Genomic DNA, 58952 nt, shown 5'->3' on the forward strand with positions numbered 1-58952 from the left:
TTATCAATGCTTAGCTTGAGCTGCCATTTGCTGATTGCCACCACAAAAAAGATAAGGAAGACCCCATATACGCAGTTATCCTTATAATTTGTACAGCTAGGAGCACATTATTAGTACTATTTACAAAATATACATATATGTATGTATGTATAAGTACCTACCGAAATGGCTAATGTCGGAAGATTGCTCATTTTGAATACCAAGAAAACATTTCTTACGGTTGTTATGTTTATGCAATAGATTACATGACATGTGACGCATATAGTGGCTTCATATTCACAGAGATTTCGGACCTGTTAAAAAATAAATAATACAAAACATGAAAAAATTTTTTGAATTCCAAGTCCAGTTTAAACTTGACTGTTTTTACTGCCACTTCCTTTATTTGTGGCATTATTAATAACAAATCATCGTGTTCATACGTTCCCGAATACAGGGAATTTCGTATGTCATTTGTTAAAAATTAAAATACTTCAAAAAATTATATACATTTTAATTTTTGTAATAAAAGTACCGCCTCAACAACGATGCCAAGCACTAAGGGAAGAGACCAGCCAAAACGCCAGAGAAGCTCAATGTACGTGCTCCGAGTCCAGCCATATAAATTCCTTTCCCGCTTTGACTTTGGCTCAGATTTGGATTTCAATTTAATTGCATCGAGTGTTTTCAGCACTTGGGTGTGTGTCGGCGTGTGCCTGTAATCCTGTCGGAAAATAGGCTTAACCCTTAACCAACCCCTGCCACGACCCTCGTTAGCCATTTGGCGTTAGTCGTTGACTTTTTACTCCCTAAATGGGGGCACCTAATTGATGCAATGCATTTGAGCCGCTCCTGACATAACTTTGCTCTTAAGCCGTCCCTTACTCTAGTAGGGGCCGAGTGGGAGCCTGAAAAAGATAGCGAAAAACGAAGGAAACGAGTATGTGGAGCCAGCAGAGTCTGTTTGGACTGGGAACAAAAAACTGCAAACAAAAAACTGCCAACTGCTCGTGCCAAAATGGGCTTTTACATACATATGTACCATTGCAGTTTGCAATCTGAGGCAATCGTTTCTAGGGCAGCTGTATGACAGCGCCGTTTAATATTTTCACGTAACCACGTCTTATGTACATAAATATACACCGACCTGAGTTACCTATCGAAATCCAAATTAACGCAATAACATAACTCGAGTTATTGCGTTAGTTTTTGACAGCTTGTTTCAAGTTATTGGTAACAAAAAAAAAATACGAAATGAACGACGAAAGCCAGATAGTATTAGCAATGAAGCTTCATAAAGTGAACATGATAAAGTTCATGGATTTGGCTGCCTTCGAGGAGCTTCAGAAATTAGGGTTCGACTCTTGAAAGAAGAATTATCAGGCCTGCTCAGGTAATCGTAAAATTTTTTCGTTTTCGTTTTGGCCGAAATCGAACTGTTTTCGTTTTTAGCTGCTCCGGTTTTCGGCAAATTTCTGCTATCGGAATGTTTTCTTTTTCTCATCGTTTCTCACTGCTCATGTATTTTTGGTAAAGCCTAGTACTCTGACGACGAAAATCCGCCGTAACACGTGTTATAGCGGAATCGCTGTTTATTTGGCTCGGTAACCAGTGTGACCAAAAAAAATTAAGGAAAAGCCATGAAACGCCAAGAAAATGTACCTTTTTTGGCGTTTAAGGCTTATCTTTGGTCACACTGGACAGCTGTTTGTAAACAAATATTCAAAAAAATATTTAATATATTAATAAATATGACATTAAAATTTCCTTTGTGGGTTAAATTCCATATTATGGGCTTCGCCTTGACAGACCCTTTCAATGCCACTTTTTTCCTTCAACTTTCCCTCCATTAGGGGTGTAAGAACAAATCAAATGAATTATTGTTACACCCCGATATCAGCTGTTTACTCTCTTGATCTGGCAACGCCATTCAATTTTCGCAGGCTTCATTTTCGTCGTAATTGCACATTCACCGTCCGTTGAACAAACGGTCCATAAGGTTTTGCCGTTCCGAATTTTCCCAAATGGACCGCCGTTAGAACACATTAAAATCTAAACACGGTTTGTTTGGCGATAGTTAGGCGATAGTTTTTCGGTGCAACTCTGAAAATTTGACCATCACAACGAAAGTGTATACACACTTGGCGAGGAACAAATGAGATATGGAATTTAAAACGTGGCGCCAAAGCTACAAGCATGCCCAAAATAGTTGTTGGCGTTTTTTCTGTATATTCTTTCCCCAATATGTCCCCAATTATTACTATTTAATATAAACCGCCTGCCTCTACCTTATTTTAAAGATTTTGGATGCCTATACCACCTATAGACACTCTTCGGGGAATTTGCTCTTTGTTAGAGAAAAATCATTAGAAAAACTAAAATTCCTTGTCATTTAATTCATTTAAATTTATTGCGGATAAATTCTGACGCAATCTGTGCATTTTGCTGTTGTACAACAGCCAAAATAGTTGGTAAATGCTCCATTTCAAATTTGCAACTGCCAATTCGACAGCCTTTGTTTACGTTTTCATGAGCCACAGCTGATCGATCAGCTGTTCGGATGCTAAATGTGCTTTAATGTTGTGTGGGAACACGAGTTTCACATTTGTGAAAAATCCCAAACGTTCCTCACAAATGCGCTGTGTGGGAAGACAGTATTACTTGGTTGCTGTTATGTATCCTTGTTATGTTTGTTTCTAGTGTTAGTCCCTACGTTTTATAATCATTGATATGGTTGATTAACGTAATAAATAAATATGAACTTATATAAAAACCTTACTTGGACTATTTGGGTATTTCGGTCCCACCGATTTAAAAAGGTTAACAATAACAAAGGACGCCATTCGCAGCTTAGAACTATGCATTTTGCATTAAAATGGTATAATTATAACAAAATACATTAATTTTGCAACTCAAGAACCTCGCCACCAAAAACATATTATTTTCCATAATTTCCCAATATTTTGCAGACACCATCTCCCCACCGAAAATTTATTTTTCAATATTTTGTTTGTGTTTAAGAAACCAGAAAAAAAAAATGTCATTGCGAGACCAGTTTGAGTTTCGACATCTAATTAACTGGTTAATTGACTTTTCAATTACAATTTTTAGCTAGAAAAGAATAACAGATAGGGGACCCTTGAGGCCCTTAAGAGCTTGCACAAAACGGTAGCCGTTTTCATCTATAAAATTCTTTCGGAGAGAGAACAATCGAATAGTCTGAAAAGGGTCTCTCTCGCAGATATTCTCGCTTCTTTGCTTTGTTTACGATTCCGGTTACCTGTAACGGATGATCGCAAAGACAAAGCTTTCTGGAAGTGAAGCGGCATCGAAACTACTCGCTCGCTTCTAATCATAAAGAGAGCCTGAAAGAAATAGGGATGAAGCACTCGTTTGAGTTTATGCGTACGAAAATTGTGATGCGCATACGCGCACAAATATAGAAGAACTAGGATAAAGTATAGGAACAATTAGCAACATAGGAAAATGGATTAACGACATCATAAAAAAAAATTGAATTGAATGCGCGCGCGCCGCAGATCACTAGTGGAGGGTAATACTGGACCGAACGGAGGCTGGCCACACGCATGCGAACGGTCACACAAGACCACGCCTATATAAAGCCGGCCACAGCCCTGAGGAAATTACTCGGCAGCCGACTGCGATTGGTTACTAGAGCTGCAAAAACATCGATGGTGGCACCATCGATAGTTTCGATATTTGGCGTGATAAACATCGATACTACCGCGATAGTATCGCCCATATCTAAACATTCAAAATGAAATTTTGCTGGATTACTCATTTTTAGAAATCTTTCAGAAAATTATTTCTAAAAATATGGTAATCCTGCAATTTTTCATTTTAAATTACTTACAATTAAAAACATAATTAGTTTATTATGTTTAAACTTAAGAGATCTTTTTATTTAACATAATATTTTCATTATTCCTTTGTAGAGAACCATTTTTTGTTAATAAAAAACAGTTTGTTACCACTTTTTGGTTTTAACGATGCCCGTCGATCTGATATGGTAAGGCCCGCCTTGGAAAACATCCGTTCCGATTCAGTCGAAGTGGCCGGAATGCAGAGACCCTGTTTAGCGCTCAAAGCTAGTTGGGGCATCTCTTGTTCATGTTGCTGCAGTTAAAAAAAAAAATAAATAAATAATTCTTATAGCATTTATTTACTGACCTTCCAATATTCCAATGGGTCATGAGTTTCGTCTATGTTCATCTTTTCGAAGTATACTGCCTAAGCTGTATAATGGACTCAACTTTATTTGACCTTTTTTCAGCTCGAAATTAAGAAGCGAAGATTTTGGTTTTGGTGGTTCCGGAGTTATAGTAGGTTCCTTGTTGGCTTGAGGGAGAGACCATATCGTTTTTTCAAGAAGTGATACGACTTGCTCCACATTGAAATGGGACCAAAAACCCTCTTTTTTAAATCGAGGGTCCAAAATTGTAGCCAAACGTTTCGAGGACCGTTCTTCGAAAGGGAAGAGTCGTTTTTTATACTTCTCTATTAAAAGTTTGCAAAGTGTTTCTCCTTATGCTGTTCTTAACTGGTTGCATTTTTCATGTAGACTTTGGACAAGTCCATTTAAAAGGAATTATACAAGACACAGTCACTTTTGAGCTCGAAGACAATTGTTTGGTAACTTCATCAAACGGAGCGAGAACGTCTTGCAAATCCTCCAATATAGAATCATCGTCTGCAGCTAGCGGCTCCGGCGCCTTGGACCTGCTAAGCAGAACTGGAAACATGAACTCTTTGGTTAAGACTCTTAACTTAAGAGTATGCGCTCGACTATTTTGAACCCGCTATTCCAGCGTGTACATACCTCCTGAATTAGGCTGTATGGATTGCCGACATCTTGAGCTAGCTTAAACTTTTCATAAGCGATTGTGCTGCATTTGAAAAATGTCACAATGCGTTTGCAATTGGTCAAAACATGTTGGATTTCTTTTATTAAAAGGCAGTCTTGTATAACCAGGTTAAGGCAATTAGCATAGCACGGAAGATGTCTTTTTTCAAGCAGCCCACATGCCTTAATCATGCTACTTGCATTATCCGTAACTATGGCGCACGTTTTTAGCAACAGACTTCAGTTTATCAGCTCTGCGCGCAATGATGATGCGATATTATCAGCCGAATGGTTAGTTGCACATAGGAGTGTTGACAACACTGCCGATTTCAGCTTGAAGTTTCCGTCGATGAAGTGAACTGTTACAGTCAAATATCCTGTGTTGGCTTTGCTTAGTGATCGCACACTGATCGACTTTGTCAAGCATTACCTTCAGTTTTGAACTGAGCTCTAGGTAAATGTTTTTCATTTGTACATTCTGCAGAGTGGTGCGTGACGGCAAGGTGTAGCGCGGATCCCACAGCTTCACAAAGGCTTCAAGGCTGGCGCCGCCAGCATTGAGACGGCCTAGACATGCGCAATGACTCAAACTCCACACGGAGTGAGCCACCCGCTGCCGTGGCAGAGACGAAAGAAGATCCCTTCCATTGGGTAGAAATCGATGATGCAATCAATTCCGAAAGCATTTCAGTACGGACTATTTTGCCTTTGCAAAACACAGAGGCAGAGCCCGAGAGCGACCACGAGAGCTTTGACACCCAAGTGATGGCCACGTCTACCCAGGAATTAAGAAGAATTAACTGTGAAGTTACTGTATTAAGTTTTCCAATGTTTAAAATAATAACTTATTAATATTTGTACAATGCACATTGGGCCAGCGAGCCGATATTTCGACGACAATTAAAGTTTTAAAGCTAGACTCTTCAAATTTGGTAGTTATGATAGTGTAAATACACATAAAAATATATGTACACCGATCTGACCACGCCTTCCCTAGCCGCCCATATATGTTAGGTTTCCTCTTATTGATACTTGTACGATAATAAATAATGCTAGCACTCGTTATTTTTTTAACACTTAAGCTTAATATTAATAAGTAAAAAATAACAATGCATTCAACATTACTATAAATAAGTATTTTTCATTAAAAATGTTCTTAACTGTCTTCTTCTACATCAATTTCAATTGAAAACGGATTTTCAGAGTCAGAATCACTATTGCTAGCATCAAAATCGGGAACATTGTTCAGATTGTTCATGTTACAAGAATATAGCATGTTTGGTGATTCCAAAAGTTCGATTACGTCTGCTGGTTGGGGTAGTTTATTTTGCTGACCCAATCTTTTTGTTAGATAGATGCTCGACACAAGAGGATCTGAGGAATCCATTGCTCTGTGGAAAACGTCTGCCGTGTTGTTCTACCGTGTACTCTTTCAAGCATGTAACCTCCTGTCACTCTTATAGTATATGTTTCGAGCCTCTGAGGCGTTCTCGCCGAGAATACCTAATGGAAGGATTGATGCTTTTATTATTTGGTAGCCGTGCATTAACACTTTATGGACTGTTGCCGACATTGGAAACCATGGAAACAAGGACATATATAATGTTATGGTTTTCTGAGAATATTTTTAACATTTTTTGGATCGATTGGTAAATGGCAAGAAATAGCAATTAAAATATTGTTAAAATGTGCAATGAGAATTTCATCAAGACCTAAGATTTCAGCTAGTAGCTAAGGTTATGCAAACGCCCTCCTTGCTGTATTGCCGTCGTTGGTATTTCCATTGCCATTTTGCTAAGGCTTATCTACATGTAAAGCCATAGTACTCCACATCAGCTTCTGAATCGTCTTTTTTTGTTTCGCCATTTCTTTTTTCCATCTTCATCTCTCACTTGCCATTTTTTAAGTTTCAGTCTATGCAATTTTAAGAACGAATTCAAAAAATCGAATCCAACCATGTAAAGGACTTGTTTTTTTATGAGTCTATTTTAGCATTTTCCATGAAGATTTTTGGACTCGCTCCACATATCGGACACATCATATTTAACTAAAAGTTGAAATTCCATTTACAACGGAGCAGACATATGAAGACAAATCTTTTATTTGACTATCAAAATTATTTTTCTCTGCAAGAATATGGTCCTTTGTCTCTTTAACAAACTCAAGCTTGACTGGTCTACAAAATCTAATCGACTGAGGAGTACGATTCATCCAAAATACATTTCCAATATGGTCCATTAATTTTAGGTGGATTATTGTTGTCGCAAACAGCGAGTCGTCAGAAGCCAATGAATCACATCCAAAAAAATGTTGCTTATAGCTGCTTTGTCTGGTTGTACCGTCAAATCCATAGCTTGGAATGAGGGTCAGACTTAAAGTATTGCCAAGCTGCTTAAATATAACTTCTTGCATTTGAAATACGGCAACTAGTGTGGCCGAGAAGGCTTTGCAGGGGAACTTCAGCAACTGACTCGGTTACTTTAATATCAAAAGGTCTACATTTTGACTTAGCATCTCTGACTTTGTGGTAAGTAGGAGAAAGTTCACAAGATCGGGAAATGCTGAGCTCCCGAAAGTTGTTGTACTGACTTTTAGTCAATGAGTTTTCAAGCAGATATGCTAAAGCTTCATCCTCTGTTAGTCGAACCGAGTCATTTTTCTGAGTAAAAAAATTGTTTCTAGCCTTATTGGTCACTCGAAGTAAGAAATGTATTTTTTTACACAAGGGCTGCATGTTTCCTTTTCGTTTTTTCGACCGAAACTGCGGCGGCATGCACAAGAAGAGATGTGTTGTGACCTTGATTAACAGCCAAATCGGATGCCAATTTTCTCTTCTGACGGGGCCCGGCGTTAACATATTCAATGGGTGGGCGTCCAACTGGTCTTAATGTTGACGGCTTTGGATTTGAAGACAAGAATGAACTTACTGTTATAGCCATATTAGACAGAAGCCATTCGGTATGCTTTTTCTTAAATCTGGTCAAACTTCTTTTACATTTTGCCAAGTTCTTATGTATGTAAAGGTGAAAGGTGAACTAGTTTGCAGTGTCGTAAACTCTTTCACCTCGTCTGCTGTTCCAGATATGTTTAACAACAGTGCCATATGAAGGATATAAAGTATATGTTATGTTAAGTCCACCGCAAAGGTCATTTTGAAAAAACAAGATTCTGAGATAATCGCGTTTAAAGTTTCGAGTTTGTTCCGGCCGATGTGCAGGTAGTGCGCTATAAATAGCTACAACCTCGGTTGTAATGCTCCGATCGTTATGAATTTTTGTGAGAGTATTCTCAACAGTATAGACTTAAAGAATATGCAATAAAAAAATATCGATTTTTTCATCTATCACAACTGTATACACCTGGCCCTCGCTTAACACGGCCTCTTTTAGCACGACTCGGTCTTACACGGTTTCAAATTTGCTCCCAGACCTCCTTTAACACGCTAAAAACCTCGCTTAACACGAGGTTTTTTAGGAACGTAACCCCCGTGTTAAGCGAGGGCCAGGTGTATAACCCCTTAATTGAAGACCAAAAATGTCCAATGAAAACCAAAATATTCCTGCGCTACTTTTGTAACCGAATTGTCACGTTTTTATGACCTTGTTTTTGTTTATCAGTGTATATATATGTATTCTTGATCAGCATCAACAGCCTAGTCGAGCCCATTTCCGTCGCTCGTCTGTCCGTTTTTACGCAAATTAGGCCCTCAGTTTTGAAGCATTCTGAATGAAACTTTGCAGATAGTCGGCTGACTACTCTCACTGCTATAAAAGTCGGAACTTGCCAGATCGGATGAATATATCTTATAGCTGTCATAGAAATGATCGGAATAGATGTAGAAAACAAATTAAAACTTCTCTCTTTTTCAAAATATTTATTTATTTTTATTTATTTATTATTAAAGATAGAGAAGTTTACAAAACTAGACTAACTTAGTTGGTAAAGCGCTGGCAACAGGGCCTTCGGCTTTTAAGATTCATGATATTATATATATTGTTTTAATTACATATTTGACATTGTAGTTTGGCTACTTAGTTGGTAATTTTTATTTATATACATTTTGGGTATGTTTTTATATTTTGTGGTAAAGATTGGAAGATCTTAAGAAAATTAAGATTTTTTCTAGATTATCTGGGTTGAGTTCGCTGAGGAGATTTGTTGGGTCTGTGTTTTTGAAAATGGATAGTTTGGTGGGGAGGAGTGATGGGCAGGAGTTTAAAAGGTGGGATATGGTATTGTCGCCTTGGCAAAAAGGGCAGGGTGGAGGTTGGTTTTGGTTGAAGTAGTGCTCGTGTGTAAGTTTTGTGTGGCCTAGTCTAAGGCGTATTATTTTAGTTTGATCGAGTCTGCTTGATTTGGGATGGAAGGATCTGTAGTAGTTGTCGATGTTTGAATTGTTTTTGTTTATGGTTTTATACCATTGATTACAGTGCTCTAAGCTAAGTTTATTTCTTGTGAGAAATTCTAGTTTTAAGTGTCTGTTAATGTCTGTTAAGTTAATGTTTCCATCTTCTTTGAGATTTGGTTATTTTTTATTATTTCTGATTTTCGGTATTAATTTTATGAAAATCTTACTATATACATGGCTGACATAGGAACATAGGAAAAATGTAAAGCTGTGAATGTAAAACTGTAACTTTTAAACTGAAAGCATAATATGTAATGGTAAATGCAGGGATCGCAAGTAAAGTTGTGAGTAAAGTAGAAATTGACAAATTACTTTTATAATGAAATTTGAAAATAAAACTTGACGAATAACTTTTATATTAAAAATCGAAAACAAAAGTTGAATTGCAATAGTTTTTAAGCTGAGCGGCCTATTTTATATATAATCAACGTTTCCACCCTTCGTTCACTTACGGCTATGACTTATGACTTTGGAAATTGGATTTGCATAAATATGAAAAAAATTTCAAAATATGTAAAATAAGCATAATATGTATATTCAATATCTCAATCCCTTAAATAAATACAAATATGCAAATTCTAAGGAACACTACTGACATCAAATAAAAGGTATTGAAAATTAGATTAAATAAATATACCAATCTTTTTCAAAAGTTCAAAAGTTATTGCAGTTTAACTGTTGTTTTCCATTCTTGAAATAATAGTTATTTGTAAACTTTTATTTTATTTACTTTTATTTATTTATTGCAATTCATGTCTAAATGTAAATTAGTTGTTAATACTTATTTTTTGTTCAGCATATATATTTATATTTTATATTACATTAGTTCTTTCATTTATAGATAAGTTATTTTCATTATTTTAATACGCTTATAAAACGAAACGATACAAGTCGGACGACTATATTCGACATAAATTCGGCCCATTAACTGTGTGCTTTCGATTTTCTTTTGACTGACGTACACCAAAGATTTTTGCTGATGACTTTAGTCCGGTCCGAAAGGATCGAACAAAGGCAGAAATGGCCAAGAGCCAAAGCCTGTTGAAATGGTAACAGATATTTCGAGAGACAATTGGCAAGGGGGAAACCAAAACTGCTGTCAATCGGCTGGCAAAGTGTTGCAATTACAAGACAGAAATTGTCAATTGATTGCCACTTAACACGTGCGCTCACTTCAGTGCCGAATAGACAAAGGACGAGCCCGAAGAAGGCGGAGGTCGGTCCTTTCAGTCAACTGCCAATTTTCGAATTGTCAATGAGAATGAACCGCAAAAACCCTTTTTGCATCGTCTGAGATTCCAAAAAAAGCGGCTTATGAAATGAGAAAAATAAAAATGTACGCCAAAAGCAACAAGGGATAAAGTGGTGGAAGTTTATTTGTTGTAAACATTAAGACACAGGCTTTAATAAATATAAGCAAATACTACAAAGGAAAGTAAAAACCAAATTGGCTGCAAAGATGGCTTTCTTCACCATAATGAACTCAAGTCGAATGGGTCTCACATGACTCGGTTTTGTTCACTACAAAAAGAAAAAATCTAACTTATGCTAACTGAGCTGCGATAAACTCGGCTGAGCCGAAAGTTCCCCCGAATTATCCTATGCAAAAGTGATTCGGTTCCAATCAGTCGTGAAATTGTTTGGTGCATTAAGACGGCTCTCTCTCTTCCTTTCGTTTCATTCCGTGGGACTGGCCCTGAATCATATTACATGCCTTCATCATATATTGACAGATTGTTACCAGCAAACGTAATAAGTCAAAATCAATTGCAAGCCCTTAGGCCATGGCGTATATTTTTCTGCCTTCTCCCTCCGTTTGTGTCCGTTGATCGATGTAATCGGAAATTTCAATATTTCTTTTCACATTTATTTACCAAAAGAAGCGACTTATACAGCGGCTTGAGGTTTATTTTTTCAGCCATAGTTTGGGAATCCATTCAATAAGCACATACAAATATTTAGTCTCGAATCTAAAATGTCAAGCTTTAAGGTAAACAAGAAAGGAAGCTGACTTCGGCACGTCGAAATTTGTATACCCTTGCAGATATTATTTCATTACATTTTACCTACACTTATTATGTTTTCAGTTTGACAGTTACAGTTTTACATTCCTAGCTTTACATTTTCTATACATCTACGGATCGCTTCTATGGCAGCGATTGTTAGACTTTCATAAAGTTTATACCAAAATTATAAAATAATAAATTAAGCTTATATCTCAGAGTAGATGAAAATACGTTGAGAAACAACAAAGTTATAATATTTTTTTTCTAAATTTCCCGATTGTTCCTACGGCAGCTATAAGAAATAGTCGTCCGATTTTTATAAAATTAAACTCGAAATTCTGAAATAATAAAAAATAGCCATATCCCAAAAATGATAAAAATATGTTGAACAAGAGAGGAAGCTAACTTCGGCACGCCGAAGTTTGTATACCCTTGTAGATTGGTTTTGATGTTTATATTATAGATTTAAATGCTGAAAACACTCACAAAACAGAGTTTCATTACATTTTACCTATACTTATTATGTTTACAGTTTGACAGTTACAGTTTTACATTCCCATCTTTACATATTCTATATATTCACCGATCGCTTCTATGGCAGCTATATGATATAGTTGTCCGATTTTTATGAAATTTATAATAAAATTCTAGAATAATAAAAAAAAGCTTATATCTTAGAGTAGATAAAAATACGTTGAAAAACGCCGAAGCTATAATTTTTTTCCTATTCATTTCCCGATCGTTTCTATGGCAGCTATGTATATCGTCGTCCGATTTTCATAAAATTTTTACGAAAATTCAGAAATAATATAAAATCTATAAATATTTGAAAAATGGTGCAAACATGTTTAAAAACAGCAAAGTTATAATTATTTTTCTAATAATTTATCGAGCATTTGTATGGCAGCTATATGATATAGTCGTCCGATCCGGCCCGTTCCGACATATATAGCAGTGAGAGTATATAGAAGACTATATGCAAAGTTCCATTCAGATAGCTTTAAAACTGAGGGACTATTTTGCGTAGAAACAGACAGACGGACATGGCTAGATCGACTCGGCTGTTGATGCTGATCAAGAATATATACATGTTATAGGGTCGGAAAGGACTCCTTCACTGCGTTGCAAACTTCTGACTGAAATGATAATACCCTGCCAGGGTATAAAAATACAAAATAAGAAAATCTGATAGCAGTTTACAAAAATTAAGTGCCAAATCAAGGACGGGATCATATATCAAAATCCAAGAGGCATGAAACACCAACCGCAACGCAGCATCACCATCCATTACTCAAACGCGGACTCTGAGATTTCGAAGGATGCGCAATTACCAGGCGAAGGAATAAAAATGGAAATAGGCTGCTGACTCGTTGAAAATTCGATGACAATTAATTACAGCGACGCGCGAAGCGTGAAAATGGAGGAAACGCCTGAGACAGAAAGTATAGGAATCGCTGGCCTGAGGGAGAAGAAGGCATAATAAATAAACGTTAGCAAATTATAAATTAATTCAAACGCATTTAATGAAGAAAAACACCAAAGCAAACAGAGAGAGAGCAGACTAAGTACACAGGGAAAATAGCCAAGGGACTGTACTAAAATTCATTCAAGGACACCATTTAATGAATGCCCTATCACTGATATGAAGGGTATTACCTATGTTTTACGGCATACCAACTTAGTTGAAGCCTCAAACAGCTGCTTGATTTTAATCGCTCTCATATTGTATGTAAATGTATTTTATTTTTTCCAGTGCCTGAGAAGAAGACCAGGGAGCAGCTGGAAGGGACAAGCCAAATGCAAATTCCCCGCAAACTAAACAACGAGGGACAGGACGGGCACAGAGCGCAGAGCGAAAAACTCGGGCAGACGCCTAAATTAAATAAATGAAATACATAAATAAAAACAGATGAGTCGACGTCTCAGTCTCAGTCGCAGCCGCAAAAGCTGGCCAAAAGGGAAACGGCCAAAATAAACTGTGAAAGGGCGATGGCGAGGGGTCATCGGCAAGCAGGCACATCGTTCCTCCAGGGGTCGATTAAATGTTACCCCGCAGGAATCAGCCAGCAGAAGTGACCCCAGTCAGCTCAGTCACACTGGAGAGGTCAGCATCGCTTTCCTAGTCGTTCTCCCTGGAACACAGTTACATGCAATATTGGAAAATGTCTTGTTTGATAGAGCCCCCTTCCCAGTTATAAAGTATATTTATTTTACTTTTTTATACCTCTATAATATTGCTTGACTTGCTAGCCCAAGCTACCTCAAAGTGGCCAAGGCCGGTTCCTTCTGAAGGCACATAAAATTACCAAAAATAAAAATAAGATGAACGGAGAACGAAGGAAACGAAACGAAGAGCGGCAGCAGCCAGTTGGAGAAGGAGGTAATGATGCCCCAGCAATTAATCAGTGAAATTGCAGGCGGAACATAATAAGAAATGAGCCAGCCGCCAGTCAGGACGCAGAAGGTGGCTTTAAAAAGTCAAACCAAAGACCTGCCTTTCCCTTAGGCTTTTGGTGCCACAAAAGTATGAAAAACGTTTTTTTAAATAAACAAATTTAAATCATTTACGTGACACAAAAAAACAAAGTTGATTTAGATAAATATTACATTATTTCGTTAATTATTTTATTCAAAAATCGTATAAAACAAATTAAATTTTAATACATTTATCACTTGAATTCGACAGCCGAAAGAAATCGAATCGAAAACGATCTGGAAAACGCAGCAATGGTAGCGGTAATTGTTTATACTAAGCGCTTTATTCTTTATATATTTTTACACCCTTAGGGTATTATCGTTTTTATCAAAAATTTGCAACGCAGTGAAGGAGACACTTCCGATCACATCCGAGTCGATCTAGCCATGTCCGTCTGTCCGTCCCTTTGTCCGTTTCTACGCAAACTAGTCCCTCAGTTTGTAAGCCGTCTCAAGGAAAGTTTTCAGACAATCTTTTGATGCCCTTGCAGGTCATAATATGTTATGAATGTGTTTATTACTTTGTTTTTGTCTAGCATATGTATATATTTATCATGTCTATTATATAAGATATTTTAATTCTGAAGTATAGTTATTTTATACAAGATTTGGCCAGGCGAAATTAGCTTCCTTTCTTGTTACTAATTAAAGAGGTCATCGTTGAGGTTCCTGTGAAAATTACCTTGCTTCAGGAATAAAATAGTCTTTCGTTAGCTCTAAAGAGTATATACACTCATAAAAATATTTTTCTAGATTTAAGAATATATTCTGAATTTAGAACTTACTAAATAATAAATCCAAAGTTCTTTCTCCCCTTCCTCGAAATGTTAGCGATAGGCGTAAATTTCCTATGTAAATTAAATTAAATACCAATAAATCATGTGAAATTTTAACTAATTTGTTCCCCAAGCGGAGGACTCACTGTACCCAAATATGTATATATATATTTTATTTATGTGTAAATTACAGATGCGACCGGCTGTAACTTCTGCCTGATATCTGCATTCCTGTGGTCGTAAATCGTTTCTGCTCTCCGCCATCCGCTGGATTTATGCTGCGAAATGCGAAAATCCCTTCCATCGGCGAGAATGCCCACCCCCCCTGGCTGACACGCCTTTGTGGTATACCGTTGCCACCATATTTGTCAGTTACAAAATGGCTGCTAGATGCCAAGTCTAACGGTTTTTACGGCTGCCAGTTGTTGTTTTGTTGTTACATTTCAAAACATTTTTGACAAACTCAGCGGAACGGACAGGGAAAATCGAGGACGGTGGCTAGAACGGAAGGGGGTTTGAATTTTCCCGCAAGCGTTTTCTACAGGTTTGTGCGTGTTTCAAGCTGAACGCCTTTTGCGTTTGGCCATTTCCTTTTGACTCGACGGACTCATCCGCCGCTTTTCATTTTTATTTTCCATTTCCATTAATATTTTCCAGCCAACAGGCTGAAAACTCAGGCAACTGGAATTGCTGTTAAACACTTTTCCATGGTTAAAACCATTTGAATACTCATTGATACATAATATTATAGTCCCCTTATACTAGCTGACCCCCTGAACTTTGTATCGTCCTAATTTATTTTAACAACTTATGTCACATTTGAGATAGCTAATATTAACATGGTTAATAAACTCTTCCTTGTTTTTTTAAGTAATTGATCTATTAATCTTGTTGAGAGCACGGATGATTGGCGTAGAGTTATTAGATGTTCGACAAATTTATATAGCAGTCACTTTATTTATTTCATTAAGTTTTACAAAAAAATGCGCAGCTTTAAAAAACTTTGTATTTTATCCCAGGCCGGTGCTTTCTCAAGTGGCCAGATACATTTCCAGGAAAAATACCTTCAATTCTTAGAAACTCAATGGTCACACCTTTTATCGCCCAGCTAAAGATTCGGTATCTATTTTATGGCGGTAACATTCCCCCCCCCGTGAACGTCCTTCGGATCTTCACCGTCTTTTAGGCCGACGTCTAGGATAGCAATCTTGGCCACTGGGCGGACCATGATTCCTTTCGGTGTCCAAATTGTAGCTCGTCGAACTTGGCCATCTTTGGCCGTCACTACTTCAGTGATGCGTCCTTTGGGCCACATGTTCCTTGGAAGTTGATCGTCGACTACTATAACAATGTCGCCGATAGCTATTGGGGGACGTTTGGTGAACCACTTGCTACGTCTGGTCAAGTCTGGGGTGAATTCCTTCACCCAGCGGCTCCAGAACTTGTCCGCGAATAGTTGAGTCTGTTGCCAACGCAGCCTTAGATCGGTGTTGTCGTCTGCCATGCGCTTATAGCCGCTCGTCGATCCCAGAAGTAAATGATTTGGGGTGAGCGCTTCGTCGTCGCCTGAATCTAAAGAGACAAAGGTTAGTGGTCTAGAATTGATGACGTTTTCTGCTTCCATAAGAGCTGTTCGAAGGGTCTCGTCATTGAAGTTACTAGTTGGGCAGATTGATTTCAAAACAGTCTTAACTGATCTGACGAGTCGCTCCCAAGCACCTCCCATATGCGGTGCCGCTGGTGGGTTGAAGTGCCATTTAATCGCCTCATACTTTATAGTGATTTCGTCAAAGTCAATCTTTTTGAGTTCTTCTTTCACCATCTTCTCAGTTGCTTTAAAGTTGGTTCCGTTGTCGGAGAAGATTTCTTTTGGAGTCCCGCGACGTGTCATGAAATTTCGAAGACACATTATACACGAGCTTACATCAAGTTTATAGGCCACTTCTATATGTACGGCTCTCAGTGTCAGGCATGTAAAGAGGACTCCCCATCGTTTTTCCTTGTGTCTGCCGACGTTAACTAGTATGGGACCAAAGTAGTCAACTCCTGTGTATGTAAAGGGTCTCTCGAAGGAGGCTAGTCGTGCGGCTGGTATTGCAGCCATTTGAGGTACTTCGGGCCTGGATGTGGCGATTTTGCATTTTTGACAGGCCTTCCGAACTGTTTTATACAGCACTCGTAGACGAGGTATGTAGAAGTCGTTTCTTATGATATTTATTGTCGATTCGTGCATTATGTGATGTGATTTTTCATGGAAATCTTTCGTGATCAAAAATGCAATTCGAGACCTCTTTGGCAGAACGACAGCATCGTCAGGATTTATGTTATATTTTCTTCCCTGAACACGTAGCACGCCTTCCTCATCCAAGTAGACATTCAGAGCAATCAAAGGACTTGATTTGTTCACGGCCGTGTTATTTTTGAGAGCAGTGATTTCGGCATAGTATGTCCTAGATTGTGCCTGTTTATATATCCACGACTTCGCTTTGCTTATGATTTCGGGGTCTAAAGTTTTTGGCAGTGGATTTCCAAGACATTTAGCGCGTATTCTTTTAATGTATAGCATAAAGGTTGCCACGGCTCTATACAGGCGTCTCCAGTCAGAAAAGTATTCCTCTGCAAAATCAAAATGCTTTAGTTGGTTTATAATGAAGACATGCTTACGTAGCTCCGTCGGTTCGCCACTTTCGAGAGTAATGTCTTGTTCTGGCCATTCGTTTTCTGGCTTGGCTAGGAACTGGGGACCTTTTAACCAGCGATTAGCGTTAGGAGATTTGATAAACTTTGTGGCTGAGTCTGCAACATTTTCCTTGGTCGGTATCCAGCGCCATTGAGCTCGACTTGTGTGATCTATTATCTCCCCAACTCTATGCATGACAAAGGCTTGAAATTTTCGAGGGTCCATATCCAGCCACTGCAGTACTGTTTTTGAGTCTGACCAGTATGTGCTTGAGTTAATGTTGAGCCTTCTAATATTAATAACTTTTTTGGCTAAGTTCACTCCCATTACTGCTGCCAGGAGTTCCATGCGTGGTATTGAAACTGGCTTTAGCGGGGCAACCTTACATTTAGCTGCTACTAGGACTGTGTCGATATCGGCTCCCTGCTTGATACGAAGATACGCAACTGCTGCGTAGGCGTACTCGCTCGCATCTACAAATGTGTGCAAATCAATCTGGTCAGCATTCGGTAGCAGAGTTGAGTAGAAGCGAGGAAATTCCAATTTAGCAGCTTGAAGAAGGACAGTTTTCCATTGTCGCCATGATCCGAGTAAAGTGTCGGGTAATTCCTCGTCCCAGTCTATGCCTGCACGCCATACTTTCTGCAGTAGCATTTTAAGACCGATTGTGTAACATGATAGCAGGCCCAAAGGATCGAAAATGGACATCAGAACTTGTAGGGCTTCACGTTTTGTTGGTACAGTTTCTCCGTTTAGTACGTCTCTTTTAAGTCTCGCAAATCTGAAAGTATACTTAAAAACGTCGTTCGAGGGTTCCCAATACATACCGAGAACCTTCTCGGGGTCTCCAAGCTCTTTGGGGTTCTGCTCGTCTATTTGGCGCTCTCCAAAATGCTTTAGGATGGCGGTAGAGTTTGAGATCCAATTTCTAATAGTGAAGCCTCCCTCAGCATGGATGTCACGGACTTTTGTGGTTACTGCGATCGCCTCAGAGTCGTCGGTGTAGCTGTCTATGAGATCGTCCACATAATGAGCCTCTGTTATAGACTCGAAAGCTCGGGGACACTGATCTTTGAACTCCTGCGCGTTTTTGTCACGTACATAATGAGCAATGCAGGGCGCGCAGCAGATACCAAATGTCATTGCACGCATGACGAATATACGTGGAGTTTTATTATTCTTATGAAGCCACAAAAATCGTTGAACATGCATGTCGCTCTGCTGGATGATAATTTGGTGGAACATCTCAGCGATGTCCGCGCACACGCCTATACGGCCCACTCTGAATGCCATTAGGACTTCGGTTAGCGAGTTTAAATAATCCGGTCCATTTAGCATAAAGTCATTGAGGGATTTGCCGTGGCTCTTTGCAGCTGCGTCCCAAACTAGTCTTATTTTATTTGGCTTGTTTGGATTTAGTGCGATAAATATAGGGAGGTACCATACACGGTTTGTGTCCTCAGCTATATCTGCGGGTTGCAGTTCGATCGCGTAGTTTTTTACGACTAAGTTGTCAATCTGATTTTGAATTTGGTCAAATAGTTCTGGATTTTTGTTAATTTTCTGTCTTAGGCATTCGAGGCGTTTAAGTGCGGTTGAGTAGCTCTCTGGGAGAATTAAATTCTTGTCTCGCCAGAGCAAGCCAATTTGATATCTACCGTTTACTTTCTTGCATGTTTCCTCCAGAATTCCTTTAGCCTTTTCGTCGTCTTTGGAGAAGAGCTCTCGCGGTGCGATAGGATCTGCGTTGAAGCTTTCTCTTACTGCCTTTTCGATGTCGTTCCAGTTGCAAACGCAGTGATGGAAGGAATAATTTCTGTTGGCGTTGCTTGTGCCTTGAATACTCCATCCGAGAGTACACTTTGAGGCGATGGGCTCGTTGCGTCTTCCCTCACGAATTTTGCGAGGAACAGCCAAGGTCCAGTTGTTAGCGCCAATTAGTAGCATCGGTTCAGCATTATAATATGATTTTATTGGCAATCCGTGTAAGTGATTATATCTGCCGACGAGTTTATTTACATCGACAGTTTGCTTTGGTAGCGCGAGGTGCTTGACTGAGTGTACGTTGTTAAGCCACAATTTTCTTCCACTCCCCATCTCCGATATTTGCATTCGGGCCTTGAAAGACGTTTCCTCTGTACGGGTGGTGTTGCTGGTCCACTGCAAACAGAGTGGTTCGGGTGATGTGCAAACTTTGAGGTGTTTTAGAATTCCTTCGTCGATTAATGTCACAGATGAGCCCTCATCCAGGAACGCATACGTGTTGATCCTTACTCCGTTTCCATACAGAGTCACTGGCAAAATTCGAAAGTATTGTTCTTCGAAGTCTGCTTCCTTATGATGAGCACTGACGAGTTCGGGCCTAGGTGCGTCTCTATGGAGAAGAGGGTGGTGCTTCGATTGGCAATTATCAACACCGCAATCACGTTTGGAGAAGCATTTACGTCGGTGAGTCTTCAGGCATCTGTAGCAAGCTTTGGCATCGCTGATTCTACGCTGTCTCTCCGGAACTGTCAATTTTAGAAACTTCTCGCATTGGGCGGCGTAATGTTCGGTAGAGTTGCACATGACGCATGCGGGGTTTGGTTTGGCGTCTTGTTGCTGATCGTCTTCGGAGTCACTCATTGCTTGGTGCTTTTCTCCGGCAAATGCTTGTGTATGAGTGTTCACGCTCCATGAGTTTTGTCCAGGCATGACTGTGGAGGCGGCTTCTGCTAGATGATATATCCAGTCGCTAAATGACTTAACAACAGGGATGGAAGGACTGCGCGGATGCAAGGCCCAACTTAATTTATGTTGAGTGGGCAACTTGTCAACAAGTTCACGCAGAAGCATTGGGTTGTCAAGATGTGCGTACAGGTTGCAAGCCTCCATCGTGGCGCACGCGTTGCGGACCGCCATTGCAAAGTCTATAAGGGACTCTAGTTTGTCTTTGTGTACAGTTATTTTACGAATTTTATCGATCAGACGGTCAAGGATCTGCTCCGGTCGCCCAAAGAAGGTTTTTAGGGTGTTGATTACCTCTGGGACCAGTGCCGGCAGTAACAGCTTATCTCGTACCAATTCATAAGCCTTTCCTTTGAGAGACTTCTGGAGCCGAAGCATATTTTCTGCGTCCGAAAATCCGGCTACCGAGCTGCTGTTCTCGTACATGCTTATGAAGATTGGCCAGTCTGCTGGGTTGCCATTGAAAGTCGGCAGGTCCGCTGGTAGAATTTGCCTTGCTGCTAGTTGAGATGAAGTTGGTCCAAATAATTGGATGGGCCTTTCCTGCATCCCCTGCTGCTGTGCCAGTATTGCGTTTTTCTGCTCGATATATTTTCTTTCAGATTCACGCGTTTCTTCCAGCATCGCCATCATTAAGTTGTTTGAAGTTTGAGTAAATGATGTCTCCGCCGGCTTATTCGAATTGGGTTCCATTAACAATATGGCGGCATCTTTGTTTGGTGCGGCGTTTTCCGATTCGTTTGGCTGTATAGCGGCGCGCGTCGATGTTGAGGAAGAGCCGTCGACATGTATGCACAAGTTGCACGTCCATCGTACACGCGCAATAGAGTCGTCTACTCCAGCGCATGCGAAGTGGTACCATTCCTTGCAAGCGTCGCACTGCACCCAATTTTGGACACCATTTGTTAGGCGGCTCTTATTGCAAGATTTGCATAGCGTTATATCTCTTTCCGGAGCCATTTTCAGTAGTTCGTTTTACTGTGTGTACCTGGCGTGATCTATTTCATCGAGTTCCTATACATATGTATCTACCTAGCCCTTATACACGTATATGGTATGTATGTTGGCTTATATGTATGTATGCGGGCGTCTCAAAATGAATTTCACAATTGGTTGGCGTCACTTGTAATTGCGGCTAAGTTTTAGCGTTTATAAAGTTTTTTAAAGAAATGTTGAGAGCACGGATGATTGGCGTAGAGTTATTAGATGTTCGACAAATTTATATAGCAGTCACTTTATTTATTTCATTAAGTTTTACAAAAAAATGCGCAGCTTTAAAAAACTTTGTATTTTATCCCAGGCCGGTGCTTTCTCAAGTGGCCAGATACATTTCCAGGAAAAATACCTTCAATTCTTAGAAACTCAATGGTCACACCTTTTATCGCCCAGCTAAAGATTCGGTATCTATTTTATGGCGGTAACAAATCTCTTGTTATTATTGGAATGTTAAATATATTTGGTCAGCGCGTTTTTAGCTAATACAAACCGACTTCATGCCTAAGCGGAAACATACAAGGAATACATACATACATATACCGCAGAGAAAACGCCCTAAGGCTAAGAACATTTTTCGAAAATTAAGAAAAGGTTTCCATGGATTTAAGATACTCTATTCTTGGGTTAATTTACCTATTTTCCGCAGATTTTTTTTGGATTTTCTTCGGTCAGTTTCTTTTTTAATATACAGACGAAAAAAAACGAAAGAAAGTTCAATTTGGAATGCTCATATCTTCTACAAAGAAAAAACCTAAAATTATTTTGATTACAAATTCGCAATCCTTGAAAAATTCTCTGTTTGTATGGTTTAACACGTTTTTGCGAACTTTTCATATTTGTGCAATGCTATTTGTTTCAGAAGCGCTACTGTGCGCGGGTGCAATACACTTAGTTTATAAACATCGCATTGAGATTATTAATTGTATTATTTAATAATTATCGACTTGTCAATTTTAGAAGCTTCTCCCACTGAATTACGGAACTTTCGCGACTAAAAACTCCTGATCGTAGGGCTGTGCGCCTCTCTGATTCCAAATTTCAGTCGAGCTGTGTCACTCATTTGGAAAATAAACTATAAGTCTAGTTTATATCTAAAAGCCTAGGTGAAAATCATAACTCAACATTAATCAAAAGAAAGGGCTTTACAATTTTGTTTGGAAACTCAATGTCCCATTTCTCATTCCCAGTTCCATTCCCATGCCGGATACCATTCCGGGACCCCTCAGACAAGCGCCATTTTTGGAACCACGGCGACCATGGACCATGGCATTCGGTGGCGCCCTGGGGACCAATCCACTGCCTGGTCAAACTTTTCTAGTGTCAGGTTCGGTCCAGGCCGCAGGCCACAAACAAACACATGCCTAATGAAGCGCACTCCGAGTGCTGTGGCCCGTCTGAGTTCCGGCACAGTGGGGTTTTTTGTTATTGATATTAATTTTTTGTATAAGTCCTTCTGTTAAAAACATTTAAGTGAAGATCTTTGAGCTCCTAAGCGGTAGCCCCAGCTTCTTAAAGAATACGTACAATACTGTGTTCGTATCGAGTCGAGAGTCGATATGTACCTCTCAAAAATAACACTATAGTCGTCGACTGAAATGGCCTGTGGGCTTTGCTACTTCGAGTAGCAAGGATTACACAGCTCAACTTGGTTTTGTCATTGCGTTCTGTCCATAATTTTACGACTTCTTTAGTTTCAGATGTATAAAATGGAGGACCCCTATTTATGACTATATCTGTTGGGGCAATTTGCGGACCACTGTTGACCCCTTCCATTTCCATTTCCATTTCCAGTTCCAGTTCCACTTCCACTTCCGACCCCACACCGACACCATGTTCTGGGCCTGTCATCATGGCTGCCATTGTTGTTGCGCGCCGGCAGTTGTTGTTGCTAAGTTGGCAATACCCACTAATTTATGCGCATTCAAGTTTAAATTGCAAATGCGTGCTACGTGGACCAGCTAGCTCCTAGGGGTCAGGTGGAGGCAGATGTACACTTGAAAAATATATGAATAAGTGTTCAAAGACAACTTTACTTAAGGGGGGATATACATGTAAACCAAAATTGTTTGGCAAATTTTTTTTTTGGTTTAAAAAATAGTTTATTACCTAAATATACTGTTTAAGTTTCATTATCGAATTCCAACTTTAAGTGCCTCAAATATACTTGATTTGAGATTCACTAGTGTTCACTAGTGTTAACGTGGGCGCATCAAAAACTTTAATCGACATTTTCTCAGCTTCTAATTTTGGCATTTCTACCTAGGCTATGGACACGATTCACAAAAAACTACGTAACATATCGGAGTGAATCAAAAATTATTATGTTCAGCATGAAATTATCTTCAATTTGAACCTAAATGGTTGTTATAAAACTTAGTATTACTATTTTTGAAGAGGGTGGGAAGTGAAAACTGATCACCTGAAAATGGCATTTTTTCCTTCAAATCAAAATTTAATTTTTTTGTCTTGATTTCTTTTTGGCTTTTAGGTTCAAATAGAAGATAAAGGTGTAATGAATACAAAAAAATTTAGTTTACGGATTTCGGACAGGAATTACGAGCTCTATCGTGTCCATAGCACGGCAACTCAAAGCTCGAGGCGCTACGGCTTATGTTCCATAAGTTCGCCATTTTGTAAAACATTGTTCATAACTAATTTTTTTTATCATCTCTGATTATACTTTTAACTATATCCAAAGTTTCACGACGATTGCTTGACTATTTCTTATAAAAAATTACGAAAAATGGCCAAATTTTGACCGCTTACATGTTTATCCCCCCTTAAACATATCTGCCAGAGAAACGATCGTAAAAACAAAAGTAAATTAATATACAAATTTAGATTATTTCGAAGCTGTTTTTCTATATTATTTTTATTTATGTTTGCATCTTGTGTGTATTAATTACCCTATTAGCTATCATAGGAACGATAGGTCAATTTATATGAAAACAATAGTTCGGTCCTTAGACCCTTATATTATATATCTCCCAAGTCATGTTTTTTTCCTTTTTTAATATGACCGAAATGGATAGATTTTAAATGAACCAATTACAAACTGTAAGAGTATGCAAACTTCGGCTGCATACATTTATAAATTAAAACAAGTTAGAAAGCTACAGTCCCATGTGCTCAAATGTAAGATACCCAGCACCCATAGCCTTGTGCGTTTAATAAGGCAGGTACTCACCTCCTTATTCGCAGATTTTTCTTGTCAGAGTGTATTATCTATATAGTATTAGTTAGGACTTTAAATTATTTGTTAGGACGAAAACGAACTTGGCAACTCTTATAATTTAAGATAACCGATAGCATACAAAGAGACGGACAGACGAGCTGACATGGCTAAATCCACTCGGCTGGTGATGGTGATCAAGAGTATACACACTTTTATCGATCGCAGATGCAGAAGATGCAGCAAGAGGCCTGTTACATGCATAAGGTACCCTTTGGGTGCCAGGTATAAAAATCCACAAAAATATTATTATTATTCCACTTAATAATGACAAGAAGCATGATTGGATTCCAAAAGAGAGCTAATCGGAAAACACAATTGGAAATTCTAGTGCAATTCCAACGGAAAATGCTGCGCTGAAGCTGCAGGTTTTCTTTGGGTGCATTTCAATAAATGTAAAAGTTCTATAGACCCCAGGACAAGTCCCAGCTGTGGTTACGATCGTTTACAAATTCAATACCCAAATCATCAGACCACTTGCTATGTATTGCCTTTTTTCTTGGTACTTTACCTTCCATCTAAGCTAGAACCCGTTGGGAATCCTAAGCGTCGATGCGAAGGCAAAAGCAAACCTCGAAAATCGACAATTGAGTTTGTAGAACTTTTACAAATTCTTATCAGTTATAGGTCGATGCTAACAAAAACAAATATTTAAATAAAAGTTTTTTAATTAAATCATTTCATGTTTTAAGGATACCATTTGCTGGCGCCTCAAATTTGTTTTCGGTGTGGCTGTAGTGAAGGCTGTAACTGCCTCAAAACGTTGACGTTGACCAAATTGGGCATTTTGTTCGATGGTCAGTTGATGGGTTGAGTAGCAGACCATGGGGATGGGGTTTTTGGGGGTTCTTCTGAGGGTGGTGGTGCAGCTGTCGAGTCGAGAGTGTGTTCTGCAATCACGCACACACACACACACACACACACACACACAGAAGGCTGGGGCCGAAAATGCATTCCATGTTTATTGTATTGCATTTTGCTGTTCCCGCTGCCCTCGTTGGCATATGCACATATCGTTTGTACGCACGCACTGTAGTTAGCTCCGCCCACTTTTCCCGCACTGCACCGCCCCGGGGGGACATTTCCTTTTCCTCGTGCTTCCCTTCCCACCATTTAAATTCAAATGGACCCGGGACATGTCTCTTGATATCTCGCAGTGCCTCTGGTCCTTTGTTCTATGGTCATATGTGTGTGCTTTCGTTGCCTATCTGGCAGCTTTTTATTTTTGTTTCGGTAGCGCGTGTTCCCCAGCTACTTCATTTTACAAAACAAGTGTATTTTTCTCCCGAAAATAAAAAGTAATTTTTAAAATCGAAAAATTACATACCCTTTATGGATTTGACAATAATCAAAATAATTATCTATGAATAATTAGATATCGACTCGTCTTGCTAGATTACTTGATATATTTGTACTGTTGGTTGTAGGTTGTCTAAGGAAGTATTATTATAAATTAGTATATGTCGGCGAGTTGGTTGCTAAGTGCAAATTTGGAAAGCTTGTTGCTATGGCAACAGAACTATTCGGCATGCTCAGGTATTGGTAGCCTGTAGGTGTCGCTGGCGCGCAGGCGCAATGACAGTTGAGTCGGTAACAGGAGTGTTACTGAGTGAGGTCTGTTCGTCTGTCGCAACAATAGGAGAGAATGAGAGAGACAGCTTGAGATTGTCTAGGAATGACATCTGAGTGAAAAGTAAGAAAAGGTGAAAGGGCCACAGGAAAAGTGGCGTGATGACAGATTCGATTTGACTGCGCAGGCGAACAGAACTCGCTGGCTCGACTACGGTTAAATTAAATAACGGATATCTCCGACATCAGAAGTGGGATTCACCATAGCCTCGCGGGCATTCTGATAAAGTGATTTTCGGTCGATATTAAATTCAGTGGCGCATCGAAGGCTTGCGCAGCCGCGTGGTGCGAGACACCGGAGTCGTGATAGGCAGTCAAATGCACTGGTCGCGTGTTGAGCCGGACGGTTGCAAGTGTCATCAGTGTCGGCCAGAAAATTTGGGGAAGAATGGAAGACAACAACAACAGCACACTGGCGGAACTGCGGCTGAAGTGCGGAGAGCTGGAGTGACGCACTTCAGGCGTGATAACGGTGGTCACATTGCATCTGTGTGCACGAGATGGGTATCAGCGGCTGCGAGCGGCAGCATCAGCTGCATGTAGAAGCGAGTTGATTTGTGTGATTCAACAGTGACAGTATCGGGTGAGCCCTTTCCGATTATTCTTTGATTTGGGAGCTGAATTGGCTAAAAGATGGGAATAGAGATGTGTTTGATTGCAGTGTTGTTTGCACATCTGCCTTCCCATTGGCGAGCCCTGTGCTACGATAGGTTGTGCTTAGACTATCGGAAGCAATATTCGAAAATGGTTTCGGACAGTGGCCTTTGCCGCTTATGTCAGACCCTGTGAAGGAAAAATGTTTCTGTTGAAAAATAATTAATTTAAAAAATTACGAGTTGCCGTCTGTTTGGTCTGCCGTGCCGTTTGGTTTGAAGAGTGCATCTTCTACCTTCAACATGCAATTGTTAAGGCGTTTGGAATTTATCATGATTATTTGCGATAGTTTACATAGATGCATGTTAATCATGGCAAACTCGGAAGAAAAGGCTTTCCGAAGGCTGAAGGTTGTATTAAATGTGTTGACTGTACCAGAGTTGCCATTTAACGTTACCAAATGTGGGTTTCTTGAACCTACTACGCAGTATCTGAGCTATGAGGTGTGCGGTGGAGAAATCAGACCCAATTCCTAGAAAATCCTTACGTTAAAGGTCCGTCCTTTTAATCGGTGCAATTAAGAGACCGTCGTAAGACCATTTATTGAATTGGTGCCTTATTTTCAAAAACGTGCGCCTCGATTTTCTCAGATCATGAGACAGATTCTTCGGCTTCAAGTATCTTTAAGTGAAATGACGATATTCAGAAATTGGAACGAACGTTTTTAATATTATTACAAATGAGCCTGTAATCGTTATTTGTGGGTTCGAAACATCTGATCAAATTTGAAACAGATATAAGCTCTTGTGGATATGGTCCAATGCTAATACACCTAATTAATGGAGACCCTTATGTTGGTGGATATATTGGTAGAACTATGTGTCTTGTGGAGTCCAAGTAGCCTTTGTATGAATTGGAAATATTGGTTGGCGTGCAATTATTCTGACATTTTTGGCATTGTTTGCTCAGATGAGAGTTTGTAGTCTATACTTATTGCAGATGTAATCATTTCTAAACAAAAAAAAAAAAAATTAACTGAAGTGCATCATAGAGTAGAGGAAGAGAAAGCGCAAGGCAATTGTGGAATTCTTTTTGTGTCCAGAATTCACATGACTGATTTAACTCCGATAAATAAAAATAAATTGACAGAAAAACGTCTGAACTTAGAATGGAAATCTCAAATGACCGACTGATCAACTTCAGGATTCAGGATTTATTGGTATAGTTTATAAACAACTAAAAATAATTGAAATTAACTTGAGTTACGAAGAGGGATTTTAAAGAATACAGAGAGGTGTGAGGCAATGTTATCTGCCAGTAGTGTCCCTTAAATTTTGTTGGATAGTTATTAATCAAGGTTATAAATCCGTTATGTGTTTGGATTGGAAAAAATAGACTCAGCAATATTTATCAGAATTGTTGGAAATGACTAAGTTTAAAGATTGTTGAAAATTGTATCATGTGTAAAGTTGTAAAGTAGTCATCTGGCTGGATACCAGGACCGCAAAGGTGATGGGAAGATGCTCTTGGCGGGGTGCAACTTGCGGCGAACTGCACAGTTAGTAGTGCAACCAATGCAAGCCCTTAAGAGATGCCAATCGGACCCACCCTTTGGGCTTGATACCACCACATGACACAGAGAAGTATAAAGAAAGAGAAATTTAAAGTTACGTTATGCTGGTTCGGAAGAGCACTAATTTTGATAGGGCAAGATTAATTTAAAATGAAAAATGAAAATGGAAAATATGTTAAGAATGAGAGAGAAAAGAGAAAGAAATGAAGATGGAAAATGAAAATGAAGATCGGCACCAAACAGAGTTTATAGAAAAGCTTGATGGTGGCTGATATGTTTTGAGATATCTGTCAAGTAAGCGAACTTTTATAAGTATGCGCATGAGTTTTTGAGGGCATAGCCAAATAGACAAAATAAGCAATGACGTTGATTGATTAAAGATTAAAGTTGATTAAAGATTTAGACGACTCAAGTGGAGATGCGTCTGATTCCCATGTGGGGAATGATGATATGGATGGCACGGTTGATGCCTTGGAATCCCAAGAGGGGATATAAAGACCGCACCATAACAGAAGGAATTGTTATGGCGGGGGTCAGTATGTGGGTGTAAAAGGAAATACACCAGTTGATAAAGCTATGTAATTAGAGAAGTCTGAATTGTAAATTATGATTAAAATGAAGATGTAATTTGTTATGTTATCATGAAACCAAGATGCTTATTTTGTCTAAATGCCTCAATACTTATGTTTAGAAAATTAATTAAATGTTTGTTGACAATAAAATGTAACGAGTACCGAAATTTTAGAATACTGTGATTTAAAGTTAACACACGAGGACGTGTGATTTGTCAGGAAGGCCGTGTCGGATCACATGAAACAGGGCCTACTTTATTCCTATGGTCAGAATATGTGAAGCGGAGCCTTTTGAAATACGAAAAGAGCTTGTACTCTATGGTTTCGAAAGGTTATCCTGCCAAACTAACATTTGAAGACACTAGAAGTGTAAGCGAGAGATCGCCGACTGAGGCACTCGTTGGTGGAATCATTTATAAGGCTGTGAGGGTCCAGAGAGACCGTGACGCAAGAGGTGCGTGTGAGCGTTGCAAAGTGTGCAGCAAGAGCCTGTATAAATTGATGAAGAGATGTTGAGTAAGAGTTGTGGTACGAGCAGAGAAAGAAGATACAGATTTGGTACGAGAAGAGAATGAAGTGGCGAGAAGAAATAAAAGTAAAGCTTATTTGACATGAATAAAACAGATAAAATGAAATGTTAAGTTGAGACCAAAGAGAGAAAAAAGAGAGAATGATAAATGAAAATGACAGTTATGTTTAGAGCTATTAGAAGACACGTCACGCGAGGACGCGTGAATTGTCAGGATGGCCGTGTCGGCGAGTTGGTTGCTAAGTGCAAATTTGGAAAGCTTGTTGCTATGGCAACAGAACTATTCGGCATGCTCAGGTATTGGTAGCCTGTAGGTGTCGCTGGCGCGCAGGCGCAATGACAGTTGAGTCGGTAACAGGAGTGTTACTGAGTGAGGTCTGTTCGTCTGTCGCAACAATAGGAGAGAATGAGAGAGACAGCTTGAGATTGTCTAGGAATGACATCTGAGTGAAAAGTAAGAAAAGGTGAAAGGGCCACAGGAAAAGTGGCGTGATGACAGATTCGATTTGACTGCGCAGGCGAACAGAACTCGCTGGCTCGACTACGGTTAAATTAAATAACGGATATCTCCGACATATATTAGAATAACACAAAAGAATCCGCTTACGCATATCACATTCATTCGAAGGTATTCTACTCGTTTCTCTATTTAAAATAACTTTGTAAATATTTTTCAGCATGCTTTGCTGCCACACTATTCCTTTCCACTTTTGCCCACTTTTCAGCTGTAATTACATAGCCCAATTGCTGCTGCCATTGCCGTTGCCGTTGGCAGTGTCCTTTGCCAGCAATAAGTGCTCCCTGTTTGAGCCTGCACCAGAATGAGCCGCGTTAAGCACTTGAACTACAATTTTCCTGCGGCATGTGGCATGTGGCCTGCGTAATAGTATGCCACATCGCTCCTCCCTTCGTTTTAACAGTTGCAGGACTCCCCCTTGCCGAACAATATTACTTGGTGACTGGGTCAGTTTACTAATTTAATCGTGTACGCCACCCAGCAACTTGACGGGAATTAATTTCGAATTTACATCAAGCCAAATTGCATTTAGGAGATAATGCATCTCTCAACACCTTCGAATTGGGAAGGGGCGTAGGCCTGTTGTAGTCCTGGAATTACAAAAAAATTGTCAGTGTCTGGTTAAGGGTTGGGAATTAAGGTATAAAATTGTTTCAGTAACTAACCTGACGTCCCTCGTAAATGGCTCTGTTTAAATGTAAAAGTAGAAAGATTTAACTGTCCTTTAAGCCCTGGTATTCGCATGGTTAGTGGTTTATAACGATTTAAAAAGTTTATGATCAGGTCGTTTGTCATACTCCGCCCGCGATTTTTAAAATTCGTACGCGATAGAAATGTTTCGTTTTCGAATCAACAATGTACAGACCAGGATCGACCAGTGTTATCAATGATTACCTTTCTTTAATTGTAATCTTTTGGAGCTTACTTCCTTTATTATAAAGTGATAACATTCAAACGATGTAATCTATACTGATTTCAGTAAAGCATTTGACGAATTAATGGGATTTCCGGTTGATCTTTTTAATTGTACCTCCAGTTATCTAAATGGCAGAACGCAAAAGGTCCTTTTTAAAAATAGACTATCTAATGTTCTTAGGGTTACATATGGCGTCCCGCAAGGGAGTCATTTGGGTTCCCTAATGTCTAAAGTTATTCAATGTTTTGAATAACTCCAAAGTACTCACAAATTTTGTGTACAATATAAGGACGCTTCTTGCCTAAAGACAGATCTTACTAATATCCAAACATGGTGCCGCGTGACCTTATTAAACCTATGGTAACTGGCTTTAAATGCAGGCTGATGACATTCTCCCGTGTCGATCCTAAACCTGCAAATTATACGCTGGACTGCTGCTCTTTGGAAAACATTAATATATTCATATATAGGCGTCCTTCTGGACCCTAAACTTGACTTTATTGGTTCGTCCTATCTGAGAATATGGATCTTACGTTTGGAGCCCTTAGTATGGGGTCCACAGTAACGGCATAGAATAGAATCAAAAGAATTTTTTCCTTTCCATTTGACGCGGATAAAGCTGGGATGCAAACCAGACGTACTCCAGTAGACTCCTGCTGATTAACTTACCCTCCTTATCTAATCGTAGAACCATGCTATGTATTACATTCTTATAAAACCTAATCCGCGATGACGTGCAAAATGCTGTCTTGTTGGGTCAACTTAACTTACAGCAATCGAGAAATACTAGATCCATTATTTCACTAGTTTAGCCCCACTGTAGAACAACCTTTAAAGTGCGTGAACCCTTTAGAGTCCTTTGTGCAAATTACAATGATTTGTACTCCATTAAATCTAATGTAGTCTTTCTACGCTAAAAACTTTAACCCTAACCCACTTATTACGCATGCAAGCAATCAATAAGGCAGCACGTCAGTAGCAATTTCCTCGCATTTTTTTCTTTATTTCCATCGCTACTACTACTAACACCTAACATGAACAAGCACGTGCTTGGTGTCGCAAGAGCCACTTGAATGTACTGTACATTATGGCAAAACGTTCTCTAAAAGAAATATAGTATCCTTCATATATATAAAATAAATAATTACAGCTGAGCTTTTCATATCGTAATATATCTGTTTGGATTCAATTTAAAAAATCTAATAAATGCTGTCAGGAGTGATTATATTCTCGAAAAGTTTTGAAATTTCCGACAACTTAGCGATTTCTACTTAGTTTCTGGCGTCTGATTTGCTTCCTTTTTTGTGGAGAGGAATGATAAACGATTCCTTTTATATATGGGGAATTTCTGAGGTTTCTAAAGGTAAGATAAAGAATTTAAGAAGCCCCAGGACAATACCTGAGCACGCAGCCCGGTATTTCATCGGGTCCCGGTGAATAAACTGAATTTACACGATGAAGATCCAAACATTATTGGCTAATGCCCATATAATACACTAATGCAGTTTTCATTAATTACCCTTCAGTTCCATTCCTCCCGGATTCCCGAAGGATTCCTCCGGGCACCGGGATAAGTTCCCGCGGAATCCCGCGGGACCGTCCATACAACGCGGCGAGGAACTTTCATACATAGGGTACTCCTGGCGAGGATCTCGAAATTCCGCCAGGAATCCGCACCAATCCCCCGGGACAGTCCCCGGGAATTTCGAACTCGAATCCTGCAGGAATCGACGAGGAATCCCGCGGGAATGGCTGGCGGGCATCGTCAAGGAAACCTGCGGGAATCGTCGAGAAATCCCGCGGGATTCGCTAGCGGAATCCGCCAGGAATCCCAGATGAAAACCTATAGAAAATTCCTGAAAAATCCCCCCTTCCTAGTAAAAATCAGATGTAATTTATTCCTTATTTATTTATGGATTGTAAATTTTTATTTATGTTCACTTTTTCTGGTAGCATTACATATTTCTGCATAATTAAACATATGTATGTACATACATATATGTATTTATCTAACTGCGTGTCACGGAGCCTTCTCTGCCGGCTGCTGGGTCCTTTAAGGAACTTGTTCTATCTGTAAATTAAATACATACATATGTCAAATCGTAAATTGCAGTACTTTGCACAAATTTATACATACCAACTTAAACTGGACAAAAAAACTTCGTAAATCCGTACTAAATCCCATTCACACCGTCTAGGTTGAAGTCGCATCCATTTTAATCGTCAATTCTGCAATTAAAATTAATAATTGAATGCAAATAAGTTCCACTTACCTTATAATATTTCATTTTTACGCAACTAATACGCAAAACACTTCTGAATGCAACAGCAGTCAACTCAAAATGCAAAGAGAATTAGAAGACAAAACCGAAGACCGAAAATTCTCGCGTGTCAGGGTATAGCCGACAAGGCAATGCCTTGTAATTAGATTCACAAAGGGCTGATAATCAAACGTGAACATTTCGGCCAAGTCAAAAGCACATTTTCTTAAGTGCTTATATACCACATGATTTTATACGTAAAAATTAATTAAATATAATCTTTAATATTTTTAAATATTCCTACTTATTTTAAAAAGGTCATTCTGCCGTCGGTGCAATACTCTTTGTTTTTTACACCAATTTTCTTTCCTCCCTTCCTTCCATCTCCATCTCTCTCTAATTTACGAACTCTCGCAACCGCTGCTTCGAACAGAGATCGAAAACAATAACAAATATGAGGATCGAACTTCGTGAAGCCCTCGGCAGTAGCCGAGCGTAGGTAGAATTTGTTTCGGCTATTTTGTTTCGAACTTCGCTGAACGAGGCCCATGTAATTTGTTTTTGTTTTTCGAACATACCGCGAGGAATCGGACGGGCCAGGAATTCTGGAACTGAAGGGTAGCTACTTCATTAGAACCTTGAAAGAGACCACTATATGTGTAATTTTGTGTAATTTGGCTTGAATTTTGCTTGGATTATTTTGGTAATACGACTACGGTCACACCGACCGTAAAAGGTAAACAAAAAAAACGGCCGCCATTCGAGGCGTATTACTATGAATTTCTGAATTCCTCGTCGAAGTATTCTTGCATAAATAAATGCAGAATCCTTTAAATTTATGTTTTTAACCTATAATGCTTAAATTTTTTTAAATTATTACCAAAAAAATTTTTTAATTAATTTTACAGCGTAAGAACCTTGCCCTCGCAAAACATATTATTTTTTTTTTTTTTCTAATATATTTTCAGTTCAAAAAACAAGCGAAATGATATAAAAATAAAATTCTCATTGTGAGACCATACTGTCAATGAGCTGGCTAATACATTTTTCAATTACAATTTTCTTCATTAAACCCGTATTTTGTTATCGAATATCTAGTATATAATATGTAGATCTATCGATTATCGCGGCAATGAAGTAGCTAATGCATTATTCTAATGCATTAGAGCGCCATATAGTCGTCTTGCTCGCACTTGTGTAAAACGCTATAGCGATGTCAAATCTTTAATGAAGTCTCTAATTAATGCGGCAGTGTCATGCCAGTATAAGCGATCAGATTTATTCTTTAATACAGTTCCCTTATCGATGGTCACTTCGAAAAAAGGATGGTAAGGGTCTTCAGGAAGCGTCAATGGATCAACTCTAGTTAAGTTTACGCTTACAGTATCGGAGACGAAACACATACCTAGTAAGCGGTTTGAAGAATTAAAGACATGCTGATTTGTTATGCTGTGGCGACCCATTTAACATTCATCCTGTCCAGCGCTGAGAACAGGTCATTCGCTTTGCGAAAATTGACCATAAGTTCATTAAATCCGCTTCTGGTCTGGCGCATGAAGGATAACAATTCCTTCTCAACCCCACGACAGGAATTGAAATTACATCAGCGATACGGCCCGTCAAGTCGATACACTTAGCGTGTACGACCGCATCGCAAATCCAGCAATAAAGCACAGACTGATCTTTTAAAACATTTTTTTACAGCCTTTATTTGCGCAGACAATATTAGACGACATAATCACAAGCCTTCGACCAATGCATTGCACATGCACATTGCAATGTGCACAAATAAGCAGTGCCGTAAGAAAAGTAGAGGGACGTAGAACCGCTCAATTGCAGCTATAAGGAACTACGACATTAAGAAACAATCGGGACAACACAAAAGAGGTCCAAGGAAACGCAACCAAACAAGTTTATTTAAAGTGAATTAAGATTTAATTATTTACAAGGCAAAACAAACACACGATTCTCTGTGAAAATGAGAGACGAACTATAACCACAAATCTAAAACATTTAAAAACGACAAAATTACCAGAACTACATATGTTAATTAAGAGGGGGAAAAGTTAAATCGGTGGAAAACTGCCCGCATTTCAAAACAATGTTGTGGCCAAACGGCATTAGTTAGTTTAATGAATTGGATACCATATAATAACGCAATATTTAAGTATTTTTCAAATTTTCGTATTAAAACTTATTTACAGGTCTACGAGTAATAAGGTATTTCCCGAGTCCCCTAGAAAAAGTTGGTTTTCGGTGTAAATCCAAACTGTCTTCAAAAACTTCCGATTTCAAACAAATATATTGCATTCGTTAAGGGATAAATTCCACAGGTATTCACGTGGCGTTTTGGAAGTCAAACCCCCGATTTTGGACTAAAAAATTAAGTTAATTTGTTAAAAATAATCAGATTTAAAATTAAAAAAGCCGGAATTAGTTAATGAAGTTATGTTCAAAATTTCAGTAGATTTTGAGTTGTGTGCACCTGTTTTCATTTCACCTATTCCATGTTTCAGGAGAGCGCTTAAAACTTTTTGATTTCAATATATTAAACACCAAACGACCTTCGTTCAACTCTGCATAACTTTGTCAATTTAGACTTGATCGATGTAAAACTTGGACACAATATTCTAAAGATATTTAGGCCTGCTCCGGTTTTTTTTTTTCGTTTTCGTTTTTAGCTGCTCCGGTTTTCGGCAAATTTCTGCAATCGGAATGTTTCGTTTTCTCATCGTTTCTCACTGCTCAAGCAGCTAACTTGTGTTTTTGGTAAAAAACAAACAACGTAAAGTACTGCCTTTTATATTTACAATTACCCTTTTTCTAAGCCAGAAAAAGGCAAAAATGCTAGAGTTAAGTAAATCTAGGCATCTAAGATGCTGCCACACTTTTCACAGTTTTAATTCCGGTGGTCTCAAATAATTATTTGGTTAATTTTGACCATTTAAATAATCACATTAAATAGCATTATTTATAAACAACCATTTTGGCGGTCCTTTAAAGTTATTAATGTATTAATTTATATTTTATAAGTATTTTTATCTGGCTGTTTCGTTCCACCAACAATATGACAACCTTGGCGATAACTTTTTGCTGTGAACTTATCGACCTATCGCCAAAACGAGAAAACACGGCAAAAATTTTGTTGTCAAATCTGAGGAGGGGTCAGAAATACATTTTTTAAAAAATAACTACCTGCCAGAATGATGTTGTTGTGGTGTGGAATAAACATCAATAGACCACTGAGTAAAAAATTTTTTTCCTTTTGTAAATAAGATCTGATTTCATATAAAAAAAGCCATTTACTTTTCATTCCGGCCAGAAAAAGGTGACCGTTTTTCAAATCGAAAAAATCTTTCGTTTTCGATTACCGGAGCAGGCCTGATTGAGCATTAAAAAATTAAAAAAAAAAAATTTCGAATTCGCTTAAATTTTCAACGGACGATCACCGCCATCCCATACTTGTGTTATTTTTTTGACATTCTTAAAAATTGTTTTCCTTTCTAGCCATAATAAATAACACAAACTGTCAAACTGCTGCCGTTGCTGCAAAATGTTAAACATGAAATGCAAAACAAGCGCTCTCAGGGCAGGGGATAGAATGTAGGATATCCCCCATATACGGGATAACAACAACATCAGTATGACATATGAGTGCCGCTGTCACACGTCATCAGAGCTGCGAAGATTTATGTTCCTGTAGTCTCGACGGCAGTGGGCAAGCCATCCGAGTTAGCACGTGTCCCGGCTCCACGCCAAGTCATAAAAAAATAAGAAAAGTTGGTGGGGGAAAATAAAAAAAAGGGATAATTGGATCGGTTCCGTTCTGCCAATTCACCAATTCGCCGAGTAAGCGCTAATGAAAACTTCGAAGGGACGAAAATGTTAAGATTAAAACTCCTTCGAAATCGTGTGTCCTCCTGGCTTTATTTCCCTTTCCTGTTATTGTTCCTTTCAGCAGGCGACACATGGCGCTTGGTGATTGATGCGATATCCTTTGACAGGCTGACTCAAACACCCCAGCCCCTGCAATCCGTTCTATGGATTCGTCCCTGAAAAAATCCCGCCTCATAAAGAGAGCTTCATCAATGCGACAATCCTGACAGTTGCTCCGACAGTCGCAAGTGCAAGACAAACAAGCTGCACTTCTCGCTCGACTGCATCTCCTTCCCCCACCAGATTTTCATTCCGCTCACTTTTCCGGCCCTCACAGTTCCGTCCCTCGGTACGCCCAAGGAACGTATGCTAATGTAGACCATCGTGGTGGAAAAATGACTGGCAAGTGGAAAACGCACCAAAGTAATGGAGGCCTCTCTCCAGCTTGAGCTTTTCTCCTTAAAATTATATTTAAAAAATAAAATTATATTTGAATACCAAGGTACGTATTTAATTAAAGCTGTGTGCTGCCTTGTCTGCTGCCGTGTTGGGAATTATCTCTCTGGAAAGTACTGTAATATTTATACGAGGCCTTCCCTACTACTTTGCCTCACTGTACACCCATCAAAAGGGTGGAGCAGCTGCGGGCAAACATGTGTCCTGTCAATATGCCAAGAGCCAAATGCAGCTGGGAAAATAAAAACTATTTGTCAGAACAAGTTTGCACCCACTCCGGCTCCAATTCAATCCCGCTGCGGCATCCTTCTCCACCGCAGACAGCGACCTACCACCGGAGGATACAATCTCCAGACACCGCCCCAGCAATAATTATCAGCGACCATTTTGCCCTACTCCTGCTCGCTCTTCCCCTGGCGAAAATCCAAACTCATATTTCAGCCATCTGCAATCTCAACAGCTTCGCAGCCAATTTCCAAAAATTGAATGTTCAAGCGGGGCAGTCGGCATAAATTTTCGGACTTGCCCAAAGGCGGCAATCAAAACAGGCTCCAAACCCGGACCGGGTTCACGGCTAGGACCAGGACCTGCTGTTGGCTTTGATTAATAGCCCAGGCCATAAATTTGCGGGTAAGGGAGGGGGATGGGGGCCCTCAGGTAAGTAACTTGCATAAGTTAGGCGCACGGCCAATGGTCAACGGGCCGGCTACTTGATGTGGCCCCGCACGCTAATGAGAGGAAAGTGCTGCGGCGAAGGTGGAAAATTCTGGGGAATGGAAGGTGGTGTCCGTTTCCCCGAACGGACAGGATGTCTGTCATGTCAGTGACGGTAGCGGCCTGCCATTTTTCAGACTTTGGCCGCCAAAGTGAAAAAACAAATGACACTAATAAGCTGAGCGTGGCCGAGCGAACAGCAGGAGTTGGCTTAAAAGCGCGGACGGAACGATGTAAGTACCGCAGGATTAAGAAAAGGCAAATAATTAGCCCTTATGTGAAATAAATTGGCTTAATTGGAATTATAATTCTAAGCTTTAAGTATAATACGTACTTGTTCTTAATAAATTTATAAAAATATATTGATTATTTCTTTAAATGTTTCTTAGACAATTGCACCAAATCTAAAGAAATAAATCCTTTTTCCAATGTTAAATGTGATAAGAGCTATTTTTTCGGAGTGAATAGGAAGCCTGCATGGCAGGAAAATATTTTCCAATTACCAAAGAAATACTTCCATTCATGCGCTCGATAAAAGGCAATTAAAAATGACTTATGCCATTGTTTTGGCTTCTGTCGCTCGAACGCTGAAAGTTTTATGGGGGTCAGAGTCATTGGCCACGCCCCCCATTGGCCTCCCCCGGACTTACTTCTCCTTCTCCACTTAAAAGCCGCCGACATGTGTGTGCAATGGCCAAAGTTTTGTTTTCCAAACTTTCCAGCACAAAAGGAAATTTGCCAGAATGCAAAATGAATACACAATTCGTTAGAATATGGGACAAATCTGGGGACAAACGGTGGATTATCTTGTATTGCATTTTCCACGGCGAACAGGTTGCCAATCAGCTCGCCTTAAAACAGTATATAATCTTGGGGGTACCTTGGTTATTATTCAAATATAAGTAGTTTCCTAACACTACCAGAAAATAATAATAATAATAAAACAAGAAGTTTCTCGGTAAATGTGAAGTTAGCTCCTAAAATACTAATCAAGTATAGCCATAACGTACAACAAAGTATTTTATTAGACACTTATTAAGATGTAATTGAAATAATAGTTTTCTTTTATCTATCTTTCCCTACTATTTTGTTGAACTTGGAACAGCCAAGCGAGAAACGATTTCATTAAATACTTTTCTATATATGCAACTTAAAAAAGGCAGGGGAAAATGGGACAAATGAAATTGTTGCAGAATTTTCAGCTGGCAGGGACAAGGCCAGGTGCCATAGTTGGACCATAAATACTCACAACCCAGGGTCGTCGTTATGCAAAATGCAGGCAGAGGGGAGGTAAGAGTTGGCATAAAATAAAATAATATTCGCAGTCAAACGGAGTCCAGACTCGCCATAAATTGTGCGCCAGGAATAGGGCAAGCACGAAGGATAATGCATCTGTGGGACGATATTGCTCTTACCGTTAAATGGTTAGTTATGCCTTTTATTTTTTACTCAATGCTGATGACATTACATCCCACATCCTTTCTATTTTAATGTCTTCTTTTATGTCAACCTACGCTATTTTATTAAATGAACTGACATTCCCAACATTATTATAATTATTTAAAATTTTACAACCCTCAAATGTCGATTGTTGAAGATGTCCTTTAAGAATATTTGTACAAAAATTCTGTTAACATTGAGTAGTGTTGGGATCATCAGAAAGAAAGCTTTAAAAGGATATTGGAACTGCTTAAGAAATGAAGTCTGTAAGCCTATTACCCATCTTTTCCCACTTTCTTTGCAACTGCAAATAGAGATTAATCCTTAGTCCTAGTTCAAACGAAATCTCGCTTATTTTGAACCTTTAAGTGTTAATTCACTTTATTTTATTCCTTCACTGAAAGATACCTGGTTTTATTAAAGCGTTTGACTCCATTACCCACTTCTTATTAGGAACCTCGTTTTAATGGGAATTCTGGTATATCTTATTTAATGGATCTCAAGTAACTGAACTTATCCCAAGTTTAGCTTTCATTAACAACCATATTCAGACTTTCTCTATGCGACTCTTGAATCGAACCTAACCCCAATATTACGAAGCACAGATCAATCAATTTTGACTAATGCAAAAAATATAAGGTCATCCTTATGTACATATATCCACAGTAGGGATGTCGAAAATATATCAAAATATCAATATATCGATATGTTTCGCGAAAAAATAAGTATTTTTTTAATCGTGATATTTTTTTTTTTATTATTATCATTTATCATCGATATTTTTTTGAGATTTTTTTTATATTTTAAGCGGTCACACTTTTTATCGGGATAAGGAAAGAAAACATGTTTTTGTTATCTTTCATATAAGCCTTAAAGCCTTAGTTCGGCGGAAAAAATGAAACTGAAACTGAAACAAGAAAAGAAGCTAACTTCGGCACGCCGAAGTTTGTATACCCTTGCAGATATTGGTCCATTACATTTTAGCTATGTGTACTTATTATGGTTACAGTTTAGCTTCGAATTTCCTGTCCCTACCCTGCAGTACTGCGCGCTGGTTCGTAGCTGGTGAAATAAGCGCTTACCAGCAGACCCCCACTACTTACCCATCGGGCCCAAGCAATGCGATCTTTCATTTCCGTTTTTGTATGAAATGTCCGCAAATAGGGACAATCGCCACCGTGTCGTATACCCAGGAACTAGTGAAATAGTGCTCCATATTAAGGGAAGTAATGTAAGTACTTACATGGGACCCCATGGAATGGTCGGTAATGTAAGTACACATTATTAATTAAAAAATAATAGAAGTAACAATTGTTGAAATGCATTATTAATTTCCTTTTTTTTTTATTTTTAAATAAATACATTTTCTTTTTTTTTTGTTAACGCTAGAGTTTTTAAAGTGCCTCTTTTTTGGAGCTGCAAGGCCTTTCGCAGCTGGTCCTCAGCTGACCCAATACCTCCAACTGCATTTATGGAATCTGGGAATAAGAAAAATTTAATGATTATTAATTTTAATTCAAATTTAACAGGCCTGATTATAAATACCTACCAATCATAATCTCGGGTGGGCCTATGCTTTAGAAACCGCCATTTTCAAATCCTCGTTTAAAGTAGTATTGTCTTTCTCCCTTTTGGTATTTAAGTCACAGTCAATATTATTTGTATTTATTTGCTCGTCAACAATATCCACATCACTGTCATTATTTTCACTAGGTACATTTTGTACCATAATGTCACAATTTTCAATGTTCACTGCATCTGCTTTTTCCAGTATAGAATTTAATTTGTTCCTATATTTCTGTTTTTGCTGCTGCTTCAGCCTCCTTAAATGTCTTTCACTATACATTTTCGAAATTAAATTTGTTGTCGTACTTTTATTATTAATTCAATTAATACATACCATACATACACACACACGTATTTAATATAATTACTTTTACTTATGCCCATATGATACACTAATGCAGTTTTCATTAATTAGCTACTTCATTAGAACCTTGAAAGAGACCACTATATGTGTAATTTTGTGTAATTTGGCTTGAATTTTGCTTGGATTATTTTGGTAATACGACTACGGTCACACCGACCGTAAAAGGTAAACAAAAAAAAAACGGCCGCCATTCGAGGCGTATTACTATGAATTTCTGAATTCCTCGTCGAAGTATTCTTGCATAAATAAATGCAGAATCCTTTAAATTTATGTTTTTAACGTATAATGCTTAAATTTTTTTTAATTATTACCAAAAAAATGTTTATATTAATTTTACAGCGTAAGAACCTTGCCCTCGCAAAACATATTATTTTTCCTAATTTTCTAATATTTTTTCAGTTCAAAAAACCAGCGAAATGATATAAAAATAAAATTCTCATTGTGAGACCATACTGTCAATGAGCTGGCTAATACATTTTTCAATTACAATTTTCTTCATTAAACCCGTATTTTGTTATCGAGTATCTAGTATATAATATGTAGATCTATCGATTATCGCGTCAATGAAGTAGCTAATGCATTATTCTAATGCATTAGAGCGCAATATAGTCGTCTTGCTCGCACTTGTGTAAAACGCTATAGCGCTGTCAAATCTTTAATGAAGTCTCTAATTAATGCGGCAGTGTCATGCCAGTATTACCAATTAATTTGCGTTTGCTCCGCTTCTCTCCACTCAACTGCAATGCTTAGAATAACTTTGACAACCGGCAAACACAAATGCGTTTCAGCGAAAGAACGGCGCAACATAAACAGAACTACATAACTGTAATCGAAGTTTTGCTTTCAACTTTTTCTTTGCCCTTTTGCTCAAAATATCAAAAACAACGGTGATGCTTATTTTTTTTATTATGAATTTTCGTTTATGCTTTCGTGTGCATACATATTTCTATTAGGTGGTTCGGCGTTCGATAACCCTAGGGTCACCAAAGTAAGTACCCATGTAGTAGCTGGTTCGCAGCTCGTTTACCGTAGGGTCAGTATAGTAAGTACCCATATAGTAACCGACGAAGTAAGCAACTACGCAAGGCCAATCGCCACCTCCAGTACTGCAGGGTATCTATATAATTTTCTCGCAGGATTGCCAACAACGTCTAAGGTCTCCAGCTCGTTGGCGACGATCAGTAGTAATACCCGCACCAATGTTACATCCACCATTTCTAATGTACGGAGAAACTTGGCTTGTACTCCTACATATTCATGTGCCACTACTGTGATGTCTAGCAAGTGCTCAACTACGCCGATAACTCTGCCTCCTCCTGCAATTCAGACAGTTAAAGAGAAGTGCTTATTTCAAACATACGTTCGTAAAATCAACAGGAAACGTAAGGATTTGGCGCAGTCCCCCTTTCCTGTTCTCACTACTTCTCCTAGCCGTAAACCTGCTGCTGCTTCATTGGGCGACAATCGTTTTGCGTTATTTTCTGCTAAGGCAGAGATTATTGATCAAGACATGTCGGATGCTGATTCTGACATAGACTGTTCATCTTCCCCGGATGATTTTAGACTATCTGCAAGATCCAGTCAGCCCCCAGCTATTTGTGTGCCGAATGTTAGTGATCCGCTAACCTTTGAACGGGCCCTTAATTTGGCTATTGGTTCCGCCAACTATTACATTCGCACCTCTAAGTTTGGTGTCACCAGAATTTACACGGCCAATTCTTTCCGTAAAACTGTAACGGAACTTACAACTCGAAACTGTCAATTTTGGCATCACCAACTTAGAGAGGACAAGCCCTACAGAGTGGTTGTTAAGGGAATCTATGCTAATGTTCCTAGTACTCAGATTGAGAAAGCTTTTAGTGATCTTGGCTTAAAGTTAACGAGGATGATAATGAAGCTACTATTAATTTCAAGACAAGGCAAAATCTGTTTTTTGTCAACCTCAAGCAAGCTCCGAACGTTTTAAAGTCTCTAAAAATTACAAAGCTGGGTTGTTACAGAGTTACAGTTGAGCGTGCTGCTCGTAGGAAAGAGTTGCTACAGTGCCAAAGATGTCAGTTATTTGGACACTCTAAGAACTATTGCGTCCAGGACCCTATTTGTGGTAAATGTAGTGGTCCTTATATGACTGGATCTGCTTTTTGCACTAGAAACGTAAGCTTATGCATTAACTGCGGTGGCGACCATGTTTCGTTTGAGAAAAACTGTCCTGTCAGACTGGAAAAAATGAAGATCCTTAAACCAAGGCCCAGGCTTCCGTTGACTAGTTCTCCTGTCTCAAGAAAACAGGCTCATTGTTCTCCACGCGAATTTATTTCAGCTGAGTTAAGAACTGATATTTCTTATGCAGATATTGAACGATTCATAGCAGGGCACGTGATGCTGTTGGTATTTGAACATCGGATCAATGCCTTACCAACAAATTCTTGGCGCTAGACGACTCCATTCGTGCCATTAATAACAGAATGGACCAACTTTTCAAGCTTGTACAAGAAACCGTAGAGCGACAAAAAAAAAACATTTAAAAAAACTTTTTCAGGTTCTTATTTCACGTATTCCGAAATGACCTCATCAAGCTTAAAAATCGGATTGTGGAATGCTCGTGGATTAATGAGGGGATCTGAGGAGCTTCGAATATTCCTCGGTATTCATGATATATGTTAGACATAATGCTAGCCACTGAAACACTTATGCGTGTGGAAAGGCGCATTTACCTTCCTGGATATCTTACATGTTTTTGCCATTCACCCCAGTGGCAACAGCAGAGGTGGCTCTGCAATCATCATTAAATCTTGTTTAAGTCATAGTCCTCTGCCTCCTACCTCTAGCAATGATAGGCAGATAGCGAGTGTGCTTCTGCACACTTCTGATGGAACAGTCACTGTAGCTGCTATATATCTACCACCAGCACAAAGTTGGACGCAATCTAGCTTTGCATCCATGTTCGCCACGTTGGCGAACTGGTGGCGAGATTAATGCCAAGCATGTATGGTGGGGCAACTCAAGAGCCTGTACTAGAGGTAAACGATTGCAAGAAGTCATCGCAAATGGGCATTACCAGGTTCTGGCTACGGGCGAACCTACGTTCTATTCCTACAATTCCCTATTTATTCCATCAGCGCTTGACTTTTTCGCTTCAGGCAGACTTCACGTACGTACTCTGCATGAGCTCTCGTCGTATCATGTACCTATCTTGGCAGAACTGTACTCCACGCCGTTGTGGAAACCTCATCGCCCACGACTACTTGCCCATAATGCTAACATCAACATTTTTAAATTCCATCTTGAACAGCTAAGCGATGTAAATTTAGAAATTCTGGAGGAGGTGGATATTGATAATACAATCAGTCTTTTTATGACGAAATTATCTGAGGCTGCTCAGCTTGCTGCCCCCAGAAATCAAGATGGAGCAGTGGGCCCTAGACCTCCCCAACTCCCTCCCAGAATTTTAGCGCTGCTTAGACTTAAACGAAGAGTTCGTAGTGAATTTGCTAGAACAGGAGATCCTTGTATACAACAGATCCACAGAAGACTTGCCAATCGCTTGCATAAGGTTCTTGCTCGTAGAAAACAGACTCAAATAGACAACTTTTTGGAAGACCTGGGTCCTGATATGAGTGCAAATTACTCGCTTTGACGTGTCACGAAACGGTTCAAAACACAGTCCTCCCCAAAGTCAGCAATCAGAAATCAGGCTGGGGGCTGGTATCGCACTACCTTAGAAAAAGCTGAAGTGTTTGCTGAAAACCTTGAGCAGCGTTTTAAGCCCTTTGATTATGCCCCTGATAGTTTGTGTCTTCAAGTGGAAAAGTATTTGGAGTCGCCGTTTCAAATGTGCCTTCCTGTTAGCGCTGTCTCTTTGAAAGAAGTGAAAGTTCTGGTAGCCAAGTTGTCTTCAAAAAAACCCCCGGTAAGGATCTTCTTGACAATAGAACCATTCGTTTATTACCTGATGAAGCCCTGCAATTCCTTGTGTCTGTTTTCAACGGCGTTTTAGAAGTTGGATACTTTCCGAAAGTTTGGAAATCGGCCAGCATAATCATGGTTCTCAAGCCTGGAAAACCGCCGTCAGAAGTGGATTCATACAGGCCTATCAGCCTTCTCCCATCTCTGGGTAAAATTATGGAGAGGCTTGTTCTAAACAGGCTGCTCTCTTGCGAGGAAGTTTCCAGTGCGATCCCAAAATTTCAATTTGGTTTCCGCCTGCAGCACGGTACTCCTGAGCAACTGTATAGAGTGGTTAACTTTGCCTTGGAAGCCTTGGAGAAGGAGGATTATGCTGTAGCTGCCTTCCTGGACATTCAACAGGCATTTGACAGAGTCTGGCACCCTGGGCTGCTGTACAAAGCAAAGCGACTCTTCCCGCCTCAACTGTACCTGGTTGTAAAAAGTTTTCTACATGATCGCACATTCCATGTATCGGCTGATCGGTATAAATCAAGTGTCAAGACAATTGAAGCTGGAGGACCTACTATCTATTCGGTCTATGCTTCGGACATGACTAGTCACTCACCAGTCACTGAAGTTGCGGAAGAAGATGTACTAATAGCTACATACGCTGATGACACTGCTGTGCTAGCGAAAAGTAAAAGTATTTTGGCTGCTTCCTTTGGTTTACAGGAGTATCTGGATGCCTTTCAGGTATGGGCTGTGAACTGGAATGTGCGCATCAATGCGGACAAATGTGCGAATGTGACTTTCACCAACCGTGCAGCTAGCTGTTCTGGGGTCAGTCTTAATGGTAGAGTCATTGGCCACCATAGAGCCTATAAATACCTTGGCGTTACCTTGGACCGTAAACTTACATTCGGCAGGCATGTTGCGAATATTCAGCATGCTTTTAAGGCTAAGGTTTCCCGGATGGCATGGCTCCTTGCACCCCGCAACAAACTATCGCTTACCTCCAAGGTCATGATTCTAGCCCCCTCCCTGTTTTATGGCCTTCAAGTTTATGGAATTGCTGCAAGATGTCATTTGAACAAGATTCGGATTCTTTAAGCAAAAACGTTAAGGAGGATCTCTGGGGCTCCTTGGTACATGCGGACTAGTGACATAGAACTAGACCTGAAGATGCCCAAACTTGGCGACAAACTTCACACTATTTCAACACAGTGCATGGAAAAAGTAAACAACCACCCTAATAGTCTGGCAAGAAGCTTAGCCACCTCTGAACACAGAACACGAGTTAGAAGAAGACTCAAACGTCACCACCCTCAAGACCTCCCTGACAGGGTCTTGACATAACATATCAGACAAAACATGAAAAGCATTTCAAAACTTAACTTAACTATGGTAATATTACTAGTTTAAAGGGAACTACCCCTACCTACTTTACTAACCCTTGTCAATGAAAACGTTCATTTCCGTTTTTGTATGAAATGTCCGCTTTTGGAGACAATCGCCGCCACACTGTTAACCGCTCTAGGGACAAGGTTAACCTGGTGTTGGAATATCACTCCAACAACAAAGAATTTAAATCATCTTGTATTATATTAAGACTAAAAACTGAAATACTTATACCTAATTTACACCATGAAAACCCTTATAATTAGTTAAGACAAAACTGACCCCTTATACCTAGTTTACACCTTAAAAAGAAACGAACGTGAAATGGAAACATAACATAACTTTAAATCTTACACAAATACTAGATTGTACGATTCACTAACGCATAAGAATATGCGGTCACATAAAAAGCCGGCCCCTTTTGCCTATATTTTGAACCGACGCACAGTAGCGCCTCTCGAACAATTAGCGTTGCAAAAATCAAAAAAGCCATGTTCGCAAAAACGATTTTAACCATACTTATTCGACAGGACATTTAACAAGGATTCAGAATCTGAATCAATTTTAAGATTTTTTTTGTAGAAGTTATGAGCATTTAAAGTTGAACTTTGTTTCGTTTTTTGCATCATACAAAAAAAAAAAATGTGTAAATTGGTCGACTTTCAGGTAATATACAAAAAAATTCATAAAACCAATGGTCATGGTTTTTACTTTAAATGATAGATACATTCATAAACTATTAAAGAACCTAAAAAAAACGACACTTTGGTTTGGGCTTCTACAGGTAAATCGCTACCTGCCAGGTGTCCATTTTTTTCACCTTTTTCTGCCTAAAGTAGTCTATATCTTTTGACGCCAATGCCGGCCACTGACTACACTATGACTACAAGTTCCGTGGATCTTTCCTGGATCAGAATTAACTTTCATCGGCTGCGTCGAGCTGCGTCTGCGGAAATGCAACGCAAAAAACCAAAACAACTCAGGGTAAAATATACCAAAATACCGACACAATTTCATACATTTCAAGAAATATACTAACTGTAGCGCGTGGCGGTTACACTTTGAATTAAAAAAAAAAATTTTTTTTTTCAGTTTTCAAATTATTTTTATTTGAGCAAATACATAAAAATAAACATAAAAAATTAAATAAAAAAAAAATTTTTTTAAATTGTTTTCATTGAAAAAAAATTATTTTTTCACTTTGATACCCTTTAAAAAGGCGTATTTGTGGGCGTGGTACATTATGCAGTACATATATAAATTTTACAACAATTACCTGTCCAATGCCGTTTAAATTATTTAGTTATCTCATTTGGTTCAAAAGTTATGATTTTTGCAACGCTAAATGAGAAAAGGCTACTGTGCGACGTGCGTGTGTTCTTTTTTGGTCTCGGCATTTTAAACGTGAAACCTGCAAATAAACGGCATCCCGCTTTGTACACCTGGTAAAGGTATTACATAGGGCCTCATGCTAGGGGTGCACATTGGGATGAAATGCCTTTATTTTGGCCAAAACCTAAAAAATTCGTGTTAATATATTAATATTGTTACTATTATTTTAAGCTAAGAAAAGTCCCTAGACATCAAAAATATGTAATTGGTATTTTATTGTGCAGCCCTTGTCTTCCACCAGCCCTTGAAAGTCAGCTGTTCTTGCCACGTAGTGCGTGCAAGCTTGCTGATTAGACAAGTTTCTTAACTTTGACGTTCTCGTATTTTTAAACAGTTTGACCAATTAAAATACCTTAAAATGTAAAATGTTTCATATGGTATTTAGAAAGTATCTGTATAAGTGTTTAATTATACGTGCTTTTGTTTTGTCATGTTTTTAATGAAAGTTTTGTTGATTCTAACCTTAAAATATTAGTGTTTCGTGGAGCATATCTAGCAAGATACAACAGGATTCAAATAACAACCCATGTGGTAGTATGTGTTATTATGTGTATATTCAGATAGCATTTAAATAATTTGCGGGAATTTGCGTGGGGGTTAGATATTTCAACAGATGCGAGCAACTTTGCAATTCGTCGAGGTGACTTACTGGAAGTTAGGCTGGATAATAATCGCAATGTCATCGCTACTTTTGACTGGAAAACGATTTGGAGATGATTAAAAACAAAATAAAAAACTTTATTGTTCAAATAAAAAGACTGCTGAACAAAGCACACAGAAATACTTGTCGCTTCAAAGAAAAAAATGCTAGCTGGCTTGCATCGGAGCTAATATTATATTCAAAAGATGATTGTAATCGTAATCTTGGTGGACGACCTCGGGTCTCTTATGACGAAGGAAGTTTACGGCTTAAAAGAAGATTTGCTTCCGAACTTTCAAAGGAAAATTCAACACATCTACTTATTAAAGCAGCATCTATGTCTGCTAAGAAGGAAAAAAATAAAGATATTTCTCACATTTTAAATACGACAATAAATAGTCCTGACAGTTCAAAATTAAGCCAAAAACTTTCATTGAAAGAGCCTATACCATTATCAGCTGATGAGGCCTTAGCATTTATTATAGAAAACCCGTTTTCTAAGCAGCAATATATTAACATACGCTTAAAGAGTATCGAAAAAAACTGCAATATATGTATATCCAAGCTACTAAAAGGTGAGAGAAGCTAAAGTAAAGTGTCGGTCTATAGATATCAGCGTATCAGATACTGTTGCCGAAGTGCCAATGCAGAACTGAACCATACTGCATCTCGGATCATTTTATATCAAAATCCAGTTTTCCAACAATTTCTTGATATAAATAAAGCAAAGCTTATACATAGTAAGCTATGGTTTTGACGGTTCAACCGGACAGAGCGTATATAAGCAAAGGTTTAATGAACCCGAACCCATTTACCTGGACCAATCTTTGTTTGTCACTACAATAATTCCCCTTCAAATGGTGGATCAAAATGGGAGAATTATTTGGAGAAACAGATATCCCCAATCCGTTAAATTTTGCAGCCGCTAAAAATTGAGTTTGCTAAAGAAAGCCGGGATCATATTTTAAATTCCAAATTTCTTTTGGATTCGGAAATAAAAGACTTAGTCATTTGCGTATGAGGCGGAACAGTTGGGAGTGGAAGTTCGATTCGACGCACTGTAAGGAAGCGTCTGGGTGGCCGGGGTAAACCTCAGCGGCCCAGAGTTCCCTCACAAAATTTATAATTTGTGAGACGCCCAGAACGTAAAGCGCCGATAATTATTTAGCTAGATAGAGGGGGGCGAGGGGAAGAAAATATATGCAAATGGTTACCCGCCTAGAGAATGGGCGACCCGGAATGATCCAGCTGTCAAGCCCGCGTCTGCGCCCGGAATTCTCCAGCGGCGAGACGGGTGGCCCGGAATAATTCAGCGGTCACGCCCACGCCCACGCTCGAAACGATCCAGCAGCGGGGCGCCTTCGGGGCAGGACAGGGGCTTGGAATTCTCCAGCAGCCAATGCACATTGAGATGAAATGCCTTTATTTTGGCCACAACCGTAATTTTAAAGCTCGAAAGTTGAAACTTGGAGAATTTGCTGCTTATATTATTTGTGAATTTCGGTTTTTTTTTTACACTGCCACCTTTCCTTCCCTGCCGCCCACATAATAGAACTGCAGTATATTCATATAAAATTCATATTAATGTTGTTCTCTTTTTTCCTTTATTTGTTTTATCCACAATTGTTAGAAAATTTGTTTATTTTAATATTTTTGCATATTATACATACATAGCTTAATAAACGAAAACCTAAAAATAAGTACAAAAACTTGTATTAATATAAACGTTCTTCTTCTAAATCAAAATCTAAATAAATAAATATGGTATACTTGTAAGGTCGTCTTTAACATTATATACTTGGGCTGCATCTTCTGGTTTTGGAGAAGCTAAATATATCCCGATCCTGGTCGATCAATCGCAGCGTTGCCAGACGCTGCCACTATCGCCGATGGTCGGCCTTTCCTGCGCGCGTAGTTCAAAAGCCCTTCGTGGGATTGGCTTTGTGCCGTTTGTGGCTCATCGCTCATCGATGGAAAGGTGTTGAATACATTAACGGGCACGAATTCAACACAATCCTGCCCAATTTGTAAGGCAGTCCAAAGGACTTTTTAAAAGAAACAGGTTAACAGTCAAAAGTTTAAACCTAAACCCAATTCTTATCAGTACGGAGTTAATCCTCTCCACGCATGGATTAGGTTTTTGGAATTCGTTCTCAACATTTCATATCGTGTTAGTATTCAAAAGTGGCGAATTAGTACGGACTCTGACAAAGAAATAATGATGGTACACAAGAAGGACATTGAGCGAAAACTTTGGTCAGAAATGGGGTTACATATTAACAAACCAAGTCAGAATGGTTCTGGAAATTCCAACGATGGCAATACGGCACGAAGAGCATTTTCGGACGTTAAATTATTTGCCTCAAAATTAGAACAAACTACATATCATATTAATAGTTATATCATGCGAATATGACGTTTGTTTAAAAAAGTTTAAGAAATGTTGTGAAGAAACTCTTCGTTTGCATTTAATTAAATATCCGTGCACTCATAAAAATGTTTGCCTAAAATCGCCCTTAAAAAGCCGCTTTTCGCCCGTGTATTTAGAAATTCGCCATAGAAAAGGTTCCAGAGGCGAGTCGCTCTAGATTTGAGAAAATTTGCCCTAAATTTGAGGAAAGAATCTTTCCTAAATCTAGGGCGATTTTTCTTAAATGAAGAAACATTTTCTTGTTTATACGGAGATTTGTCCTAAATATGGGAAAAATTTTCCTGAAATTGAAGGTGAATTTTTTCTTACATTTAGAAAGATTTTTCTTGAATATAGAAAAATTGAAGTTAAGTTGCAACTGTTTGTTGTTGCTGCTGCTGTATTTGTAAATAAGCAATAATATTATGTTTGTTGTAAAAAATAATTTTTATTAAAAAAAGCAATAATATTATTTTTGTTGTAAAAATGTTGTTAATATATATTTATAATAATATTTTTTTGTTGTTGTATTACAACAAAAACAATATTATTATTGTTTATTAACAAAGGCGGCCAAATGCTAACACTTTTGGTGTTGCAAAAGAGACTTTCTCTTACTAATTGTTGGCCGGCCACCGTCACCTCATGCCAGAGACGTTTGAACCAGTTGGGAATTGTATGCGCACGCGTGCGGAATTTGCCAAAATTTTAGAAAGAATCCGCCATAGTTTTACGAAAAGTTGACCAGCAAAACAAAGAACATTCTCCCGTAATTAAAGAAAGAAATTGATCGAAGCAAATCAGAAAACCTTGCCCTAAATTTAAGGAAAATATATAGAAATAAAAAAATTAACCTTAAAAAATTGAATTTATGGGGGCCTTTCTTAATTTTACGGTGCCTGCCTTAAATTCAAATACACTTTTTTCGTAATTCTAAAAAATTTTTTTAGTTTAAGGGGTTATATACAGTTGTGATAGTCGAAAAAATCGATTTTTTTTTATTGCATATTCTTAAAGTATATACTGTTGAGAATACTCTTACAAAAATTCATAACGATCGGAGCATTAGAACCGAAGTTGTAGCTATTTATAGCGCACTACCTCCACGTCGGCCGGAACGAACTTGAAGCTTTAAACGCGATTATCTCAGAATCTCGTTTTTTCGAAATTACCTTTGCGGTGGACACGATTACAAAAAAACTATTAATCCGATCAACACAAAATTTTGACCACTTATTTATTATCACAAAAACTAGTCCGTCCATTTTTTTTTAATCAAAATTTTTACAAATCCTTCGTTCACGGACTAGACAATACAATATACTAACGAAATTTTTTTGAATTTTTGATTTCTGATGAACCGTTCTCGGGATATGATGTCCACCGCAAGTCACTATCGGAAAAAGAGGGTATTTGAATTCGGCCATAACTATTTTATTAGTTAATATTTTTTTATAAAAAAAATTTTAATAAGTACCCAGAAAGATGTACTAAACAACGCCGGTAAAACATTTTTAATAAATGTTCTTTATGGTGTCAAAAAAAAATCGACAAAACTTCATATTTTTGCGCGGTACAACTGTATATAACCCCTTAAGGGCGATTTTTTTTTTTAAGGCGATTTTCCTAAAATGCAGAAAAATAATTTTATGAGTGTGGGGGTGATTTCCTGTGTTTTCTTTATTCCATTTAGGGGCACTTTTAGTTGAAATTGCCTTTGGAAGACGCTTATTAATTGACAATTCGTGACAGTCTGTATTCGAAGGACTCCTTACCGAAGCCATCGGATCGTGGGTATGGGCATGGGGACCATACATTTGAGTCGCTTTTTTTCGCCGTCTCCGTCAATAGCTGGCACCAACCGAGAATGTTAATTAGCAGCTGAACAAGCATTTCCTCTTACTCGGGATACCCCTTTGGATAGCAGTCAATTAGCCGACATCAATAGACACGCCCATGGACACAATGCCCAGTCCCCGTTCCCCGTTCCCCGTCGCCCAGCCTCTCAGGCACAACCGTTGCGTACATTTAATGCGCATTAATTGCGCATAATTGAATTTCATACATTTTTATTATGCACTTTGCACGGGCGAATGGGCCGACATCAAAACCAGATTAAAGTCGCGGATGAATTGGAATTCAAATCTTTAATGGCTTTCTGATATTTTCCATTTCTATTTTCTTGGCATCTGCACATGATTGGAAATCGGTTTTCTGATATTTAGCTTTAATGAGTAGTTTATGTGGCTGGTTTTTATTTCCCTTTCAGCCCCCTTGCCCCTTTTCGCCCTCGTAATTTTCCGTCGTTCCCGTTTTATCTGTCATTTGACAGAAACCGTGTCAGTTGTGCTGTCATTGTTGTCAATATTATTATTATTATTATCGCTCCCTTTTCCTTTTCCATTACCATTACCATTGCCCCTCCTCTTCGTTTCGACTTCCTCTTTCGTCCGTTTCATGTTTGCCAGTTAAATTTCTGAATGAATATTTAATTTCATTTTAATGCGGCTTAAATGCCATGAAACTGACCGCCATACACTCACGAACATTAGTGCATGCCCATAGTGCGTTTCGCAGCTGTAAGCTGTAATTCATCGGCTGAAAGACCTCTTAACCCACTTATCTATGTATATCATACGGAAAATCTAGCAAGTATACAGAACAAATTCCTGCAGTAAATCCAACCATTTTGGGGGTCAAAAAACGAGATAGTCAGTGTATGGTTAATTTTAAGCAAAAAGGGCCACTTTTCAACAAAACATTTGCGGCAAAACGGCTAAGGTAAGCTCATTTAAACAATTTTGTTTTAAATGGCGTATTGTAAAATATTTAGAGGTATAGGAGTTGTAGGGAACCTTCCGAGTGGCCCCAAAAAAAAAATTGCTTTGCGGTGTACCATACATCCTAATACTGGCATGACACTGCCGCATTAATTAGAGACTTCATTAAAGATTTGACAGCGCTATAGCGTTTTACACAAGTGCGAGCAAGACGACTATATGGCGCTCTAATGCATTAGAATAATGCATTAGCTACTTCATTGCCGCGATAATCGATAGATCTACATATTATATACTAGATACTCGATAACAAAATACGGGTTTAATGAAGAAAATTGTAATTGAAAAATGTATTAGCCAGCTCATTGACAGTATGGTCTCACAATGAGAATTTTATTTTTATATCATTTCGCTTGTTTTTTGAACTGAAAATATATTAGAAAATTAGCAAAAATAATATGTTTTGCAGTAGCAAGTTTCTAGCGCAGTAAAATTAATTAAAATTATTTTTTTTGCAATAATTAAAAAAATTTTAAGCATTATAGGTTAAAAACATAAATTTAAAAGATTCTGCATTTATTTATGCAATAATACTTCGACGAGGAATTCAGAAATTCATAATAATACGCCGCGAATGGCGGCCGTTTTTTTTTGTTTACCTTTTACGGTCGGTGTGACCGTAGTCGTATTACCAAAATAATACAAGCAAAATCCAAACAAAATGACAATATAGCTGACTCTTTCAAGGTTCTAATGAAGTAGCTAATTAATGAAAACTGCATTACTGTATCATATGGGCATAACTGTCCATAGAACTATTCGATATCAAACAAATATATTGAATATATATAAAGGATAAGTAAGTCACGTGGCATTTTTATTTTTAAAATTTGTTCCTATTTTTTTTTTTTTTTTATTAAAGTTTAAAGTCTGTTTAATCCAGACATTGTGTTCAGTTCCTCCGTCAATTGGTTCCAAAAGTTCAGCTTCACCTTGTAGGTTGGACTTATATAGTTTCAGATACAGTAGTTGGTAAACTTTCAATTAAAAAGTCTGCCATTTCATCCTTAAAATTTGTTTTCGACATTTTGCTAGCTTTTTTACCGTTTTAGTCAGTGTGACCATATTCGGATTATATATTATTATATATAGTTGTCTCTTTCAAGTTTCTAAAAAAGTGGGTAATGAATGAAAACTTCATTACTGTATCATAAGGCCATTACCAACTGGGCCAAATCACACAATAATGTCGGGAACGTGAATACATACAATTCCAAGGAGAGAGCCAAAAAAAAGTATCTCTTTCCCTCTCTCCGAGCTATAAATATATATTTTTACGTAAAACCTATAGTCTTTTGACTGCAGCTGACAGTTAATACAGTTCGCAAAGCCAACAACAAAAAACACACATATTCTCGTTCGTAAGGGCGACTGTAATTGACTGTCATATAAAATAAAATAAATTGTTCATTGAACCCACCAGAATTTTTTTGTGTGTAAGCTAACACAAACTTAATTTGGAAACTAAATTGAAGAAAAAAAAAAACATGTAATTAAATTAAAATAAAAAAAACAACCAAACCGTCAAGAGAACTTAATTCAGTTGAATTCTTCGTGTTGAATATTTCATGGTCATAAAAAATAAATTTATACATATAAATGCAGAGTTGGATATTAAATTGGATATTCGATTAATTGTTAACCCAATTTAAATAAAGTGACAAAATTTGTGAAGTAACTTGTACTTTAAATAAGGTATATTCAAATAAGATTATGTATGTAAAACAAAGTAAAATACATTTTTTACTGAACAATTTTATTCAAATCAACAATAATGCATTAATTGTGTACGTTGACGCCATTTATGATGCCACTATTTAAATTTGAATATATTTTTCCTTCCTTAAAATGCTTGAATTCGTTTTTGATACCAAAAGACTTGTAAAATAACAAGGATTAACACATTCCGAGCTAACGGAGTACAAAATATCTCGCATGCGAGAAAACTTGTCACGCCGTAAGGGAAATTCTCTCCCTGTGCTTTTCCGCCGTCCAGACGCGTCCGTAGAGAAAAATCCCAGGTGCAGGATATTTCCCTCTTCCTTGTCTAAAGCACGTTCTGGACCAGAGGAGAGGGGTTGGACGTCCGGACGAAGGATCGGCGACAAAATTTTCGTAGGTTAAGGCTATTTGAGCTCCTCCTTAAGCAAATTTTTTTAGGTTTTTAAAATATTTTTATGCCTTTTCTTACACAAAAAAACTATTGCGCAATTGAGTGTTGGTTAGCAAAGAAATGTGACTAAACAATTTTAAAATTTGGGGTAGCGGAGTTTAAAAAAGTTATATTTTTAGACGATACATTTACTTTTACGACCTTGACCCTTAAGAAAAGTATTTGAAATGCCCGTCGAAGTTTGTATACCCTTGCAGTTAGTAATTGGATCATTAAAAATCGATTTCTTTTGGTGAAATGAAAAGAAAAACTGACTGGAGAAATGTGTATATGTTTTAATATGTATTTATATACACCATATAACAATTGCTTTTTGATAAAGTTTCAATTTTAAATCGTTTAAAATAATATTTTGGGGTTGAAATAACCAATTTAAAATAAATTATAAATATACATGCTGAAAAAAGTAAGTAATAACAACTTTCACTTCATTTATTTATAAATATTATATTTACAGTTATACATTCATAGTTTTACATTTTTCCCTACATCTAACGATCGTTCGTATGCCAGCTATGTATATGGTTTTTATAAAATTAAAGCCGAAATTCTGAAATAATACAAAATTTCCAAATCTCAAAGATGATGAAAATATGTTAAAAAACAAGGAAGATATATTTTTTGTCTACAAACATTTCGATCATTTCCCTGGCAGCTATATGATACCATATCGACGCATTTCCGCGAAAGTTTCGTATGTCGTTTTTTTTTTTTCGAAATTGAGATTTTAATGCAAAATTTTTAGGCACATAATGTCTCACTACCCTGTGAAATATTATACCTGAAAACCCTATAGTTCCGATAAAAATTAAGTTTCAATTTTATCGTTTTTTCAGTGCTTCCTAAGAGATCAAAGCAGAAAAAAGCTTCTCCTGTAAAATTTGATTTTTCAACATACGATACATGCGTCCGACTCCTATAGCAGTAAGAGTAGTCAGAAGACTATGTGAAAAGTTTCATTCAGATTGCTTTAAAACTGAGGGACTAGTTTGCGTTGAAACGGACAGACAGACATGTCTAGATCGACTCGGCTGTTGATGTGAAGTAAATTTTGCAGAAAGAACGCATCGATGCACACAGCACGCAAAATAAAAGCTCTTTTGAGAATACTTTCCAATGAAGTTCATAGGAATGACCGCCAGCTTAATTCGGTAAATGAGTTTAAAAAGACTTTTATTCCCTAAATTACATGTTTGTAAGATATTTGATTGTAATTTTAATTTAAACTTTTACTTTTTTTATCAAGTAGTACCTACTCTTTGTTCTAGCTTAATATCATTTTATCTTTGCTGCTGATGTATAAATGCCCTTTAAGTGCCAGTTCCAGTGCATTTATCAGTGTATTTTAGCTTGACACGGTTGCCTAGAAAGGCCGCTAAGGGGGAAATGGCTTTCTTGGTCAAGAAACTAGCGAGCTAACGGGTTGTGTTCTAATTAAACATTTGACAATTATTAATACATTCCAAATGACTGCAGTGAGAACGAAAAAGGAACTGGGCAAATATTTAACAGCTGCTCACGCATCCAAGTGTGCGTGTGGGAGGTACGTGTACCCCTGCATACATACACATGCGCCCACCCAACCACCCCCTGGCCCAAGTGGGGCGACGGCGACGCCTTTCGAGTGTTTGCTGCTGCGTCATTAGAAGCGCTGCCGCCCGGTCGCCAATTACTTCTGCGAGGCAGGAGCACTGGAAGAAAATGTGTGTCGATTCCCCCATGGGTCTCAAAGCCAAATACATGTGCACTAGGCGGCTAATAACGTGGAAGGATGCCCTGGGCCAATTGAACTGAACCGGCCATTAAGTCTCCATAAAAATATTTACAAAATCATCATTTACACTGCCAGTTGTGCGTATAACAGCACCGTTGTGCGGGCCATTACGTTTTCAGAGTGCATGCTTATTGTATTTCATTTAAATCCTATAAAACATTCAAAATAATCAAATTATAAGTAGCTATAATTTTCTAACATTTCCGCACCGATATTATTTAAAACTTTTTCAAGAAGAAGTCCAAGTATGGGTTTGGGACTGGCAGCAGTGTACATATCCTTAAACAATAAATGAGGATTATGACTTTTTAACTTTATCACACAAGAAATTGGATTCGTGACGGCATAATAATTTGTTGAGCTGTAGAAGAGGTAGGCATGGGCTGTAATTAAACACAGTCACGAAGAAAACTAGACAAAAACAGACTTTAAGGGGGGTAAGGTTAATGCGGTGCTAAACTGCCCACTTAAAAATAAATATTGTGGCAAAATGGCTAAAGTTAGCTTAATGATTTAAATACCATATAATAACAAAACATTTAAACAATTTTTGATAAATTTTCGTATTAAAACATATTTACAGGTCTTTGAGTAAAACGGAATATCCCGAGTCCCCTAAAAAAAACATCCAATATGCTGAGGTGAATACATAACCATCCTTCTTCATCTGTTTAGGCCATCTTTTGAGTAACACAAATATAATTTCGCAGTGATTGTTTTACTTTGTTTATGTATTTCGAAAGATATATTTTGTAATAGGTTTTTTTTTGTAATAGAAACTGCACTGATGTGAGTATTTATAGCTTTAAGCTGTATTATATCATTCTAGGATCAGCATTATGTTTGACACTTATGGAAACCTGAAGCAATTAAAGTTCAGCATTAAATTATATACATTTAACCCACATTCGCTGTATACTACGGGTCGATAGCATAAACAATTTCTGTCAGCTATAAATAGCCTTAAGCGTTATTCAATAAATTCACTAATTGTTTTGGGATACAGTAAATACATTATTTGCCATTGCCATTAATTCATAATATAGGAAGTTGGGCAATATACATTTGTACCTATTTACTCCGAAATTAGACATTTATAAAATGAAGGCGAAACATGTTAATTATTTTTTTTAATATTGGAATTTTTGTAAGAAGTTTTATGTGAAGAAGTAATTTCGTAGTTGCATTAAGAAATGCTTCAATTGATAATTTTTGAACAAATTTAGCATATTCTGACACGAATTTCGAAATATTCGAATACGAATTTGAGCCAACGCGAGTTTTTAT

At 38.3% G+C, this 58952-nt stretch overlaps 1 protein-coding gene and 1 long non-coding RNA gene across 2 annotated transcripts; both read right to left on the reverse strand.

The window, feature by feature from the left end:
* Positions 1-15631: 15631 nt before the first annotated feature.
* Positions 15632-20875, reverse strand: LOC121502084 (uncharacterized). The gene has a single exon (XM_041774846.1). It carries the CDS (start codon positions 20873-20875, stop codon positions 15632-15634), a length of 5244 nt encoding a protein of 1747 aa, XP_041630780.1.
* An 11492-nt stretch (positions 20876-32367) lies between these two features.
* LOC138929157 (uncharacterized) lies at positions 32368-33334 on the reverse strand. The gene is made up of 2 exons (XR_011445598.1): positions 32611-33334; positions 32368-32544 (listed from the first exon to the last, which is right to left on the reverse strand). It is a non-coding gene; the product is annotated as an uncharacterized lncRNA (long non-coding RNA).
* Positions 33335-58952: the final 25618 nt, after the last annotated feature.

The sequence above is a fragment of the Drosophila kikkawai genome, chromosome X (assembly GCF_030179895.1).
Source record: "Drosophila kikkawai strain 14028-0561.14 chromosome X, DkikHiC1v2, whole genome shotgun sequence".
NCBI classification, from domain to species: domain Eukaryota; kingdom Metazoa; phylum Arthropoda; class Insecta; order Diptera; family Drosophilidae; genus Drosophila; species Drosophila kikkawai.

Excerpts from the sequence above, each read along its gene's own strand:
- LOC121502084 (XM_041774846.1), bottom strand. The coding sequence starts at position 20,875 with ATGGCTCCGGAAAGAGATATAACGCTATGCAAATCTTGCAATAAGAGC.